General features: G+C 38.1%; 1 long non-coding RNA gene across 1 annotated transcript; it reads right to left on the bottom strand.

Moving 5' to 3' along the window:
* Positions 1 to 1,356: 1,356 nt before the first annotated feature.
* Positions 1,357 to 51,972, bottom strand: LOC133247192 (uncharacterized). The gene is made up of 2 exons (XR_009736300.1): positions 51,508 to 51,972; positions 1,357 to 4,502 (listed from the first exon to the last, which is right to left on the bottom strand). It is a non-coding gene; the product is annotated as an uncharacterized LOC133247192 (long non-coding RNA).
* Between the last annotated feature and the right edge of the window lie 20,117 nt (positions 51,973 to 72,089).

Here is a 72,089-nt window from a genome sequence, read left to right on the forward strand (position 1 = left end):
AGTATTGGAGTGTCAACCTTCCAAAGATTATTCAGGACTGATTTCCTTTAGGATTGACTGGTTTGATCTCCTTGCAGTCCAAGGGACTCTAAAGAGTCCAACACCACAGTTCAAAAGCATCAATTCCTTGGCGCTCAGCTTTCTTCACAGTCCAACTCTCACATCCATACATGACCACTGGAAAAACCATAGCCTTGACTAGACAGACCTTTGTTGGCAAAGTAATGTCTCTGCTTTTGAATATGCTATCTAGGTTGGTCATAACTTTCCTTCCAAGGAGTAAGAGTCTTTTAATTTCATGGCTGCAGTCACCATCTGCAGTGATTTTTGTAGCCCAAAACATAAGTCTGTCACTGTTTCCATTGTTTCTCCATCTGTTTGCCATGAAGTGATGGGACTGGATGCCATGATCTTTGTTTTTTGAATATTGAGTTTTAAACCAGCTTTTTCACTCTCTTTTTTCACCTTCATTAAGAGGCTTTTTAGTTCTTCTCCACTTTCTGCCATAGTGTAGTGTCATCTGCATATCTGAGGTTATTGATATTTCTCCCAGAAATCTTGATTCCAGCTTTTGCTTCACTTAGTCCAGCATTTCTCATGATGTACTCTGCATGCAAGTTAAAAAAGCAAGGTAACATTATACAGCTTGACGTACTCCTTTCCCAGTTTGGAACCAGTCTGTTTTTCCATGTCTGGGTCTGTTTCTTCTTGACCTGCATACAGATTTCTCAACAGGCAGGTCAGGTGGTCTGGTATTCCCATCTCTTGAAGAATTTTCCATAGTGTCTTGTGACCACACAGTCAGAGGCTTTGGCATAGTCAATAATGCAGAAGTAGATATTTTTCTGGAATTTTCTTGGTTTTTCAATGATTCAACAGATGTTGACAATTTGATCTCTGGTTCCTCTGCCTTTTCTAAATCCAGCTTGAACATTGGAATTTCATAGTTCATGTACTGTTGAAGCCTGGCCTGGAGAATTTTGAGCATTACTTTGCTAGTATGTGAGATGAGTGCTATTGTGCAGTAGTTTGAATATTCTTTGGCATTGTCTTTCTTTAGGACTGAAAAGAAAACTGACCTTTTCAAGTCCTGTGGCCACTGCTGAGTTTTCCAGATTATCTGGCATATTGAGTATAGCACTTTCACAGCATCATTTTTTCGGTTTTGAAATAGCTCAACTGGAATTCCATCACCTCCACTAGCTTTGTTCATAGTGATGCTTCCTAAAGGCCACTGACTTTGTATTCCAGGATGTCTGGCTGTAGGTGACTGACCACACCATTGTGGTTATCTGGGTCATTACGGTCTTTTTTGTACAGTTCTTCTGTGTATTCTTGTCACCTCTTCTTAATATCTTCTGCTTCTGTTAGGTCCATACAATTTCTGTCCTTTATTGTGCCTATTTTTGCAATAAATGTTTCCTGGGTATCTATAATTTTCTTGAAGAGATCTCTGTGTGCATACAAAGTCACTCAGTCATGTCCAGCTCTTTGCGACCCCATGGACCATAGCCTGCCAGGCTCCTCTGTCCATGGTATTCTCCAGGCAAGAATACTGGAGTGGGTTGCCATGCCCTCCTCCAGGGAACAGATCTCTAGTCCTTCCCATTCTATTGTTTTCTTCTCTTTCTTTACATTGATCAATGAGGAAGGCTTTCTTATCTCTCCTTGCTATTCTTTGGAATAGCATTCCAAAGAAAAGAACTCTGCATTCAAATGGGTATATCTTTCCTTTACTCCTTTGCCTTTAGCTTCCCTTCTTTTCTCAGCTATTTGTAAGTCCTCCTCAGACAACCAGTTTGCTTTTTTGCCTTTCTTTTTCTTGAGGATGGTCTTGATCACTGCATCCTGTACAAAGTCACGAACCTCCATCCATAGTTCTTCAGGCACTCTATCAGATCTAATCCCTTGAATCTATTTGTCACTTCTACTGTATAATCATAAAGGATTTGATATAGGTCATACCTGAAAGGTCTAGTTGTTTTCCCTACTTACTTCAATTTAAGTCTGAATTTGGCAATAAGGACTTCATGATCTGAGCCACAGTCAGCTCCTAGTCTTGTTTTTGCTGACTGTATAGAGCTTCTCCTTCTTTGGCTGCAAAAAATATAATCAATCTGATTTCAGCCTTGACCATCTGGGACAAAAGTTAGGAAGACGGTTAGTATGACTCTAAAGTAGTAATATAAGTGAGATATTCATGGGATAAAATGGTTTTTATTTTGATTTCAGTGGTGGTTAAATGAATCCAATATGCAATTACAGCAAACAAACAAAACACTATTCACATGTTGTATCAGTGTCAATGTTTTTGATATTGTACTTTGCTTACCTAAGATATAACCACGAAAAACAGGGTAAAAGATACCTCAGTCTTCTCTGTACTATCTTTGTAGCTTCATGTGAATTGATAATTATTTCAAAATAAAATGTTAAAAAGCACTATATAAAAGCTGAGAGGAGGGGATAGGATGAACTTTGTTGTTCAGTTGCGAAGTCATGTCTGACACGCTGTGTGAACTACAGCATGCCGGGCTCCTCTGTGCTCCACTATTCTCCCAGAGTTTGCTCAAAGTCATTTCCTTTGAGTTGGTAATACTATCTAACCATCTCATTCTCTGCTGCCTCCTTCACATGGGTGAAATAAACTTGTCATAAATTAATCATTACTGATGCAGAGTGATGGGTATGAGGACATTTATTATAATTATTCTGATTTGTATATACTGAGTAGAAAACAAAATCAGGGACCATGTCATATTTATTTGTGTTCAATATATAAACACTGGATCCCCAGTGTTCAGCTAATCACCGATGCTTAAAACTATTTGCTAAATAACAAATGTCAAGGAAGTCAACCTCTTAGTCTTGGTTTCCTCCTTTACAACATGAACAGCATAGTATTTCCCTCTCAGTGCCATTGTATGGGTAAAAGGCCAACAAATATGAGTATTTCACAAGTAAAAGTAGTGAATGAAACATCAGTGAGTTGTGGGACCACTTCAAGCTACCTAATTTACATGTATTCCAAGTTGAGGAAGGAAATGAGAGAGAAGAAAAGATAGAAAAATGTTTGAAAATATAATAGCATTTATATTATATGAAAAACATCATGAAGTGAAGTGAAAGTCTCAGTCATGTCCGACTCTCCTGTATAATCCATGGAATTCTCCAGGCCATAAAACTGGAGGGGGTATCCTTCCCTCCTCCAGGGGATCTTTCCAACCCAGGGATCAAACCCAGGTCTCCCACATTGCAGATGGATTCTTTACCAGCTGAGTCACAAGGGAAGCCCAAGAATACTGAAGTGGGTAGCCTATCCCTTCTCCAGTGGATCTTCCTGACCCAGGAATTGAATTGGGGTCCCCTGCATTGCAGCAGGAAACATCATATTTGTATGAAAAATATTTTCAAAAATGTTTGAAAATATAATTTTATAAATTTGTTGAAAACTATCAATCCACATTTCAAAGAAGCTCAATAAACCTGAAGACAAGAATCATGAAGCAAACTACACCAAGATGTGTATAAATCAAATATCTCAAAACCATTGTAAAAGATCAAATGTTAAAAGCAGCCAGGAAAAAAGTGGCACATTGCATACAGGGGAACAAAAATAAGACTAATAGCATTGTCAGAAACAGTGCAAGCAATAAGGCAAGACAAAATGGATATGTTTATAACTTAAAGTTTATAAAATATACTTTAACAAATATAATCTAGCAATAATTGAAGAAAAAATACAACATAAGCAAGTGGGTTTTCTCTCACTAATGCAGTGTTGACATTTGTGGAGACATTTGTACAGTAGTCAATGTAATACACCTACTAACAGGTTTTAAAGCAAAAAATGATATAATTATCAGCACGCTGCTGCTGCTGCTGCTGCTACTGCTAAGTTGCTTCAGTCGTGTCCGACTCTGTGCGACCCCATAGACGGCAGCCCACCAGGCTCCCCTGTCCCTGGGATTCTCCAGGCAAGAACACACAAGTAGGTTGCCATTTCCTTCTCCAATACATGAAAGTGAAAAGTGAAAGTGAAGTCACTCAGTCGTGTCCAACTCTTCGTGACCCCACGGACTGCAGCCTACCAGGCTCCTCCACCCATGGGATTTTCCAGGCAAGAGTACTGGAGTGGGGTTCCATTGCCTTCTCCAAAATTATCAGCATAGATACAGAAAAAGCATTTGACAAAATTCAACATCAATTCCTGATAGAAAACTCTTACTAGGCAAGCAATTTGATAGAAGATTGTCCATATAACAAAGAATATCTATGAGAAACCCACAGCCTATACTTAATAATGAAATGCTGAGTATTTTCTCCCTAGTTGCGAAGAGCCAAATATGTCCCCCACCTCCACCTTTTTTCCTACATTGCACTGGAAGACCTAGCCAGAAGAATAACCACACTTCCCCCAAAAAATCCATATAAATTATAATAGAAGAATAAAACTGACCTTACCTGCTTAAGGAATGTTTATGAATAAAATGCTATGCATTCTACAAAAAAAAAAAAAAAGGAAAAATGTATAAGCAAATTTAGCAAGATTGTATATTCAAAGCAATTATACAAAATCAATTTTGTTTCTAAATGTTAGCAAGGCATAACTAAAAGATGACATTTAAAAATCAATACCAGTTAAATAGCATAAAAATATGAAATACTCGTGGACATATTTAACAAACTGTGTTCAAATTTTATAAACTAAAAACTATAAAACATTGCTGGAATTAATTAAAGAAGATACAAATACATGACATATATTGAGCTTTATAGAAGAGCTTTTACTATTAAGATTTCAAGTTTTTCCCATTATGGCTTGTGGTGTCAATGCTATTCTAGTCAAAAACCCATTGGGTTGGTTTTTTGTTTGTTTTTTTTTTTTAAGAATTTAATAAAGTTACTCTTAAATCCACATGAGAATTCTACATACATAGAATAGCCAAGTGATTCATGATGAAAAGATGAACTTTGATGAAAAGAAAAAAATTAAAAGCCTATACCACTCGATTTCATGGTTTACCATGAAATTTTACTAATCGAAACAGTGTAGTACTAGCATTAGGATTAATGTATAGATCAGTGGAATAGAAGAGAGAGCAAGAATTTCAACAAAGGAGCTAGAGTAATTCAATGGGCAAAGGATGGTCTTTTCAACAAATAGTGCTGGAATAATTGGCTACTGGTATGGCTCAGTGGGTGAAGAATCCACCTGCCAATGCAGGAGATATAGGAGAAGCAGGTTTGATCCCTGGGTCAGAAAGTTTCCCTGGAGGAGGAAATGGTAACCCACTCCAGTATTCTTGCCTGGAAAATCCCATGGACAGAGGAGCCTGGTAGGCCACAGTCCAAAGGGTTACAAAGAGTTGGACACGACTGAGCAACTAAGCACATGCAAATAAGAACTTTGGCCCTTATCTTATATATACAAATTATTCTGAAAGGATTGTAGGCCTAAACAAAAATAAAATATAAAAATTCTGGGAAAAAAAGGAGGAGAAAATCTTTGTGGCCTTAGGTTAAACAACAACAACAACAAAAGTTAGATATGTCACAAAATGCATGGACAATGGAAGAAAAAGATGGTTAAATTAGACTTCATTAAATTAAAACTTTTGCTTTTCTAAAGACACTATTTAAAAACTGAAAAGGGGGGGAGGAGCCAAGATGGCGGAGGAGTAGGACGGGGAGAACACTTTCTCCCCCACAAATTCATCAAAAGAGCATTTAAACGTTGAGTAAATTCCACAAAACAAATACTGAATGCCGGCAGAGGACATCAGGCACCCAGAAAAGCAACCCAACTCTTCGAAAGGAAGTAGGAAAAAATATAGAAGACAAAAAAAGAGACAAAAGAGGGAGGGACGGAGCTCCGTCCCGGGAAGGGAGTCTTAAAAAGAGAGAAGTTTCCAAATACCAGGAAACTTTCTCACTGCCGAATCTGTGCCAAGCTTTGGAAGCACAGAGGGCAACATAACAGGGAGAAAAAATAAATTAACAATTAAAACTCGCAGATTGCAAGCCCTACGGTAACTCCCCCAGCGGAGAAGCAGCGCAGACGCCTGCACATGCCATTAGCAAGCGGGGGCTGGGCAGGGAGGCGTGGCGCGGGCTGCATCGTTCAGAGTAAGAATCTGGCCTGAATACCCTGAGCACTATCTGAGCAAAATAATCTGGGCTAGCAAACCAGACTGTGGGATATCTACCACGCAAAAAGCCAGCCCCAACCTAAGACACCGCCAGGCCCGCACACGGAACAAAGGACTGAACAGAGATAGCCGGCTGCAGACCTTCCCCCTTCGGTGACAGGCAGCCAGAGCCGGAAGGGGGCAATCGCAGCCCCAGAGAGACATTATCTATAAAACTGTAAGCAGGCTTCTTTGCTAACTAAAACTTCTTGGGGGTCTGGACGGTCAACATCTGCCTGAGAAGGTGCGCCGGTTTTACACCCAGATAACCGAGTGATGGGGAGGCGATAAGTCACAGCATTGGCGCTCGCCAAACACCTCATCACCTGAGCTGCTCGGACCTGGGAAGTGCACAAAACGCAGGCCCAACCGAGTCTGCACCTCTGAGGACTACCCGAGTGCCTGAACCTGAGCGGCTTGGACCTGGGAGGTGCATGCAGTCCAGGGCCGGCCTCGGATTGTTCCCGGCGGAACAACCTAGAGCCCAAGCAGTGTGGGCAGGGAGGCTACACGCGCTGTGAGCGGGGGCAGACCCAGGGTGGCTGAGGCACTGCGAGCGCACGCCAGTGTTATTTGTTTGCAGCATCCCTCCCTCCCTCCCCACAGCGCGACTGAACAAGTGAGCCTAAAAAAAAAAAAAACAAAGTTTCCCCCACCGTCCCCTTTGTGTCAGGGCGGTAACCAGACACTGAAGAGACCAGCAAACAGAAGAAGCTATAACAGAGGGAAACGCCTTGGAAGCTACAGGCAATAGATTAAAACCCCATGGTTACTACAGACTACATAGGAAGGGGCCTATAGATCTTGAGAAATATAAGTCGGACCAAGGAACTAGCCAAAGATGAACTGAACCCACAATACTCACAACAAAACCAGAGAAAGTCCTAGATATATTTTTACTATTTTTATGATCATTCTTTCTTTCTCTCTTTTTTTTTAATTTTTAGAAAAAAAAATTTTTTTAAGTCCTCTATTGTTCCTTTAATTTTCACTTTTATAACCTATTACTTTGCAAAAAAAAAAAAAAGACCCTATTTTTTTCTTCTTCAGCAAACTTCATATATATATATATATATATTATAATTTTTCAACCTTGTTTTTTTTTTCCTTCTTTTCTTCTTTTCTTTAACATTGTATTTTTGAAATTCCAAACTCTACTCTAGTTTTTTAATTTTAGCTTTTTGGTATATGTTATCAATTTTGTACCTATAGTTTTTTTTATAATTTCTGTGACTTTTTTTTTTCTGTTTCTTTCTCTTCTTCTTTTATATAACGTTGTATATCTGAAATTCCAAACTCTACTCTAGATTTTTAATTCATGCTTTTTGGTATTTGATATTAATTTTGTACCTGTATTTTCTTTATAATTTTTGCGACATTGTTTGTTTTTGTTTGTTTGTTTGTTTTCTCTCTTTATGTCTCTTCTTCCTTTTGTTTAACATTGTATTTTTGAAATTCCAAACTCTACTCTAGATTTTTAATTTCTGCTTTTTGGTATTAGTTACCAATTTTGTACCTGTATTTTCTTTATAATTTTTGTGACCTTGTTTGTTTTTCTTTGTTCGTTTTTTCTCTCTTTCTTTTCCTTCTTCTTTTCTTTAACATTGTATTTTTGAAATTCCAAACTCTACTCTAGATTTTTAATTTTTGCTTTTATGTATTTGTTACCAATTTTGTACCTTTAAGAACCCAATCCTCAGGACCCATTTTTCACTAGAGAGTGAGATTACTGGCTTGACTGCTCTCCCTCCCTTTGGACTCTCCTTTTTCTCCACCAGGTCGCCTGTGTCTCCTCCCTAACCCCTCTCTACTCTACCCAACTCTGTGAGTTTCTGTGTGTTCCAGACGGTGGAGAACACTTAGGGAACTGATTACTGGATGGAGCTGTCTCCCTTCTTTTCATTCCCCCCTTTTATCCTTCTGGCCACCTCTGTCTCCTTCCTCCTTCTTCTCTTCTCTGTATAACTCCGTGAACATCTCTGACTGGTCCAGTTGTGGAGTGCACATAAGGAAGTGACTACTGGCTACCCCACTCTCTCCACTATTGATTCCACCTCATCTTATTTGGGTCACCTCCAACTCTCTCCTCCCTCTTCTCTTCTCCATGTAACACTGTGAACCTCTCTGAGTGACCCTCACAGTAGAGAAACTGTTCATCTTTAACGTAGATGTTTTATCAATGGTGCTGTATAGAAGGAGAAGTTTTGAAACTACTGTAAAAATAAGACCAATAACTGGAAGCAGGAGGCTTAAGTCCTAACCCTGACTCCAGGGAACTCCTGACTTCAAGGAACATTAATTGACAGGAGCTCATCAAACGCCTCCATACCAACACTGAAACCAAGCACCACACAAGGGCCAACAAGTTCCAGGTCAAGACATACCAAGCAAATTCTCCAGCAACAAAGGAACACAGCCCTGAGCTTCAAGATACAAGCTGCCCAAAGTCACCCCCAAACCAAAGACATCTCATAACTCATTACTGGACATTTCATTGCACTCCAGAGAGAAGAAATACAGCTCCACCCACCAGAACACCGACACAAGCTTCCCTAACCAGGAAACCTTGACAAGCCACCTGTACAAACCCACACACAGCAAAGAAAAGCCACAATAAAGAGAACTCCACAAACTGCCAGAATACAGAAAGGATACCCCAAAACCAACAATATAAACAAGATGAAGAGACAGAGGAATACCCAGCAGATAAAGGAACAGGATAAATGCCCACCAAACCAAACAAAAGAGGAAGAGATAGGGAATCTACCTGATAAAGAATTCCAAATAATGATAGTGAAATTGATCCAAAATCTCGAAATTAAAATGGAATCACAGATAAATAGCCTGGAGACAAGGATTGAGAAGATGCAAGAAAGGTTTAACAAGGACCTAGAAGAAATAAAAAAGAGTCAATATATAATGAATAATGCAATGAATGAAATTAAAAACACTCTGGAGGCAACAAATAGTAGAATAACAGAGGCAGAAGATAGGATTAGTGAATTAGAAGATAGAATGGTAGAAATAAATGAATCAGAGAGGATAAAAGAAAAACGAATTAAAAGAAATGAGGACAATCTCAGAGACCTCCAGGACAATATTAAACGCTACAACATTCGGATCATAGGGATTCCAGAAGAAGAAGACAAAAAGAAAGACCATGAGAAAATACTTGAGGAAATAATAGTTGAAAACTTCCCAAAAATGGGGAAGGAAGTAATCACACAAGTTCAAGAAACCCAGAGAGTCCCAAACAGGATAAACCCAAGGAGAAACACCCCAAGACACATATTAATCAAATTAACAAAGATCAAACACAAAGAACAAATATTAAAAGCAGCAAGAGAAAAACAACAAATAACACACAAGGGAATTTCCATAAGGATAACAGCTGATCTTTCAATAGAAACTCTTCAAGCCAGGAGGGAATGGCAAGACATACTTAAAATGATGAAAGAAAATAACCTACAGCCCAGATTATTGTACCCAGCAAGGATTTCATTCAAGTATGAAGGAGAAATCAAAAGCTTTTCAGACAAGCAAAAGCTGAGAGAATTCTGCACCACCAAACCAGCTCTCCAACAAATACTAAAGGATATTCTCTAGACAGGAAACACAAAAATGGTGTATAAATTCGAACCCCAAACAATAAAGTAAATGGCAACGGGATCATACTTATCAGTAATTACCTTAAACGTAAATGGGTTGAATGCCCCAACCAAAAGACAAAGACTGGCTGAATGGATACAAAAACAAGACCCCTACATATGTTGTCTACAGGAGACCCACCTCAAAACAGGGGACACATACAGACTGAAAGTGAAGGGCTGGAAAAAGATTTTCCATGCAAATAGGGACCAAAAGAAAGCAGGAGTAGCAATACTCGTATCAGATAAATTAGACTTTAAAACAAAGGCTGTGAAAAGAGACAAAGAAGGTCACTACATAATGATCAAAGGATCAATCCAAGAAGAAGATATAACAATTATAAATATATATGCACCCAACAAAGGAGCACCGCAGTATGTAAGACAAATGCTAACAAGTATGAAAGGAGAAATTAACAATAACACAATAATAGTGGGAGACTTTAATACCCCACTCACACCTATGGATAGATCAACTAAACAGAAAATTAACAAGGAAACACAAACTTTACACGATACAATAGACCAGTTAGACCTAATTGATATCTATAGGACATTTCATCCCAAAACAATGAACTTCACCTTTTTCTCAAGTGCACATGGAACCTTCTCCAGGATAGATCAATCCTGGGCCATAAATCTAGCCTTGGTAAATTCAAAAAAATAGAAATCATTCCAAGCATCTTTTCTGACCACAATGCAGTAAGATTAGATCTCAATTACAGGAGAAAAACTATTTAAAATTCCAACATATGGAGGCTGAACAACACGCTGCTGAATAACCAACAAATCACAGAAGAAATCAAAAAAGAAATCAAAATTTGCATAGAAACGAATGAAAATGAAAACACAACAACCCAAAACCTGTGGGACACGGTAAAAGCAGTCCTAAGGGGAAAGTTCATAGCAATACAGGCACACCTCAAGAAACAAGAAAAAAGTCAAATAAATAACCTAACTCTACACCTAAAGCAACTAGAAAAGGAAGAAATGAAGAACCCCAGGGTTAGTAGAAGGAAAGAAATCTTAAAAATTAGAGCAGAAATAAATGCGTAAGAAACAAAAGAGACCATAGCAAAAATCAATAAAACCAAAAGCTGGTTCTTTGAAAGGATAAATAAAATTGACAAACCATTAGCCAGACTCATCAAGAAACAAAGGGAGAAAAATCAAATCAATAAAATTAGAAATGAAAATGGAGAGATCACAACAGACAACACAGAAATACAAAGGATCATAAGAGACTACTATCAACAATTATATGCCAATAAAATGGACAACGTGGAAGAAATGGACAAATTCTTAGAAAAGTACAACTTTCCAAAACTCGACCAGGAAGAAATAGAAAATCTTAACAGACCCATCACAAGCACGGAAATTGAAACTGTAATCAAAAATCTTCCAGCAAACAAAAGCCCAGATCCAGACGGCTTCACAGCTGAATTCTACCAAAAATTTAGAGAAGAGCTAACACCTATCCTGCTCAAACTCTTCCAGAAAATTGCAGAGGAAGGTAAACTTCCAAACTCATTCTATGAGGCCACCATCACCCTAATACCAAAACCTGACAAAGATCCCACAAAAAAATAAAATTACAGGCCAACATCACTGATGAACATAGATGCAAAAATCCTTAACAAAATTCTAGCAATCAGAATCCAACAACACATTAAAAAGATCATACACCATGACCAAGTGGGCTTTATCCCAGGGATGCAAGGATTCTTCAATATCCGCAAATCAATCAATGTAATACACCACATTAACAAATTGAAAAATAAAAACCATATGATTATCTCAATAGATGCAGAGAAAGCCTTTGACAAAATTCAACACCCATTTATGATAAAAACTCTCCAGAAAGCAGGAATAGAAGGAACATACCTCAACATAAAAAAAGCTATATATGACAAACCCACAGCAAACATTATCCTCAATGGTGAAAAATTGAAAGCATTTCCTCTAAAGTCAGGAACAAGACAAGGGTGCCCACTTTCACCATTACTATTCAACATAGTTTTGGAAGTTTTGGCCACAGCAATCAGAGCAGAAAAAGAAATAAAAGGAATCCAAATTGGAAAAGAAGTAAAACTCTCACTATTTGCAGATGACATGATCCTCTACATAGAAAACCCTAAAGACTCCACCAGAAAATTACTAGAACTAATCAATGACTATAGTAAAGTTGCAGGATATAAAATCAACACACAGAAATCCCTTGCATTTCTATACACTAATAATGAGAAAACAGAAAGAGAAATTAAGGAAACAATTCCATTCACCATTGCAACAGAAAGAATAAAATACTTAGGAATATATCTACCTAAAGAAACTAAAACCTGTATACAGAAAACTATAAAACACTGGTGAAAGAAATCAAAGAGGACACTAATAGATGGAGAAATATACCATGTTCATGGATTGGAAGAATCAATATAGTGAAAATGAGTATACTACCCAAAGCAATTTATAGATTCAATGCAATCCCTATCAAGCTACCAACAGTATTCTTCACAGAGCTAGAACAAATAATTTCACAATTTGTATGGAAATACAAAAAACCTCGAATAGCCAGAGCGATCTTGAGAAAGAAGAATGGAACTGGAGGAATCAACCTACCTGACTTCAGGCTCTACTACAAAGCCACAGTTATCAAGACAGTATGGTACTGGCACAAAGACAGAAATATAGATCAATGGAACAAAATAGAAAGCCCAGAGATAAATCCACGCACATATGGACACCTTATCTTTGACGAAGGAGGCAAGAATATACAATGGATTAAAGACAACCTCTTTAACAAGTGGTGCTGGGAAATCTGGTCAACCACTTGTAAAAGAATGAAACTAGAACACTTTCTAACACCATACACAAAAATAAACTCAAAATGGATTAAAGATCTAAACGTAAGACCAGAAACTATAAAACTCCTAGAGGAGAACATAGGCAAAACACTCTCTGACATACACCACAGCAGGATCCTCTATGACTCACCTCCCAGAATATTGGAAATAAAAGCAAAAATAAACAAATGGGACCTAATTAACCTTAAAAGCTTCTGCACATCAAAGGAAACTATTAGCAAGGTGAAAAGACAGCCTTCAGAATGGGAGAAAATAATAGCAAATGAAGCAACTGACAAACAACTAATCTCAAAAATATACAAGCAACTCCTACAGCTCAACTCCAGAAAAATAAATGACTCAATCAAAAAATGGGCCAAAGAACTAAATAGACATTTCTCCAAAGAAGACATACAGATGGTTAACAAACACATGAAAAAATGCTCAACATCACTCAGTATCAGAGAAATGCAAATCAAAACCACTATGAGGTACCATTTCACGCCAGTCAGAATGGCTGTGATCCAAAAGTCTACAAATAATAAATGCTGGAGAGGGTGTGGAGAAAAGGGAACCCTCTTACACGGTTGGTGGGAATGCAAACTAGTACAGCCACTATGGAGAACAGTGTGGAGATTCCTTAAAAAACTGGAAATAGAACTGCCCTATGATCCAGCAATCCCACTGCTGGGCATACACACTGAGGAAACCAGAATTGAAGAAGACACATGTACCCCAATGTTCATCGCAGCACTGTTTATAATAGCCAGGACATGGAAGCAACCTAGATGTCCATCAGCAGATGAATGGATAAGAAAGCTGTGGTACATATACACAATGGAGTATTACTCAGCCATTAAAAAGAATACATTTGAATCAGTTCTAATGAGGTGCATGAAACTGGAGCCTATTATACAGAGTGAAGTAAGCCAGAAAGAAAAACACCAATACAGTATACTAACGCATATATATGGAATTTAGAAAGATGGTAACAATAACCCTGTGTACGAGACAGCAAAAGAGACACTGATGTATAGAACAGTCTTATGGACTCTGTGGGAGAGGGAGAGGGTGGGAAGATCTGGGAGAATGGCATTGAAACATGTAAAATATCATGTATGAAACAAGATGCCAGTCCAGGTTCGATGCGGGATACTGGATGCTTGGGGCTAGTGCACTGGGACGACCCAGAGGGATGTTATGTGGAGGGAGGAGGGTTCAGGATGGGGAACACATGTATACCTGTGGTGGATTCATTTTCGTATTTGGCAAAACTAATACAATTATGTAAAGTTTAAAAATAAAATAAAATTTTAAAAAAACTGAAAAGGTATGGCAAAGTTTGGGGAAAATATATGTGAAATACATATCTTTGAAAGCATTCATATCCTGACAATAAAAAGAAACAACTATAACTCATAACTGGGGCTTCCCAGGTGACACAATGGTAAAGAGTCCACCTGCCCATGCAGGAGACACAAGAGATACAAGTTCAAACTCTGGGCCAGGAAGATCCCCTGGAGGAGGAAATGGCAACCCACTTCAGTATTCTTAGAAAATTCCATGGACAGAGGCTCCTGGAGGGTTACAGTCCATGGGATCACAAAGAGTTGGACAGGAATGAGCACACACACATGCTAAGACATAGCTCAATAATTAGAAGACACAAGTCTGGAAAAAAAAAAAAAAACACAAAGATTTTAACAGGCATTTCACAAAGAAAAACATAAATGACACACAAGCACAGAAAAAATATTCAACATAATTAGTCATCAGGAAAATGAAAATTAAAACCACAATGAACTATAACTATATTTCTACTAGAATGGCTAAAATTAAAAGGATGTGCTGTGTGTTTAGTCGCTCAATCGTGTCTGACTCTTTGTGACCTCATAGACTGTAGCCTGCCAAGCTCCTTTGTCCATAGGGATTCTCCAGGCAAGAACACTTGAGTGGGTTGCCATGCCCTCCTCCAGGGGATCTTCCCAACCCAGAGATTGAACCCAGGTCTCCTGTATTGCAGGCAGACCCTTTACCATCTGAGCCACTATGGAAGCCCCACATACACATATAACTTATACATTTGGTAGTAGATGTAGGGTGGATGAAATTGAAAAAAAGACTAAAGGATCAACTATATTTCAATTAAAAATAAATTAGAACAAAGAAACACTGGGAATAAAGAAAAAGAAAAAAAAAGAACTGAATGTATTAGGAAGTCAAGATGATCCTAGTAATCCTGAAGAAAGGCATCCCGTAGACAGAATGGGAGTAAAGAACATGAAAGAAATGTTGGAGATGTTGAACATGAAATAGCTGTTAGAGGTGTTTCAGATTAGGACTATTCCATGTAATTTGCTAGCTCCTTTCTTTCTCTTTTCTTTTGGTGTAAATAAGAAATCCCTCACCTTGTCTCAGACACATTTGATTATGTATGTAGCAGCAGTTTCAAGGAATGGACAAGGAAAAAGGAGCTGTGGATATACATGGGCCTCACATAGCCATCTTAACTGGGGATAGTGGGAGGTTAAGATTAGGCAAAACAGCCTTCAGAATGGGAGAAAATAATAGCAAATGAAGCAACTGACAAACAACTAATCTCAAAAATATACAAGCAACTCCTACAGCTCAATTCCAGAAAAATAAATGACCCAATCAAAAAATGAGCCAAAGAACTAGACATTTCTCCAAAGAAGACATACAGATGGCTAACAAACACATGAAAAAATGCTCAACATCACTCAGTATCAGAGAAATGCAAATCAAAACCACTATGAGGTACCATTTCACGCCAGTCAGAATGGCTGTGATCCAAAAGTCTACAAGCAATAAATGCTGGAGAGGGTGTGGAGAAAAGGGAACCCTCTTACACGGTTGGTGGGAATGCAAACTAGTACAGCCACTATGGAGAACAGTGTGGAGATTCCTTAAAAAACTGGAAATAGAACTGCCTTATGATCCAGCAATCCCACTGCTGGGCATACACACTGAGGAAACCAGAATTGAAGAAGACACATGTACCCCAATGTTCATCGCAGCACTGTTTATAATAGCCAGGACATGGAAGCAACCTAGATGTCCATCAGCAGATGAATGGATAAGAAAGCTGTGGTACATATACACAGTGGAGTATTATTCAGCCATTAAAAAGAATACATTTGGATCAGTTCTAATGAAGTGGATGAAACTGGAGCCTATTATACAGAGTGAAGTAAGCCAGAAAGAAAAACACCAATACAGTATACTAACGCATATATATGGAATTTAGAAAGATGGTAACAATAACCCTGTATACGAGACAGCAAAAGAGACACTGATGTATAGAACAGTGTTTTGGACTCTGTGGGAGAGGGAGAGGGTGGGAGGATTTGGGAGAATGGCATTGAAACATGTATAGTATCATATATGAAACGAGTCGCCAGTCCAGGTTCGATGCACGATACTGGATGCTTGGGGCTGGTTCACTGGGACGACCCAGAGGGATGGTATGGGGAGGGAGGAGGGTTCAGGATGGGGAACACATGTATACCTGTGGTGGATTTATGTTGATGTATTGCAAAACCAATACAATATTGTAAAGTTAAAAAAAAAATAAAGCAAATAAGCCTTCAAAAAAAAAAAAAAAGACTGGGCAAAATCACCCATAAACTCTTTTCACTTTATGTCCATTTTCCCAATTCCCCACCCCAGGAAGTTCTGACACAGTGTATGTGTAGAGAGGTTGATTTGAAAACCTCCATATATGATTCTGATTCAACTTCACTTTCTAACAACTTCAGGTTTCCTCTCCAAAATTTGAGTTGAGAACCACTGATTTAAAATTTGCCTAGAGCTTGTTACACAGAGTGAAGTAAGTCAGAAGGAGAAAAACAAATATCACATATTAACACATATATATGGAATCTAGAAAGAGAACACTTATGAACCTATTCGCAGGGCAGCAATGGAGATATAGATATGAACGGACTTGTGGACCCAGCGGAGGAAGGAGAGGGTGGACAAACTGAGAGAGGAGCATGGAAACATATACATTATCATATGTAAAATAGGTAGTGGTGGGCATTTTATGTATGACTCAAGAGGCTCAAACCAGTACTCTGAGACAATCTAGAGGGGTGGGATGGGGTGGGAGGTGAGAAGGAGCTTCAAGAGGGAGGGGATATATGTATACCTATGGCTGATTGATGTATGGCAGAAACCAACACAATATTGTAAAGCAATTATCCTCCAATTAAAAATAAATAAATTTAAAGTTTTAAAAATTCTGGTAAGACATGCCCAGGGGAGAAATCAGTTTTTAGATATGCTAAGTTTGCAGAGGTTGCAGAGAATTCCAGGTGGCATGTGTGACAAAAAATTGAGGTGGAAGTAATTGGTTAGAGCTGAAGACATTAAATTGAAAATTTTCAGTATGGAGATGATATTTTAAGCCATAGATGTTGAAAAGATCATCAAAGAAAGACAGGGGGAAAAAAAGAAACCTGAGGATTGAATTCAATAAATTATCCACAATCAAAGGGGCAGGAGGACAAAAGAAGTGTCAGCAAAGGAAACCAAGTAACAGTGATAATAGAAGCAGGGGAGACTCAGAGAAGTGTGATAACATATTTAGTCAAAGATTGGAGCTAAAATATAAGCCAGGGAGGATAAGAGTCACTTGTACTTATGTGATTTACCTGAAAAGAATTCCTCTAACCATCTCTTTTCTATGTTAAAGTTAAAGGTTAAAGATCTGTAATGGCTTTTAAAGACTACATATATTATCTGGATAGAGTCAAGTGGGTAATGGAGAAGAAGAATTATGGCATTTTAAAAGATTTAAACTGAGATATTTATGCATTAAATCTCATGTATGTAATCCATTTGCAGAACATGACTGATTCACTTTGCTTTCAAAGAGAGAAAGAGTAAAGAGTAAAACCCTGTCAATTACATGTTCGGATGTCTCAATTTGAACTTCATTTTAACTGTAAAATGCTGTTATGTCATTTCTAAACCAGTTTATAAAGGATTAGTTTGACATAATTATATAACGGCTTCTATCAATCATATCTTTTACAATTTGAAGCTTAAAGTATCTTCAGTAGCCTCTGCAGCTAAATTGACTTAAATAAAAGCCATACTATCAAAAGTAAAGAAACTAGAGACCTTTGTAACTGTATGTATATATGTCAAGTCAAAAGGGTCCCAGTCATAATTCTTAGTCAAATATATCAGTCTCAAACGATCTACATGGAGACACTAAAGGCAGTAACAAATCAGTCTTGTCCAAGAAAGTTTACTTAAGATCTATACAATGCCAGGCCCTCTACTTGATTTAAAAAGAAGAAAGGCATAGTCTCTTTCTTCACGTAGTTCACAAACTAGCTGTTGCTCAGTCATTTCCTACTCTTTGCGACCCCGTGGACTGCAACACGCAAGGCTTCCCTGTCCTTCACCATCTCCCGGAGCTTGCTCACACTCATGTCCATTGAACTGGTGATACCATCCAATCATCTCATGCTCTGCCATGCCCTTCTCCTCCTGCCTTCACAAACTAGTGAGGGAAGCAAATAATGCCTCACCAATTTCATCACTTGAAAGTTACTTATATGTTTTTATACTTATTTAGTTTTGTGAATTTCAAGCAATGCATTTGTAATTTTAACTTTTTAAGTACTTCTAATTTAATATGGTGAAAATTGGAAGAAACAACCACAGAAAAACAAAAATGCATTGGCAACAACAAAAATAAGTATAGAGGAAATGTAAATAAACTTTCAAATTCTGTTTTTGTTTTTTTTCTTTAAGTTGGTATCATTTATACTACTGAACAAGAAGGCTTAAAACTGTACTAAGACTTTTGGGATAGACTATTTTTCTTAAAATATTTTTCACACTACATTTGTATCAGTCTAAGTTATGCTGTAGTATTAAAATCTTAATGTCATTACACATTAAATTTTATTTCTTGTTGATATTACAAGTCCAATATAGGTCATTAGAGCACTATTGATTACAGTCACTCAAGAACCCAAGCTAATGGAGATTCCTTTTTTATTTTAATTTTATTTTTCCAGCTTTAATGAGATATAATTGATGCTAGATGAATTTAATCTTAAGGTGTACATCTGTGTCTTAAGGTGTACATCATGGTGATCTGAAATACGTGTGAATTGTGAAAGGATTCCCACCATCTAATAACACATTCATCACCTCACAAATTTATCTTTTTTTTTTTTCAGTGATAACATTTAATTTCTGTTCTCTTGAAAAAAAAAGAGAAAGTGTTCTTCATTCAGTCATGTCTGACTCTTTGTGACCCTATGGTCTGTATGTAGCCTGCCAGGCTCCTCTGTCCATGGAATTCTGTAGGCAAACATTCTGGAATGGGTAACCATTCCCTCCTCTCAATTATACAATGTCATATTATTAACTATAGTCATCATATTATTCATTAGATCCTCAGACCTTGTTCATCTTATAGTTGAGTGTTTATACCCTTTTACTTTGCTATTCAGTTGCTTAGTTGTGTCTGACTCTGAGACCCAATGGACTACAGCATGCCAGGCTTCCCTGTCCTTCACTATCTTCTGAAGTTTGCTCAAATTCATTTCCATTGAGTCAATGATGCCATCCAGCCATCTCATCCTCGGTCACTCCCTTCTCCTCCTACCCTCAATCTTTCCCACCATTAGAGTCTTTTCCAATGAGTTGGCTCTTCACATCATCTGGCCAAAGTATTAGAGCTTCAGCTTCAGCTTCAATTCTTCCAATGAATATTCAGTGTTGATTTCCTTTAGGACTGACTGGTTTGATCTCCTTTCCATCTAAGGGACTCTCAAGAGTTTTCTCCAGCACCAGAGTTTGAAAGCATCAATTCTTTGGCACTCAGCCTTCTTTATGGTCCAATTCTCACATCCATACATGACTACTGAAAAACCCATAGCTTTTACTATATGAACCTTTGTCAAAAAAGTGATCTCTCTGTTTTTTAATATGCTGTCTAGGTTTTTCATAGCTTGTCTTCCAAGGAGCAAGTGTCTTAATTTCATGGCTGTAGTCACCATCTGCAGTGATTTTGGAGCCCCCCAAAAATAAAGTCTGTCATTGTTTCCATTGTTTCCCCATCTATTTCCCATGAAGTGATGGGACCAGATGCCATGATCTTAATTTTCTGAATGTTGAGTTTTAAGTCAGTTTTTTCACTCACCTCTTTCGCCTTCATTAAGAGATTCTTCAATTCCTCTTCGCTTTCTGCTATTAGGGTGGTGTCATCTGCATATCTGAGGTTATTGATATTTCTCCCAGCACTCTTGATTCCAACTTGTATTTACCCCACCCCTAGTCACCTTTCTTCTCTTTGTTTCTAAGAGTTTGACCTTTAAAAAAAAATTCACATATTATTGATATGCAGTATTGAAGTCTCCTTGCTGACACATGTTTACAAAGTTGACCAAATGCAGAGAAAAGGGAATGTAGTAAATTGAATGCTAACTCCTAAAGCCTTTATCATTCACATTTATGGGGTCCAGTCTAGTCACATGGCCATGACTATCAAAGGAAATGAAAATTGCAATCTTGCGTTCCTGGAATGAGTGAAAAATCAGAATCTACATGAATAGCATTATTGGCTTCCAGGACACTTTTCTCTTCTTCAGAAACTGACATTATGTATGTATTCAGTTCAGTTCAGTCGCTCAGTCGTGTCCGACTCTTTGCGACCCCATGAATTACAGCACGCCAGGCCTCCCTGTTCATCACCAACTCCTGGAGTTCACCCAAACTCATGTCCATTGAGTTGGTGATGCCATCCAGCCATCTCATCCTCTGTCGTCCCCTTCTCCTGCCCCCAGTACCTCCCAGCATCAGAGTCTTTTCCAATGAGTCAACTCTTCGCATGAGGTGGCCAAAGTACTGGAGTTTCAGCTTCAACATCGGTCCTTCCAATGAACACCCAGGACTGATTTCCTTTAGAATGGACTGGTTGGATCTCCTTGCAGTCCAAGGGACTCTCAAGAGTCCTCTCCAACACCACAGTTCAAAAGCATCAATTCTTCGGCACTCAGCTTTCTTCACAGTCCAACTCTCACATCCATACATGACCACAGGAAAAACCATAGCTTAGAATAGACGGACCTTTGTTGGCAAAGTAATGTCTCTGCTTTTGAATATGCTATCTAGGTTGGTCATAACTTTCCTTCCAAGGAATAAGCATCTTTTAATTCCATGGCTGCAGTCACCATCTGCAGTGATTTTGGAGCCCCAAAAAATAATGTCTGACACTGTTTCCACTGTTTCCCCATCTTTTTCCCATGAAATGATATGACCAGATGCCATGATCTTTGTTTTCTGAATGTTGAGCTTTAAGCCAACTTTTTCACTCTCCTCTTTCACTTTCATCAAGAGGCTTTTGAGTTCCTCTTCACCTTCTGCCATAAGGGTGGTGACATCTGCATATCTGAAGTTATTGATATTTCTCCCGGCAATCTTGATTCCAGCTTGTGCTTCTTCCAGCCCGGTGTTTCTCATGATGTACTCTGCATAGAAGTTAAATAAGCAGGGTGACAATAGACAGCCTTGAAGTACTCCTTTTCCTATTTGGAACCAGTCTGTTGTTCCATTTCCAGTTCTAATTGCTGCTTCCTGACCTTCATATAGGTTTCTCAAGAGGCAGGTCAGGCGGTCTGGTATTCCCATCTCTTTCAGAATTTTCCACAGTTTATTGTGATCCACACAGTCAAAGGCTTTGGCATAGTCAATGAAGCAGAAATAGATGTTTTTCTGGAACTTGCTTTTTCCCTGATCCAGCGGATGTTGGCAATTTGATCTCTGGTTCCTCTGCCTTTTCTAAAACCAGCTTGAACATCTGGAAGTTCACGGTTCATGTATTGCTGAAGCCTGTGTGTATTAGGTCTTCCCAACTATCTTACCTGAAGTCCTGCATGCCTAGTTCTTCCACTTCATTTGAGGATAGCTTCTCAAACCTAGTCTCCATATTTCTGACTTTTTCAGTTGCATTTATTCCATTTAGGAGGGTTGTTTCTAGAATGTTTTTCATCATTATGATGCTTTTGTCTTCTTCTAATGCCTGAGTTTTATAAGGTGCTTTACATTCTTTCCATGCTCTATTGAGTGCTTCTTTGTACACTTATATAACTGTTTTGAATGTTTTAATATCTTTTCTTAAAATCATCCTCCACAATTTTACTACATAGAATTATGTGATTTAACTATTTTTGTGTTTTTCAGCTCTCTTTTCCTCATGTTTCTTTTTCTTGCTTGCTTCCAGTCTATCTTTCCCCTCTTAATTTTTCAGGCTTAGGTCCCATGATAATTTCTTTTCTGAACATTACTGAGCTTTGAGTGGTGGTAAGTACCTGCTGATGAATAGTTTGGGGACTTGTTTCAAACATTGCTCTCTTCAAGTTATTTTCTTTACCCGAGGAATAAATGTCTCCTTAGCTTGCAAAGTATAGAAACTTTACTTAACAGTCTTTTTAAAAGTTCTTTAATCTTCTTTTCCATTGACTTATCCCTCCCTTTTGGCAGAGAAACTAACAGTAGAAATGACATAAGCACCTCTACAAATTTTCCTTAAGTGTTCCCTGTTTCACAGTTCTGAAAATTGGTCTAAATCACAGTTTAAAATTGGTCTAACATGGCATTCTAATAAAAATATTATTGTATATGGCCATTGAAAAGTTAAAGTTGAAAGTTAAGTCGCTCAGTCTTGTCCGACTCTTTGCGACCTGGTGGACTGTAGCCCATCAGGCTCCTCCATCCATGGAATTCTTCAGGCAAGAATACTGGAGTGGGTTGCCATTATGTCAACTGGGGTGTGGTTAATTTCTGACTCAAAATCCAAAACAACGTATGTTGGAACTAAGCATGTTCTCTTCTCTCAGTCTGGGTGTGATCCATAATGTGTCTGAGAAGTCACAGGAATCTCTTCATCTTAATGAATATTTTATATTTACTTGTCTTTTTTTGTGTGTGTGCTATTTTTGATGGGATTTGAGGTTGAAGGGTAGAGTAAATGTGTCTTTAATACATTGCCTTACTTAGACATTTTTTAAAATAAATATTTATATGTTGTGTTCCTACTGAACATTGACCTCTTTGAAGTTATTCCTCATCTTTTTATCTCTAGCACTGAACATAGTGGGTCCTCAACAGATGTTTTTGAATTGAGGTAGAGAGGGTTATATTTTTCAAATATTTTATTGGTTATAAGAGGGAACCAAATAAATATGGAGATATAGCATGTCTTAAGACACCATCACAACTGTAAAATCATACCGCAACATTTTGTGTTGGTTTTGGAATAGGATCATCATTTTTGCACAGAAAGCCATCAGATTTATGTTGCAGTTCAATTCCCAATGCATATAATGAATCGCTTTCACTTCTGGTAGGCAACTAGGGAAAAAAATAAAGCATTCAGAGGTATGCTATTCATTTCAATGTTTTAGGAAAAGCCTATTACTTCAAGTCAAGAGCTACAGGAATTCTATTCAGCATGTGTATGTATACCACAGTCTTCAACATTTCTAGTGAGTGTTGACCAACTTGCATTTACAGGTAGTTCAGACACACTGATGGTCAAACATGGAAGACATTGTTGGGTTTCTATTTTGTTTGGTATGATGGTCAATGTTCTCCAGAGAAATTGAACCAATGGGATGTGTGTAGATTGATGGATGCTAGATAGATAGATATTTTAAGGAATTGGCTCACATGATTTGTAGGAGTAGGTAATTCTGAAATCTACAGGCAGACCCAGGTGGTGCTTACCTGCCAATGAACTCACCTGCCAATGCAGGAGACATAAGAGGTCCGGGTTAGATCCCTGGATTAGGAAGATCCCCTGGAGGAGGGCATGGCAACCCATTTCAGTATTTTTTCCTGGAGAATCCCATGGACAGAGGAGCCTGGTGAGCTATACAGTCCATGCAGTCACAAAGAGTAAAACATGACTGAAACAACTTAGCACACACACACAGGCAGGCCAGCAGGCTGGAGACTGAAGGAAGAGTTGATAATGTGACCTCAAGTCCAAGGGCAGTCCAAGGTAGAATTCTCTCTTCCTTGGGCACCCTTGGTCTTTTTTCCTAAGACCTTCAACTAATTAAATGAGACCCACCCACCATATGGAGGGCAATCTGCTTTAGTCAAAGTCTACTATTTTAAATATTAATCACAGCTAAGAAATACCTTCACAGCAATATCTAAACTGATGTTTAACAAAAACTCATTACCATGACCTAGCTAACTCAATGCATAAAATTAACTAACTCACCTGCCATGCTTAGAAGAATTACAAATTAGCATCAGTTGACCTGGCTTTCAGTTCAAGTGTTATTGTGCCACATTAAGTGGCCAGGAGGCTGCTGTGCTATTTTATATGACACAGAGTGTCCCCAGGGGAATGATGCAGAAGTTGAAATCTCAAGCAGTAGTCTTTGTTGTGGTATCCAGATTTATTTGGCTTATTAAATATGTTATTGTAAAGAGTTCTTGATAGCTTAAAGCATCCAAAAAGTAGCACATGTATAGAAAAAGGCAGCATCATTATTGAAGCTGAGCTTCCATCCTCCTTACTCTCCCACTTCACATGACTGATAACTTGGAACTCACTCTTGTATATTATGTTTTGGCTAAATTTTGAGATTTATAATGTTTTATAATCAACCTGCAAAACGAGTCCCAATTTTACATGAGCTGAATGAGGACTAAAAATCAAGCAACAAATATTAGGATTATCCTTCCATTACACTCCCTTTGAAAAATGACTCCTTGCTGCCATATGAAGGATTCTCTAAGCTTTAATACTGAGCAGAGATTTAAAAGGATTAACATGAACTACCTTCCAGTAAACACACAGAATGCATTTTAACATCTAGTATTTCATCTTTATTTGAGTACTTTCAAACTGTAATGTTCTGGTCACGTAGAAAGACTGGCTGGTATTGTCCTTTACTATTCGTGCTAAATTATTCACAGTCCCCCACTGACCTTTTTGCAGCAAGTTTTTCAGATCTTTTGTTTCAGTCACTGTTTTCTGTCTTGTTGACATGAGTCAGTCAGATTTATGGTGCTCTGTGCAGGGGTTCCCACATGGATGTCATTATTACTAATGCTTCTTTCTTTAGCAACCTGTGTTTATAACTTCACCATTTAGTTGCTTTGCCCAACTCTTTTGAATTCCTAGGACTTACACTTCACTGGAATAGCACTTCTTATTGCCAAGGTACTTTGTAAAACACTTGACTCTATTTTCATGTACAACTATTTTTAGAGCAAACAGTGGAATTTAACAGACCTGTGCTTTGATTGTTTATTTTTACCTGGACATTTATTTGGAAGATGTTCATTCTCTTTGGGCTTCCACAGATGCCCCACTTATTCATTCAACATCTCTAGTGCACCAAATATGGACACGACCAGCCTGCTCACAGAGGAAAGTTCACACTGTCTGATCATGAAAATAGCAGCAGTGTAGGTCTGTTAGTACATGCTCCGCTTTCTAGTGTTCTCTAACTATGTGGAATATTATCCTTGCCCTCCAACAAAAAACTGTTTCTCATTATAATTTTCAAGAGGGTGGTGATGATAGGCATAGGCAACTGCTAGATGATTTTGTAGCCTTTAAGATAAAACACTATAATGACAAATACTGAGGGTTATGCCATAGCACAGCTGGAATAGAAAGTTTCTGAGATAGCAAGCTTAGAGGGATGGTGAAAACCTGCTTGCTCCAATATGTCTCCCATTGACCTGTCTCCATGATTAAAGCACTTAAATTCGTATAACACTGCAGGTAAGCTGACATCTTAAAAATATACATTTAGAAACTAGAATGGATAATGTTATCACCATTAATACATGGACTTTTATGCCATAACTTCATGAAGCATTTCATGATGTCTCTAGGTGAAATACCACTTACTACTTAAAAGTGTTTGAGTTGTCTGCTTTAATCATTTTATAGAACTTATTACATACTTTAAGGTTTTATATTTATCTGTATTCAGTTCAGTTCAGTTCAGTCACTCAGTCATGTCCGACTCTTTGTGACCCCATGGACTGCACTGCATCAGGCTCCCCTGTCCATCACCAATACAATTCTATCTGTATTATGTCTGTCTTATTCAGTTTGACTGTAAGATCCTTCAGGATGAAGTGAAGTGGGTTTGTGAAGTTTTCTTTTTTAATTTTTCCACAGTAAATAGCAAGGATTGTGTATATTATGGATGCTTAAAAAGCTGATAAATAAATGAAAAAAAGAAATGACTATATTAAAATTGATTACCCTATCAGCTGAGCTTGGGAAAGCATACCAGGTAAGCATAATATGATGGCGAAAAAAGGTATAGGTTGTTGCTACAAAAGTTAGTTTCCAAGCAAAGTGATAAAAATAATTGCTTGAGGTGAAACTTTCAGAATGACAGAGAGAGAACCTTGGTAAATTGCCTCCAGAAGAACAAAGAAAATACTAGCAAAAATTATCTACATCAACCCTTACAGAAACCTAGAAATTAACCAAAGGCATAGTTCAAAGTAGAAAATGTTTATTTAAGAATAGCTACTAGGTAAAGAAAATGAAAACATCATCTTAAAAAGATATATGCACCCCCATGTTCATTGCAGTGCCGTATACAATAGCCAAGATATGGAAACAGTCTAAGTGTCCATCGGTGGATGAATGGATAAAAAAAATATGGCACATATTTGTGTTTATGTGTATTTCAGCCTTTAAAGAAAGAAATATTGCCTTTATGATAACATAAATAGATTCTGAGAGAATCATGCCAAGTGAAATAAGTCAGACAGAGAGAAATAAATATCATATTCTAAGTCACTTCAGTCGTGTCTGACTCTGTGTGACCCCATAGATGGCAGCCCACCAGGCTCCCCTGTCCCTGGGATTCTCCAGGCAAGAACACTGGAGTGGGTTGCCATTTCCTTCTCCAATGCGTGAAAGTGAAAAGTGAAAGTGAAGTCGCTCAGTCGTGTCCCACCCTTAGAGATCCCTTGGACTGCAGCCTACCAGGCTCCTCCATCCATGGGATTTTCCAGGCAAGAGTACTGGAGTGGGGTGCCATTGCCCTCTCCAAAATATCATATAATCTCAGCTTTATATAAGTGGAATCTAAAAAACCAAAATCACAAAAACCCCCAAGCTTATAGATACATAGAACAGATTGATGGTCACCAGGGGAAAAGTGTCTGAGGTGGGGTATGAAATGGGTGAAGCAGGTCAAAAGGTACAAAATTTCAGTTATAAAAATAAGTCACAGGGCTGTAATAGACAGCGTGGTGACTATAGTTCAGTGCAGTCTCTCAGTCATGTCTGACTCTGCATGGACTACAGCACACCAGGCTTCCCTGCCCCATCACCAACTCCCAGAGCTTGCACAAATTCATGTCATTGAGTTGGTGATGCCATCCAACCATCTCATCCTCTGTCGTCTCCTTCTCCTGCCTTCAATCTTTCCCAGCATCAGGGTCTTTTCTAATGAGTCAGTTTTTCGCATCAGGTGGCCAAAGTATTGGAGCTTCAGCTTCAACATCAGTCTTTCCAGTGAATATTCAGGACTGATTTTGATGATAGTTAATCACACTGTATGTTTGAACGTTGCTAAGAGAGTAAATCTTAAAAGTTCTTGTCACAGGAAAATTTAAATTCAACTGTATACGGTGACAGATGTTAACTAGACTTACTGTGGTGATCATTTCTCAGTGTATACAAGTACTGAATCATCGTGTTGTACACTGAAACAAATATAATGTTACAGGTCAATTTTATCTCAACAAAAATTTTTTTGAAAAACTCAGGGAGCTGAATATTAAATACCTGTGCATTTTATTGTGTATATATTTGTGGGTGTATATATAGTGTTGATTTAAAGAGAAGCTACTTTAGTAACTAAAGTTTCAGTAGCTAAAGCAGGACCTGTGTCATTTTGAGTATACTCCTGTCTGTACCCCTCTTTCCATGGCATGACAGGTGCAGCAACTGCCCGTCTCACAACCACTGAAGGGGACTAAACTCCTTTTGGAGCTCTGCAAAAACCCCATTCCCCAGAGTGTTGTTATTATTTGACCAGACTTGGAGCTTTCTGAAAAAGTCCCATTCTCAGGACCTTGTTGCTATTTAATCTGACTTGGAGTTCAGCTTGGCAGAGAAGCCCTACATTCAGGCATTATCAAAAACAAGTATATTTAGCTATAGTAATCATCATTACAGCTGTCTAAGGCAGAAGGAAGTACCAGTTGGGACAAATGAGAAGCTGCCAAAATTTTTGACAGGATGATTTAGGGAATGAGTCAACCTTAAAGGGTTGGAAGTTCAGTTCAGTTTAGTCGCTCAGTCATGTCTGACTCTTTGTGACCCCATGGACTGCAGCACACCAGGCTTCCCTGTCCATCACCAACTCCCAGAGATTGCTCAAACTCTTGTACATCGAGTCAGTGATGCCATCCAACCATCTCATCCTCTGTTGTCCCTTCTTCTGCCTTCAGTCTCTCCCAGCATCAGTGTTTGTCCAGTGAGTCAGTTCTTCCCATCAAGTGGCCAAAGTATTGGAGCTTCAGCATCAATCCTTCCAATGAATATTCAGAACTGATTTCCTTTAGGATTGATTGGTTGGATCTCCTTGCAGTCCAAGGCCAACACCACAGTTCAAAAGCATCAATTCTTCAGCACTCAGCTTTCTTTATGGTCCAACTCTCAATCCATACATGACCACTGGAAAAACCATAGCTTTGACTAGACAGACCTTTGTCAGCAAAGTAATGTCTCTGCTTTTTAGTATGCTGTCTAGGTTGGTCATAGCTTTTCTTCCAAGGAACAAACATCTTTTAATTCCATGGCTGTAATCACCACCTGCAGTGATTTTGGAGGGTTGGAAAAGCCCCAAATATTGCTAAGGATCCACACACATGTGTAGGTTATGCACATGTGCAGAAAAACTGAAGAAAGACCCAGTCACTTCCTCATGTCTGGCTGGCCTTGGTGCCCTTATCAAGCAAGAATGAAGGTGAAAGCGGATGTGTAAACTTCCTGCAGGAGGTTTGCCTTCATGTGCACACAGATCCCCTTGGAAAGGGCGGGAGATTTGTTGGCTGATGGAAAACTTGTGACCAACCAGTGACTGACCAGTAAGCTATGCTGACCCAGGGGTAAACCCAACAAATCCAGGCTTAAAAATACAAACAACAAAAAAGAAAGTTAAAAAGCAAAGATTCAGTGGCCACACACTGCAGGGAATACTCTTGAATTAGCCATGAAAAGTCACCAAACAAACAGCAGCAGCAGCAACAGCACATAAAAGAGTAAAACCAAAATTGTAGAAAGGAGTGTCAAACTCCAGAGTTGCCACATCATACAGTTGGTCCTTATTATTCCCAGATTCCATATTTACTGCCTACTCACTACAATTTATTTATGACACCAAAATACTCATGACGTTTTACAGTCATTTACATGGATGTTTAGTGTGAATGCACAGAGAATTCAAAAATTGAATGTACAGAGTAGCAAAAATTTAAAGTCACCTGATACAGATGTTCAGGTGAGGTCAAACAAGGTGGTTCTCTGCCTTCTTGTTTTAGTTCTCATCAGAGGTGACCGCAAGATGAAGACAGTAGTAGGGCAACCTCAGGCAAATTAGTAACATTTCTAAACCTTATTTTCTCTTTGTAAAATAAAACAGTCTACCAGGATGTGTTGCTTTCAGGATTTAAGATTGTAATTTATATGATTACAAATGTGCACCAATTCAGTATTTATTAATTCGGGTTTGCAGTGGCTTTATAGAGCATAACCACCATGAACAAAAATCATCCACTCTATTATCTAAATTTTCTGGTTTTGAACAACAAATTAAGAGACATGAAAATAAAGAGGAAAGTTTAGCCAATATACAGAAAAATGAAAGTGGTCAGTAGAAATTGTCTTTGAGGCAACATAAATGCTTCATTAAAGGAAACCATGTTTTAAGAATTAAAGAAACTATGAAACTATGGAGATGCAGGTTTGATCCCTGGGTCTGGAAGATCCCTTGGAGAAGAATATGGCAACCCACTCCAGTATTCTTGCCTAGAAGATCCCATGGACAGAGGAGCCTGTTGGGCTACAGTCCAAAGGGTTGCAAAGAGTCAGACATGACTGAAGTGACTTAGCATGCACATAGAGATATGTGCATGTATATCAAGGAGATATCAGGGGAGCATTTCATACAAGGATGGGCACAATAAAGGACAGAAATGGTATGGATCTAAAAGAAGCAGAAAAGATTAAGAACAAGTGGCAAGAATACACAGAACTATACAAAGAAGGTCATAATGACCTGGATAACCATGATGGTGTGGTCACTCCCTAGAGCCAGACATCCTGGAGTGTGAATTCAAATGAGCTATAAGAAGTATGACCACAAATAAAGCTAGCAGAGATGATGGAATTCCAGCTGAGTTATTTCAAACCCAAAAAGATGATGCTATTAAAGTTCTGCACTCATTATGCCAGTAAATTTGGAAAACTCAGCAGTGGCCACAGGACTGGAAAAGGTCAGTTTTCATTTCAACCTCAAAGAAGGACAATGCCAGACTGCTCAAACTACCATACAGTTGTGCTTATTTCACATGCTAGCAAGGTAATGCTCAAAATCTCTCAAGTTACCTTCAACGGTATATGAACTGAGAATTTCCAGATGTACAAGCTGAGTTTTGAAGAGGCTTAGGAACCAGGGATCAAATTGCCAACATTCATTAGACCATGGAGAAAGCAAGAGAATTCCAGAAAAACATCTGCTTCATTGACTACACTAAAGCCTTTGACTGTATGGATCACAACAAACTGGAAAATTCTTCAAAAGATGGAAATAGACCACCTTACCCGTCTCCTGAGAAACCCATAGATGTGTCAAGAAGCAACAGTTAAAACTGGAATTAAAACAACTGAGTAGTTCAAAATTGGGAAAGGAGTATGACAAGGCTGTCTATTGTCACTTTATTTAATTTATATGTATAGTACACATATGTATACATATATATTTATATGTATAGTACACATATGTATAGAAATGCCAGGCTGGATGAGTCACAAGCTAGAAGCAAGATTGCTGGGAGAAATATCAACAACTTTGGATATGCAGATGATACCACTCGAAATGCAGAAATTGAAGTGGAACTAAAGAGCCTCTTGATGAGAGTGAAAGAGAGTGAAAAAGCTGGCTTAAAACCAACATTCAAAAAACTAAAATGGCATCTGGCCCCATTATTTTATGGCAAATAGAAGGGAAACGTGGAAGCAGACAAGTCAATATTAATAGCTGAAGTTGCCCACACTTTGATATTAGTAATTGATAGGACAACTGGACAGAAAAACAATTACTTGAGGTTGAAGGAAAAATAAATGACTTGTAGCATGGCAGTGAGGCTAAGGGAGGGGCTGGACCTTTTTTCCAAATTTTTCCAAAACAGTTCTGTAGGTCTTCAATAGCATCATTTAAAAATTATTTAATGATCTTTAAGAGTTGTCAGAATTTTTTTTACCATTTTAATAATGATTTAATTTTATGATTTTTTGATTGTTTTCTTCTTGACTTTAAAGCCTATAGAATAGTTAAATTCCATTGTCATAGTAGTATCTTTTTCTGTGACATAATTTTAAAATGTGTAATGATTTATAAATAATATAAGCACATTGCAGAAAATATGGAAAAGAAAGAAAAGAAAAATAATAAGCATAGTTCCATGAATTTTGGCTAATTTGAATAATTCTTCAATACACCTCTTTATAGCAAAGTGATGTCACAAATTGTAATTATTTTCTTAGAATAAATTCCTAGAAATAAACTTGATAGAAAAACAAGTAGGCCCATTTAAAAAACTTTTTGCTACACAAAGACAAATTGCTCTCCCCAAAATAATACATCACTTTATATTCCACCATTATTGTATGAGAATCTGTTTCCTAATGAAACTCTTTCTAAAGAATTTACAATAGTCAGCTGAGTGAATTATTCAGTAATGTATCATTTTTTAAAATATTTATTTATTTGGCTGCCTTGTATCTTAGTTGCAGCACTTCAGATCTTTCAAGGTTCACAGACTCTGGTTGTGGCACAAGGGCTCTGGAATGCATACACTCAGTTGTTGGGGCTGGCGGGCTTGGTTGCTTCATAGCATGTGGGATCTTAGTTCCCTGACTAGGGACTGAGCAAGCGTCCCGGCATTGCAAAACGGACTCTTAACCATTGGAGCACAATGGAAGTCCTACTCAGTTTTTTAATAATTTATTTAATTATGCTATAGTTGGACATTTCACTCATTTAATGAACAAGTATTTATTAGTGGCTGCTACATGTAACACCATGCATGGAGTGATTATAAAATAAGCATGGACTTTACCCTTATGTCTGGCGGGCTATAGTCCACCTGGTGGCCTAGATGGTAAAGAATCTGCCTGCAGTGCAGAAGACCCAGGTTCAATCCCTGGGTCAGAAAGGTTCCCTGGAGAAGAAATTGGCTACACACTCCAGTATTCTTGCCTGGAGAACTCCATGGACAGAGGAGCCTGGCAGTGTACAATCCATGGGGTCACAAAGTCAGACCTGACTAAACAACTAACACTTCACCCTTGTGAACTTTCACCATTACATACTCTACTAACAAGATGACTATATTTTTACATATTTGGGTTGCTTTTAAACAAATCCCAAAGATGATGATGTATTTTCTAACACTTCTGAAATTGCAGGGTTATCAACGTCTGCAAATACTTTCAGTGAAAATTCTATGAGCATAGAATTTCCCACAGGCTTTTGAGAAATCTTTCCCTTTTTTAGATATGCTTTTTGTTTTTACAATTTGAAGTATTAACTTTTTAAAAATGTGATGGTTCTTTTTATTTTTAAGCACGTACACTATATATAAATGACCCTGTTGTGTTTCCTCAGTAGCTCTTTAGGCTGTAGGGTTATAAATCAATAAGTAATTTTAGCAGAATTCAAATTTATGCAACAGGATACTTTATTTTCATAATCTAAGGGACACCCTCAGATATGCTCAAGCAGGCTTCTGATTAGCCATCAGCATCTCTTTTGTCAACTACCAGAAAGTGTTAACTTTGAAAAAGACTGAGGATCGCAATACAAGTAAAGTTTCACATTTATCATCCATAATGAAGAATAATACAGACAGAGCTCCAATTCATGATGTGAGAAAAAGAAACAAATCAACAGCCATAAAATGAACTGTTTCTGATGATCAAAGTCACAAGACCTATTTTCTGTATGAAACTGTTTGGAACCTCAAATAAGTTAGTTGATTTCAAAAAGCAGTATGACACAGCAAACATTTGTTTTTAAAATTAATGTGATGTCTTAGAAACTGTCTAGAAGATAAGCAAATTTGATTTATGAAAGACATTTGTTAAGCAGAAATTGACTGGCCAAAGATGAAAAGCTTGTAAAACTTTACGATAACAATAAAAATAAATCTTCATTGGCTTCAATGTGGAAAATTTCTTCCAGAATACGTGCCAGCAAAAATAAAAGGCAAATAAGACTCCCAATCCTTACTTCTTTACCTTTAATAATAACTTTGGCAGTATGTGTCAATATGAAATATTTTTCTCTGCCAATAATTTTTTTTACATAAATTATGTAGCATAATAAAAAAATGATTGTTAAATCCTTGAATTGACTTCATTGGAAGCCTACTTTACTTACTTATGTAACTGTCCTATGTTACTATACCCTATTTTACATAATATTGGCTCAACAGCATAATAAGTGGTCTCCTCAGGAAGTTTAGGTAATGTGGTGTTTTTGGTGACTATCTCATATTTGGATCAGTTCAGTTCAGTTCACTTCAGTCCAGTCGCTCAGTCGTGTCCAACTCTTTGCGACCCCATGCATCGCAGCACGCCAGGCCTCCCTGTCCATCACCAACTCCCGGAGTTCACCCAGACTCACGTCCATCGAGTCAGTGACGCCATCCAGCCGTCTCATCCTCTGTCGATCCCTTCTCCTCCTGCCCCCAATCCCTCCCAGCATCAGAGTCTTTTCCAATGAGTCAACTCTTCGCACGAGGTGGCCAAAGTACTGGAGTTTTTTGTTTTGTTTTTTTTTCCCTGGGGGATTCACTCTATAGTCATTAAAGTTAGTTCTCAAAGTTCTGGGCAATGGTATACTTAAAGCCTTGACCATCTTATGGTTGAATGGGACTGTGTGACTAGTTCTGACTAGTGATGTTTTAAGTGAAAGTGATGTGTGTGTTTTCTAGACCAAGATTTAATAGCTAGTTTTGGATCCTCCAGAATTCGTTTTTAACAATGACAGTTCAGAGGTTGGCTAGTCTTTCACACTGGGTCCCTGATGATTACCATCTACAGGAAGAGATACCTGCCAGAGATGGTAACATTATTTTTTTTGCTTAATAAAAATGAATTATGTTGGCTTCATAACAATTAAGTAGATTTAGAAATAACTGAATCTAATGATTTGGACAGCTTCTTTAAAAAATGAGCTATATCATCATTTCAAGGGTATATTCACTTATTGTGGCACAGGCTGATAAAAAGAATTTTCCTTAAGGATCAGTGAAGCTCACAATATGAGAAGAAATAAAAGTGATACAGCAGAGCTGGTTTGTTATTATAATAAAAATGGGGCTTTTAACATTTATTCTCCACTCAGTTTGTGTGTCATGTAAACAACTGGAGTTACTTTCTGGAGATCCCTTGGTTACTGTTCTTGCTCATTATTAAGGGACATCCTATTTGTGGGAAATTTTGATTAGAATGGGTATAAATAAGCATTTTATATCTAAGCAATATAGTCTAGACGTAGCTAAGAGGAATTAATCTATTTTGGGGTAACTGCTCCCTACCTGTATATTTAGTGTGTTAAATTACTTTGGGTATACTTTTATTCTTTTTTATGAAGTTGGTTAATTTTTAAAATTAGCATATGAAAATTGCAGAGACAGTTTTATACTAGAACTCACCAAAATCACTGTCGTCAATGAAGGAGGCATTGATTTACACATTTTGGTATTTGGCTACATACAAAAAATGTATAATAAAGTACTCCAGTCAATTACATTGAATTTGGACTACCCGGGACAAAAGTAAGAGCTGACATAAGTTTTCAAAATTTGAGGAGGAAACAAGTTCCCCTAAAAGTGTTCAGTTCAGTCACTCAGTCATGTCCAACTCCCTGTGACCCCATGAATCACAGCACTCCAGGCCTCCCTGAACATCACCAACTCCTGGAGTTCAATCAGACTCATGTCTATCGAGTTGGTGATACATCCAACCATCTCATCCTCTGTTGTCCCCTTCTCCTCCTGCCCCCAATCCCTCCCAGCATTAGGGTCTTTTCCAGTGAGTCAACTCTTTGCATGAGGTAACCAAAGTATTGGAGTTTCAGCTTCAACATCAGTCCTTCCAATGAACACCCAGGACTGATCTTTTTAGGATGGACTGGTTGGATCTCCTTGCAGTCCAAGGGACTCTCAAGAGTCTTCTCCAACACCACAGTTCAAAAGCATCAATTCTTCGGTGCTTCACATTCCAACTCTCACATCCATACATGACCACAGGAAAAACCATAGCCTTGAACAGATGGACCTTTGTTGGCAAAGTAATGTCTCTGCTTTTGAATATGCTATCTAGGTTGGTCATAACTTTCCTCCCAAGGAGTAAGCGTCTTTTAATTTCATGGCTGCAGTCACCATCTGCAGTGATTTTGGAGCCCAAAAAAATAATGTCTGACACTGTTTCCACTGTTTCCCAATCTATTTGCCATGAAGTGATGGGACCAGATGCCATGATCTTCATTTTCTGAATGTTGAGCTTTAAGCCAACTTTTTCACTCTCCTCTTTCACTTTCATCAAGAGGCTTTTGAGTTCCTCTTCACTTTCTGCCATAAGGGTAGTGTCATCTGCATATCTGAGGTTGTTGATATTTCTCCCGGCAATCTTGATTCCAGCTTGTGCTTCTTCCAGACCAGCGTTTCTCATGATGTACTCTGCATATAAGTTAAATAAGCAGGGTGACAATAGACAGCTTTGAAGTACTCCTTTTCCTCTTTGGAACCAGTCTGTTGTCCCATGTCCAGTTCTAACTGTTGCTTCCTGACCTGCATATAGGTTTCTCAAGAGGCAGGTCAGGTGGTCTGGTATTCCCATTTCTTGAAGAATTTTCCACAGTTTATTGTGATCCACACAGTCAAAGGCTTTGGCATAGTCAATAAAGCAGAAATAGATGTTTTTCTTGAACTCTCTTGCTTTTTCGATGATCCAGCAGATGTTGGCAATTTGATCTCTGGTTCCTCTGCCTTTTCTAAAACCAGCTTGAACATCTGGAAGTTCGCAGTTCATGATTGCTGAAGCCTGGCTTGGAGAATTTTGAGCATTACTTTACTAGAGTGTGAGATGAGTGCAATTGTGCAGTAGTTTGAGCATTCTTTGGCATTGCCTTTCTTTGGGATTGGAATGAAAACTGACCTTTTCCAGTCCTGTGGCCACCGCTGAGTTTTCCAAATTTGCTGGCATACTGAGTGCAGCACTTTCACAGCATCATCTTTCAGGATTTGAAATAGCTCCACTGGAATTCCATCACCTCCACTAGCTTTGTTCGTAGTGATGCTTTCTAAGGCCCACTTGACTTCACATTCCAGGATGTCTGGCTCTAGGTGAGTGATCACACCATTGTGATTATCTTGGTCGTGAAGTGTTTGTCCTATCCAAATATCTTGATTAAACTGACAAGATTTTGAGGTGTGGTTAGATCACAACAGAAATAAGGAGCATCATCACATAAACTTGGTTGGACACAGCATAAAGGCTAGGAAATAGAGCTAAATAAGAAATTATATTTACTACTCATTTACATTTTCTATGAATTGTAACCCTAGACAAGGGAAACTTCCTGAGGAGAAGTGGGATAAATTATGGAGGTGAGCCACTAATTCCTATACTTCAGCACCAAAATCCTATGACTTAAGGCTTTGTTTTAAGCTATTAATATTTAAATATCTTAAACATGAAACACTAAGGAAAAATGAGTTATCAGGGCAAGGGAAATAAAGCATTTGTTAAGATGGTTTCAGAACAATAAATGGGAAAGAAATTGGTTAAGTACTCTGTTTATTTTCCATATGCTACCCACCCTGTTTCAAACAGAGACAGATTCATAGACAGAGAATGAATTTGTGGTTACTAAGGGGGAAGAGTTGGTGGGGAGCAATAGTTAGGGAGTTGGGGATTGACATGTACACACTGCTATTTAAAATAGATGACCAACAAGGACCTACTGTATAGCACAGAGAACTGTGATCAATATTCTGTGCTCAGTAGCTCAGGCATGTCTGACTCTTTGCGACCCCATGAACTGTAGCTTGCCAGGCTCCTCTGTCCATGGGATTTTCCAGGCAAGAATACTGGAGTGGGTTGCCATTTCCTTCTCCAGCATATATTCCATACACCTAAAACTAACACCATTGTTAATCAACTATACTGCAATATAAAATAAAATTTTTTTAGAAAAACAAAGTATATTACTGTAAAATATATATTTATGAAATATAAAAATGAGTAATTATCAAAAACAAAATGCAGAACCTAAACATAAGTACTACATAAAAATGCAGGAAGTATACATAAGCTAAAAGCAAGCAAAAGATCTACATCATACAAAGACTTAACCAAAGAGAGACAAAAATAGTTCAGATACATTGTTCTTCATAATTTCAAAAACATTAAAATAACATAGTAACATGAACGAACAGAATCTCAAAGAATAAAGTAGCCAAAATGTGATAAGACAATAAGAATATTTGGAAAGGAAGCTTGTAAATCATGAAAAAGAAATAGAAGCAAAAAAACCCCTTTACAGAAAATAAAGGCTTACTAATAAAGAGACCGTAACAAAACAGAATGCTAATAACTGAAAATACAGTCAAGCATAGGTTGATTGACTATAGGAAAACACACACACAGACATTTGTACAAACATAAGGGTTATAGACTTTTGGAAGATTTCTTTCTAGATAATTTTTAATTTTAGTTGCTATTATAAATGGGTTATTTTTTCAAGGTTTCCAATTTTTGCTAGCATATTGAAAGTCAATTGACTTATTTCTAAATTTTCTTTATTAAAGTATAATTTACATATAAGAAAATGCACCCATTTCAAATGCTCAGTTCTGTAAGTATTGATAAATGCATGCACTCATATAACCTGCGTCCTTTAACAGTCAGTCATTCTATTAATATCTGCTCTGGTTACCATTGATGTGCTTTCTTCATTTTGAATAAAATTTGTCTTTCCTATAGTTTCACGTAAATGAAGATGAATCTGTAGACCAGTTGGAGAACTGACATCTTAACACCACTGAATCTTCCAACCTATGAATATGACATATCTCACCATTTATTAAGGTCTCAACTTCTTTTTGGCCAGGGTTTCTCCGGTAGTTCAGATGGTAAAGAGTCTGCCTGCTTTTAACCATATTTTATAATTTTTAATGGGCAGGATGTGCATATCTTTTACTAAATGTATTTTGAAGTAGTTTACATTTTTTTAAGCTATTATGAATAATGTTTTTAAACTTAAGCATCCAACTATTTATTGCTAGTATAGAAGAGTGAAATTGATTTTGACTATACCTTCTATCTTGTGATCTTGCTTAATTCACTTATTGCTTTGCCTTCTGAGACCCCAAATAAAGGTATACAGGACTGCTTCCTATTGTCCCACGGGTCACTGAAGCTCTATGCATTAGTATTTAGTCTTCAGTTTGGATTGATTCTATTGCAATATCTGCACAGTCTAATTCCCTCTTAATCCCATCCTGTGAATTTTTTATTTCATATTTCTTTTATCTCTAGGCATTTTATTTGGCACATTTTGTAGCTTCTATTTCTGTCTTCATCATTTCTGTTTTGTTTTTAAATCTCTGAACATATTGCATGCATTTATTATAGCTGTTGTCCTTATTTGCTAATCTATCCTCCCTATCATATTTTAGTCTGCTTCTGTTGACTGATTTTTCTCCTGTGTGCTATAACTTCCTGTTTCTTTGCATGCGCGGTAACTTTTAAAATTGTGTGCTAGACATGAAGTTATATTGTTGAATATCTATTATGTCATAGATTTATGTTGTTCAGTCACTAAGTTGTGTCAGACTCTTTGTGACTCCATGAACTGCAGCATAGCAGGCTTCCTTGTCCTTCACTATCTCGCAGAGTTTGCTCAAATTCACGTCCATTGAGTCAGTGATACCATCCAACCATCTCATCCTCTGTCACCCCCTTCTCCTCTTAACGTCAGTCTTTCCCAGCATCAGGGACTTTTCCAATTAGCTGGCTCTTCGCATCAGGGGGGCAAAGGATTAGAGCTTCAGCTTCAGCATCAGTCCTTCCAAAGAAAATTCAGGGTTGATTTCCTTTAGGATTGACTGTTTCGATTTCCTTACTATCCAAAGAGTGTTGTGCTTTGTTCTTTAACTTACTTAAAGATTAACTTAATCCATTCAGTTTTTACTTTTAAGCATTTCTATGGCATGTATATATTATACATTTTTAGTATATATAGAGTATATATTTTAATATATATAATATGTAATATATAGTATATATATATACTATATATTTAGTATATATACATAGTATATATTTTTCTATGGGGTATACTTTGATTTCTTTACCAAGATATGACCCCTCTTGGGATCTCTTGAATACCTTAATGATGACTGGAGAATCTCTACACTGGCTAGTCAGAGCTCAGATGCCTTCCTGCCTTATGCAGGAACTGAGGATTGTTTACCTCACAACTCTTTGTCTGACTTCACTGAGTTTTACCTACATCTGCATAGACTAGCAGTATATATCGAAGACTCAAGGTACCTCAATGCCTGTTTCTGAAGTTTTTTTCCTTAATAGCTCCTTCTTCTATAAAATTCTGTCATGCAATTTACAGCTGTCTCAGCTTTCCTAAGTTCCTTCTCCATCCCTAAACTAAGTGAGAGCGCCAAGGCTGACTGGATTCTCCTTTCCTGTGCCAATGGTCTGGATACTGCCTCCAGGCAGAAAGCCAGCATGATTCTTTAGGCTCACCTCACCTGCTTCCTTTCTCTCATGGTCCACAGTACTGCCTGTGTGTCCAAAAATAGTTGTTTCTCCATTTGTCCAGTTTTCTAATGATTTATGGAAAATATTATGTATGGCCCATGTTCTCCATTATGTTCAGAAGCTGCTGCTGCTAAGTCGCTTCAGTTGTGTCCAACTCTGTGCGACCCCATGGACTGCAGCCTACCAGGCTTCTCCGTCCATGGGATTCTCCAGGCAAGAACACTGGAGTGGGTTGCCATTTCCTTCTCCAAATGCTCAGAAGCAGATGTCCAATTACTTGACTTTTATATGTTGATATTACATCCAGTTAGTTTAGTCAACTCTTGCTTATTTCTAGATACTTGAATGAGAGTCTATGGGTTTCCCTATGTGGATAATTATATCACACATTAGAAATAATGACTTTCATTTCCTCTTTCAAGTCTTTAAATAAGTGGTTATGTGTTAGTATCTTTACAGCAAGAACCTCCAATATAATATTGTCTTACTCTGAGAGGGATGATACTTGTGAATATACTTATTTGAGAAGTAGTTACTTTGGTTTTTATCTTGATTCTTAATTTTCATTTCTAAATCAAGCAAAATTAAATTTAGTATATTATTATAACATTAGCAGAAGCAGATTCCAGTTTTTTCTATCTACATATCCATCTATATCATTATCACATATGAACAAAGGCAAATCATGATATTTTAAATGTTACCCACCAAAATTTAACATTTATTTATGGGGAGTAGGAGCTGGAGTGGATTTTGAAACTGATTTTTACTTCCCTTTTTTTCTTTCCATATTGCTTTAATTTTTTTTAAATAACAAATACCTGTTATTTTATGAAAATAATAGGCTTTAATCTAAAAATATTACATTTGAAAAAGTCAAATAATATGAAAGTGCAGATAGGAAAATGTTAACGTTTCACTCTAGACAGCCCAATTCCCAAAGGTACACACTGAGTGATGTATATACATCCATATCTTTTCAATGTATATAGAAGCGTTAAAGTATGGATAAATGTATATATATATACACATCACATATGTGTGTATATATAAAATATGTATATATACACATGTATATAATATATATGTATATACAATCATGTATATATTAATAATAATATATATTCTATTAACATTATTGTATATATATATTATATGGGCTTCCCTCGTGGTTCAGAAGTAAATAATTCACCTGCAGTTCAGGAGAGGCAAATTTGATCCTTGTGTTGGGATGATTCCCTGGAGAAGGAAATAGAAACCCACTCCAGTATTCTTGCCTGGGAAATCCCATGACAGAGGAGCCTGGTGGGCTATAGTCCATGAGGTCACAAGAGTTGGACACAACTTAGTGACTAAACCACCACCACCATATATCTTATATACGTGTATGTGTATATAAAGTAGAAAAAACATGTTTTTTCCCAAATGAGATCATATTGAACATAATAATTTGCAGTATACATTTTTAGTTTCACAACATATTATAGATGTCTCTTTATGTCAGTATATATCTAAATATATGATTTTCCAACTTTGTAAAATTATATTTAAAAAGTTATCTTCTATCTATATTTAAACAATAGAGAAATATTGATAGAAAAGTATACATTTGTCACTTTGGCTACTTTTTTCACGTTTCTACCATCTTTTCCAAAAGTAACACTATAAATAGCTTGTTGTGCAAACTTCTGTCTTCTACAGATTTGAATTTGTTCAATTGTACCTTTACGTAATATAACTATATATCTTCATATATTTAATTAGACATATATATTTGAATATATGTGTACGTAGCTTTTCTGACATTTGATTTTATACTTAATATATGCACTATAGGCTTTTCCATTTCATTGTATGTATTCCTTATAATAGCATGTTAATTTCTTTAGCATAAATGTTCTATTACTCATTAAGCTCCTTTTACTGGTTGACTCTTAGGTCTTATGACCTATATTGCACATTGACTGACTTCAGTCCATTTCAGGTGTCTTGGAACATGCTTAATTGAATGATAAAGGTTGAAAAATTACAGACTGCTTTTCTCAGACTCCTTCACAACTCAGGATCCAAATGGCCTTAGCTTTCATTGAGCAGACACACTTGTCTATTGGCAATGCAGGTTGGTAATCATGCTATTTCTGTTAGTGCCTTTAGTTGTGGCATTTAGTTTATGAAACAGTAATTACTGGCCTATGCATGGTACCTAACTTCATAGGTGTTATTAGGCAGGGTCCTTGGCATCCACTTTACTGGCTTGAATGTTGTCTAAGTGAGATTGTTCCTGGAGCTGAATATGGTGGGAGCCTCATTTTCCTATATCCTGGCAGAAGACGTGTGGAATCGTGCTTGCTTCCTTGATCTTTTGATCATGGTGAAGGTAGAAACTTGCTTGATGGCACAATTCTATAGAGCTGTTCTGGGAGTTGTTTCTGGAGATTCAACATAAAGGTGGCTTTTTAGCCCCTCAAATGATTTCCAAGCACCTAATTTCCAATACGAAATCTTTTTAAGCTGAAACTAGCTAGGGTAACTTCTTTAATCTGTGAGTAAACGTTGAATGCAAAGGTATTTAGAACTTGAAATTGAGGGTTGCATGTAATAGAAGTGTGCTTGCTCAGTCATGTCCGACTCTTCATGACCCCATGGATTGTAGCCCTCCAGGCTCCTCTGTCCATGGCATTTTCCCAAGAAGGAATACTGGAGTAGGTTGCCATTCTATCCTCCAGGAGATATTCCCAACTCACGGATAGAACCCAGGTCTCCTACATTGCGGGCGAATTCTTTGCCACTGAGCCACTATATTTGGCATTTATTAAGTAACTGAATGGAAGATGGGGAGTACTCAGATGTTATATTCTAAAGAGATGATGAACTTTGGTATACTTTGATAAAACAAATACATTTACTTCTTATAGCTCAACATGATGACCATTAAGAGAAATGGGAGAGACAATTAAAAGCACAGTTCTATAACAAATTTATGTGCACAGTCAAGCCAGCCAGTCTGCAAGCAGAGATGGAAAGAAATGCAATCCCATTCATTGACTGTTCACTAATGTTGTTTTTTGAAACAAAATTTCATTAATTCAGTTGAAGGAAGATTTTAAAACTATTATTGCTGTCCCACAACTTTGGGAAGTCAATAAGTATGTTTTAAAGTATGTGTTCCCTGTGGTATTAGCATTTGAAAAAATATGAAATTTAACAATTGCAAGAACTTTAGAACAAGGATAGTGTATCAAACATTTTTCATTTTATTATTCCAAAGCAAAGTAAGCAACTATCTTTCCCCCAAAACTTCTCTGGGTCCAGATTTAGACAAAGAGTTAATCCAACCCCAATTCTCTTTTCTGTCTAGTCAGGTGGTTTAGTGCATGTTTAATGAGATAAGCAAATATTAGTGTTCTCAGTTTCCTTTGATTGAAAACAAACTGGCAGAAACTGGAATTTCTGGTTTCTTTTAATTCTGTTAAGTGAATGTATTAGTATTGTGAAATATTAGGCTACAGATACTATGATTTAATAGTTATTACGTGGACAGAAAGACTGACATTGGATTATGTTGATTTTGCATTAATTAGAGATAAGTTTATAACTTATAGAAAAATCAGTGAGAACTGAAGACCTCGAGTATTCTTTGGTTACTTTGCCTCTGTCATAGACACACGGCACCATTTAGGCCCCTTTGTTTAACAGGTTCTTTAGGGCTTCTCAGGTGGCGCAGTGGTTAAGAAGCTGCCTGCCAGATACAGGGGATGCAAGAGATGTGAGTTGTTCGATCCCTGAGTTGGGAAGATCCCCTGGGGTAAGAAATGGCATTCCACACCAGTGTTCTTGCCTAGAAAATTCCATGGACAGAGAAGCCTCGCAGGCTACAGTCAATGAGGTTGCAAAGAGTTGGACATGACTGAGCACAACACAACACAACGTTATTTCACACAACTCACCCTGGAAGAGATTTGATGGCATATTTTCCCAGCTGCTGCTGAGAGTCAGCTCCTAATTCACCCACATCTATTTGCTGACTGGGATCTTCCTTAGTGCCTGAAAGAGGTGGTGGGCATTCCTTACCTTCTCCATTTGGCTTGCTCCAGCAACAGAACCAAGTTGCCAGCTTTACTCTAGAAGGAGATTGTTTGCACATCCAGTCTCCCAACTTTTATGACTGACACCTGTAGGACCAGTCCCATAATTGCCTAGCTCTGAAAGCAAAATCACTGCAGATGGTGATTGCAGCCATGAAATTAAAAGATACTTACTCCTTGGGAGGAAAGTTATGACCAGCCTAGATAGCATATTCAAAAGCAGAGACATTACTTTGCCAACAAAAGTCCATCTAGTCAAGGCTACGGTTTTTCCAGTGGTCATGTATGGATGTGAAAGTTGGACTGTGAAGAAAGCTGAGCACTGAAGAATTGATGCTTTTGAACTGTGGTGTTGGAGAAGACTCTTGAGAGTCCCTTGGACTGCAAGGAGATCCAACCAGTCCATTCTGAAGGAGATCAGTCCTGGGTATTCTCTGGAAGGACTGATGCTGAAGCTGAAACTCCAATACTTTGGCCACCTCATGCGAAGAGTTGAGTCATTGGAAAAGACTCTGATGCTGGGAGGGATTGAGGGCAGGAGGAGAAGGGGACAATAGAGGATGAGATGGCTGGATGGCATCACCGACTCGATGGACATGAGTTTGAGTGAACTCCGGTAGTTGATGATGGACAGGGAGGCCTGGCGTACTGCAATTCATAGGGTCACAAAGAGTAGGACACAACTGAGTGACTGAACTGACTGAACTGAACTGAAAGCCAATGGAGCTTGTATTTCTGAATTTCATAATGTAGCAAAGTAGCAGTTTGTTAAATAGGTAAGAGAACACTACCCCAGCTATATACCCAGGCTCTGCACAGAGGGAGCAGCAAAAACTCTCAACAAAGTGAATGTAGAGGGAACATCCTTCAATATAATAAAGTCAATACATGTCAAGTCCACAGGCAACATCCTACTTAACAGTGAAAAGCTGATAACTTGTTTTCCTAAGATCAGGAACAAGACAAGGATGTTCACTCTCTCCAATTTTATTCAACGTAATACTGGAATCCCTAGCCAAAGCAATTAAAGGAAAAAAAATAAATAAATAAAATGAATCTAACTCAGGAAGTAAGAAGTGCAACTGTCACTACTTGCAGATGGAATGATATTATAGATAAAAGACCCTAAAAAGTCTACCAGAAAAACTCTGTTAGAACTCATAAATGAATTCAGTAGAATTGTAACTGCAGAATCTATATAACAAAAATCAGTTGCACTTCTATAAAGTAATAATGGACTATCAGAAAGAGAAATTACGAAATTTATAAGTGCATCGAAAAACCCATAGGAATAAATTTAACCGAGAAGGTAAAAAATAACTATACTGAAAAACGATAAGACATTGATGAAACAAATTTAAGAAGACACAAATGGAAAGATATATTATGCTCATGGATTGAAAAAATTAATATTGTTACAGGGTTCATGCTACCAAAAGCAATCTATAGATTCAATGTAATAACTACAAAAATTCCAATGGCATTTTTCACAAAATAGGACAATGCAAAATATGTATAGCAATGCAAAAAAAAAACGTTAAAAAACATTAAACAGATAAGCAATCTTGGAAAGAATAACAAAGCTGGAAGCATCATGCTTCATGGCTTCAAATTATATTATAAAGTTGTAATAATCAACATATTATTGGCATATAACAATACATAAATCAATGGAAAAAAGGGAGATCCCAGAAATAATCCCATATGTATATATAATTAATGACAAAGGAACTAAAAATGTGCAATGGGAAGAGAACAGTATCTTCAATAAATGGTTTTGGGAAAATGAATAGCCACATGCAAAAGTAAGAAACTGAGTCACTATCTTATGCCATACACAAAAATTAATTCAAAATAAGTTAGACTTGAATGTAAAACCTGAAACCATAAAATTATTTGAAGAAAATATAGGAGCTAAGCCCCTTGACATTGGTCTTAGCAATGGATCTTTTGGATTTGACACCCAAAGCAAAAGCAACAAAACCAGAAATAAATAAGCAGGATTTTATGAAACTAAAAAGTTTCTGCACAGAAAAGGTAATAAACGAAATGACAGTGTATCAAAAAGAATAAAATATTTGCAAATCCTATATCTCATAAAGGGTTAATAATCTAAAATACGTAATGAATTCATACAACTCAATAACAAAATTCAAACAGTTTGATTGCAATGTAAGCAGAGATCTGAACAGATATTTTTCAAGAAGACATACAGACAGCCAACAAGTACATAAAATAGTGCTCGACAGTACAAATCATCAGGGAAATGCACGTCAAAACCAAACCTCACAACTGTTAGAACGGCTATTATCGAAAACACAACAAATAACAAGAGTTGGTGAGGATGTGAGAGAAGGGAGCCCTTCTGCACTGTTGGTAGGAATGTAAATCGGTGCAGCCACTATGGAAAACAGTATGGCGGTTCCTCAAAACATTAAAAATAGAACTGCATATAATCTAGCAGTTCCACTTCTGTGTATTTATTTAAAGGAAATGGAAACACTAACTTGAAAAGATATTTGAATCCCCGTGTTCATTAGAGCATTATTTAGAACAGCCAAGACATGGAAGCAACCTGTGTCCACTGATGAATGAATGAAAGAAAAGAAATTGTGATAAATATATATAAACAATGGGATATTATGCAGCTAGAAAAAAGAAGGAAATTTTCCTTTGGGAGCAACATGGATGAATCTTGAGAGCATTACTCTAAGTGAAATAAGTCAGACAGAGAAAGGTCAATACCATATGATCTCACTTATATGTCTAATCGAACCTCCTCCCATGATGAATTCACAGATACAAAGAATGATCTGGTGGTTACCAGAGGTAGGGGTGGGCAAAATGGGTGAAGGTGGTCAAAAGATACAAACTTCCTGTTATAAAAATAAATAAGTCTGGGGGATATAATATACAGCATGATGACTACAGTGTAACAATACTGAATTGTATCTTTGAATATTGCTAAGAGAATACATTTTAAAAGTTCTTATCACAGGGAAAAAAATTTGTATTATGTGTCATGATAGATGTTAACTAGATTTATTGATCATTTAGTAATGTGTACAAATATTGAATCATTATGTTGTATACCCAAAACTAATATAATGTTATATGCCAATTATATTTCAATGAAAAAATAAGCCAACATTTTGAAAAAAGAAGATATCCAAGTGGTCAACAGGTATATAAAAAACTGCTTAATATCACTAAGCAGTGATATTAAGATACTCGTTAGAGAGATGCAAATGACAATGAGATATCACCTCACAGCTGAGTATACACTGGATGTGTATAATCAAAAATTCAAGAGATGGCAAATGCTGGTAAGGATGTGGAGAAAAGACAACCTGTGCACTGTTGGTGGGGATGCAAACTAGTATGGCCACCAGACTTCCCTGGTGGCTCAGTTGGTAAAGAATCCACATGCAATGCAGGAGATACATCTTCGATCCCTGGATTGGGAAGATCCCTGGAGAGGGAAATGAAAACCCACTCCAGTATTCTTGCCTGGGAAATCCTATGGACAGAGGAGCCTGGAGGGCTGCAGTCCATGGGGGTCACAGAGAGTTGGACACGACTTGGCAACTAAACCACCACAACTACCACAGCTACTATGGAAAATAGTATGCAGTTTCTTTAAAGAAATTAAAAATAGAACTACCATGTGATCCAGCAATCCCACTTCTAAGTATCTATTGAAAGGATACAAAAGCAGTATTTCAAAGAGCTATCTGTACTTCCATGTTCATTGCAGGATTATTAGTAATAATCAAGGTATGGAACCTTGTATCTGTTAACAGATGAATGGATCAAGAAAATACAGTATATATTCAGTAGATAGTATTCAACTGTGAGAAAGAAGGAAATCTTGTCATTACAAGGTCGACCTGGAGGACTTTATGCTAAGTGAAATAAGCCAGACAGTAAAAGATAAATACTGTATGGTAACGCTTAGACATGGAATCTAAAAAATAAATAAATAAAAATGAATAACATTTTTTAGAAAGAAAGGAAAAGAAGTAGAGCTCGTAGAAACACTGTAGAATAATACAAACATTCAGTTATAAGATGAATACAGATCAAATGTCTAACACGGTGCCTATAGTTGTTAACACTATGTTATGTAATTGGAATTGGCTGAGTTGAACTTGGGTTCTCACCAAGAAAAAGGTAACTATGTTAGGTGATGGATGTGTTGATTAACTCTTCTGTGGGAAGCCTTTCATAATGTGTACATGTATCAAATCATCACATTGTACACTTTCAATAGATTATAATTTTGTCAATTATAGCTCAGGAGAGCCAAAGAAAAAGAGCTATCAAGATATGAAAAGACATGAACTTTAAATGCATATTACTAAGTTTAAAAAAAGATTAATCTAGAAAAGGCTACATACTATACAATTCCACCTAAACGAAATTCTAGGAAAGGTGAAAGTATGAACACAGTAAAAGGGTCAGGGGTTTGGGTTAGAGGGGAGGATGGTGGATTAGATGAGGCACAGATGTTTTTTAGGGCCGTGAAACTACTCTGAATGATATTGTGATGGTGGATGCATGGCATTATATATGTCACATGCCTCAAAACCCATAGCCTGTACAACACCAAGAGTGAATCCCAGTGTAAAGTATGGTGATTACAGCGGGTCAGGGTAGGGTTATGAGTTGTAGCAAATGTCACTCTGATAGGGATGTTGATTTGGGGAGAAGTTATGCACATGTGTGGTCAGGGGCAATAAAGAGAATTTCTGTACCTTGCTCCTCTCAGTTTTGCTGTGAATCTAAATCTGATCTTTAAAAATAGTCTATTAAGAATTTCCTAAAGAGGTCGATCTCAACTATTCCAAAATAGCCCTAAGAATTAAATATTATTGTAACTCTTCTTGTATAGATGCAAAGTGGAAGTCCAGAGAGATTGAGTAACTTGATCAATAGCAGGCAGTGAGCAGGTGATAGACCTGGGATAAGAGAGCAGTGTGACATCAGAGTCTATGCTCTTAACTACTACTTCATACTCCTTCCCAAAGTGACCAGAGAAAGAAAATTTTGCAAAAGATTCCACGTAAACACAGGCGCTTTTCTCTTCAGGAACGTAACCACCTCACTAACTACCTCCAGTAGGAGTATTATGAGAACTGCCCATAATACTTGCTGTATTATAAAGCATATATCTGTATGTGGATTATAGTATTTTATGAATTTTAAAATGATCCATGGGTATTTATACTCAGTCTTCTTCCTGGAGTTCTATATTACAAAGGAGCATTTACTTGCTTTTTGCCTTTGGGTTTGTCAGTGTATCTTAATCTGAACCCATAAAGTTTGCCCAAGGTCAGCAAATAAACTGCGCCTTTACTTTTGTGAATGAATCTGTGACTTTGCATACATACAGCCTAAGACCATTCCTATAGGGCAATAGAAGCAGATGATTTCAGAAAGAAGCAGTTTTCTATGGGTACATAGAATGCATATTTACTTTCATTAGATTTACTTTTGTGGCCTAAAAATTTAGCAAGATTCTTTGAACAAGCTTTGATACAGAAATTCTTGTTAAGAGATCCAATGAAAAGACTTGGGCAGAGAATCTGGCTGAGTTACAACTTCCCTTCACCTAATTAGAACACCTGTAGATAATTGGTATGGGGTAATGAGTTATTTTAGGTTAAAAAAAAAACATAACTCATGAATTTGCTCATCTGATGTAAGTAATCTAGAGACACAAATTAAGAACATGCTTTCTCTTACCAGGATCACAATATCCTTTTCCTAAAAAAAAAAAAAGTATTTGTATCACAGTGAAAATTCCCCTTTTCCCTTAGATACCTATGGGAAAGAGCTTCTAAATATTGCATTTGTTTTGGCTCAAAGGCAAATTGTGAGTAATTTGAACCTCTCATCAGTTTCACAATTCTCTGTAGATTAGTAGTGCTTTCTCAGCAAATGTTCCTTGATCACAATGGAAATTTGGTCAAAAACAGTGTTTATATTTTCCACCAGTAAAATTGTGTTATCTGAAGGGCCTACTCTGTGGCATTTGGGGATACTTTGCTTGTCTTTTACTGTGAGCAGTTTGGACCAGAACATGAGTCAGGCTGCAATATTTGAGCTGTTTCAGAGCTCATTCTAGGGCAGTGTGTACAAATCACAAACCACAGTGTGATGGGAGTTCTAAAATTTCAAAAACATGCTCTCCTGGGGCAATATTTTAGTGTGGTTGAATAGCAGCAAACCATCTTCTTTACCCCTACTGAAGATCACCGGGGAACAACGTGGTCCATTTCTGTGGCCCAGTAGCAAAAATGACCATTGACAGAAATAGTTTATATTTGGCGTGTGTGTGCGCGCTGCTCCCCAGTCTACTCACCTCCTCAGACCGTACTTGTTTTTCCTTCTGCTCTTCTACTTCACTATTTTAAATCTTTTTCTGAGTCTTTCCTCCCATAATTGACATCAAATAGTCTTTCAATATTTTGAGTGTTTAATAATAGGCCCCTGGGAGGAAATAACGTTATGTGTATTTTAAGACCTTTTGTTAATTCTGATGATTTATAAAGATAGGTCTGCCATTAACTATTGTTCCAAGAAGCAAGTAAAATTTTTAAGTGCCTTAAAGAGATCAAATAACATGGTAGAAGTTTCAGAGTAAGAAAACAGATAAAGAATAGTTTTGGAAATTTTATACAAGTTAGGAATCTTGGAGAAATATTGTATTGGTTTCAAAGGAATGAAAAAACAAACATCCAACAATTAGTGATAGCTTCCAGGTACCAAATTACATATTCTTACCATCCTGTGTATCTCACAAAACTCAAACAAAACTAATTTTTAATAATTAAAACCCTTTTATAAACATCCTTTGCTAATTGAAAAGTTAATTTCATCAATGAAACAACTCTTCCAATAATAGCAGAACTTCTCACGTCCGCACAAGACAGCGATGTCCCAGAGTGTAATCTTTTCCGATTAAATGTTGAGTCTACTATTCTGCACGAACCCCTAAGTAAGGCAGCTGAAGACACACACATTATATTACAGTGTCTATGCTGAGGTATTTTAAAATAAATTACTGGCATTATAGCACACCATGGATTTCCTTCCTACCTCACTGAGCCCTGTTTCTTTGGTAGCTTTGCTGGTCGATCTGAAAGTAACTACAGGTGTTGAGCTGCCTGGGTCTGAAGCTGTAACACCCTTTTTCTCTTTAAATGACTTCGAATACCACCCATATGCTGATGAGTCTTTGTGTCTATCTCTGGCCCTGACTTTTTCCCCTGAGTCCCTAACCCCTCGTTGATACCTCTACCAGGACAGCTAATCAGAAGTTCGTCACAGTTGAAACCAATTTCTTGATTCCAACACCCAACTCCCAATAAGGAAAAAAAAAATCCTGTTACATTCTGGGTCCTCTCTCCATTTCAGAAAGTGGTACCACCTTCTAATTTCCTAATTTAGAAACAATGGGGTGAAACTTGGTTCTTTCTTTCCTTTCATCCCTTGCATTCAATCCAGAAATTCTAGTCTGCTTGCCTTCCAAAATATTATTGGATTGTTCGGCTTCACTCTATTTTCCTCATTACAGTCCTAATCCAAAGTAATGTTATATCTTACCTGGACTGCTGGAATAACTTCCAAATTGTTGTCCTTGCTTCCTGTATCGAAACCATCCATTGTTCATGCAGCAGCCAGTGGTCATTTAAAAGTATCAATCAGATCATATTGTCCCCTTGCTTAGAACCTTTTAATGGCTTCTCATTGCATTTACATGAAAATTCAATCTGTGATAATGCATGCCCACTTCATCCTTCTTTGTCAAACCTGTTCCTTCACTTCCCTCTCCCATTTGCTCATTACACTGCAGCCTCACCAGCCTCCTCTCTGTCCCTGGAATAACCAAGCCCTTTACCAGCTCATGAACTGTTACCTCTGCATGACATGCTCTCTATCCAGACCTCATGTGGCTGATGCCTACTCATTCTTCAGGTTTCAGCTCAACCCCACAGAAAGCTCTTCTGTGGAAACTCAGCTCAGGTTATTTCTCCTTAAAGCCTCCACATTCACACTCCATCACACCAGTCTATTTTTTGTTCCTGAAGCACTTGCCATAATCTACAATTCTCTGTATATTTACTCACTGGCTTCCTTATTGCCCCCCTCAAGAGAATGTAAGCTTTAGGAGAAAAAGGACTTTGTGTAGCCTGGCTACATTCCCAGTGGCAATTAAATGCCTGATATATAGATAAATGTTCAATAAAAATTTGCTAAATGAATGAATAAAAACAAAAACAGAGGAATTGTTTGAAGAGTGAGAAGTAAAATCATCATGAATAATAGGATGTTACAAGGCAAAGGGGTTTTTAGAAGCTTATCTGAGGAACCTTCCTGATGTGCTAACCTAGAGGAGTTGTCTAAAGCTGCGAAAGCCATGCTAGAATCTGAATGTCCTGACTGAGTGCACTGCTTTGCACTAGACACGAGATCATAAACTTGTTCCATGATAAGGTTTGCACTGAATCTTGTTGAGAAAAATAACAGCAATATTCAATATGGTTATATTTTCAAGAAAGAAAGGTTAACTTTTTTTGGAAAGAACACCTCTAGCTCATACCTTTTCTTCTTTTTTTGTTTTAAATGTCTTTTCTTTTATAAAATATTGAAAATAGAGATGTATTTTAAAATGTTCTATTTTGACAAAGTGGAAAAAAAAAGGCAACTCAAGGCCCATTTTTTTGGTGGTTTTTTTTTTTTTTTTGGTGTTTGTTTTGCTTTTCATTTTAAAGAGACTGAGTGTGGAAACTAAGTTTGAAAATAAGATAAGCAACTCAAAACAAATCTAGTCATTAAAAGTGATTTAGTTCCTAGATCCTACCTCCTACCCCATCAACTCCTCTAATCCTGTTCCACGGAGATAACCAATAACAGTCTGGTGTATGCTTTTACATCTTTCTCTATACTCAAATGTACACCTGCACATATGCACCATACACACCCCCCCCACACACAGCTTTATTTTGATGTAGTACAAAAGGATAATGTTATCATATTATGCCCATCTGAAACAATGCATATAATTGTAGGTCATGCAGTATTATGTGCCAAAATGTATTCAACCATTCCTGTACTGATATTCCCAATTTCCCAGTCTGTTTTGTCCACCACAAAAATCCTGCCATTAACATCTCTATGCTGCTGCTGCTGCTAAGTCACTTCAGTCGTGTCCGACTCTGTGCGACCCCATAGACGGCAGCCCACCAGGCTCCCCCGTCCCTGGGATTCTCCAGGCAAGAACACTGGAGTGGGTTGCCATTTCCTTCTCCAATGCAGGAAAGTGAAAAGTGAAAGTGAAGTCGTTCAGTCGTGTCCGACTCTTCGCGCCCCCATGGACTGCAGCCCACCAGGCTCCTCCGTCCATGGGATTTTCCGGGCAAGAGTACTGGAGTGGGGTGCCATTGCCTTCTCTGTAACATCTCTATATGTGTCAGTAAATTCATATAAACATCTCTTCTCCACCCCTTCCTACATTTACATTTCTTCTCACATAATAGTGCTTTTACTTCTTTAGGAAACACTTTCAATAGCAGAGTTGTGAGATTAAAGGGTGTATACAGGCATTTTAATTTTGATATATTTTGTTAAGACTTAAGAAATTTGACCAGCATGGCTTATATTCCCAAGCAGTTTTAGCTCTTTAAAAAGTCATGTTGTAATCATTGTGACCTTGTCTCGGAACACTTCAGTTCCTTCCAGACACAACTACATAAGTTATCCCTTAGCTGTCTCTATTTCATTCTATTTGCCATTGTAGAGACAGTTCAGTACTCTGAATTACCCAAGGGATTAATATATCTTCAAGTGAGATGGAAAGTCTATATTTAAAAAAGACTCCTCAGTTTCTGCTTCTCATTTTGTATTTCTGATCACTTGCCCCCAACATGGTAGCCCATATCATTGACGGCTTTCTTTGTTTTGGGCCAAGAACAGTAAGGGTGATCTTATACTCTAGGATTAAGGAATCTGGTGATGGTTGACGTGGTATGACCCCGCTCTTTCTCCATAAAGAAGTTTAGCTTTTTTAGCCTTTGTTTTTCCTTTTAGAAAATAGTCTGAGAGTTACTTTCAGTGTTCCTTTTTCAGGTAGTGCTCTAGAGGCAAAACATAAATTCAGATGTTTAGAAAACTCACATTAGTCTGCATCTGCCCCCTCTTCTCCCCTCTGACTACTCTGCTATCCAGACAGGGAAGCAGTCTACAACATCTTGATAGGCTCAGTCTTTTAACAGTCCCTGTAATCCCCCAAATCAGTCCTGAGCAAGTTCAGACTCTGCACAGGAAGGTACCCAGTGATTTATGACCAAATGCAATTGGCTCTGACATTAGGGCATAGTGCTTAATCCTGGTACATGTTGCAAAAGAAATAAAAAATGCTGAAGTCACCTAAAATAAAGCTACTATGAATTGCTATGTAAGTTTCAAATTATGGTAGTTTTGCTTATTTTAAAAAAATGATAAAACCAGTCAAATCCTCACCTGTTGGATTGGTAGGAAGCCCATGGTCCAAGGAATCTGAAGGGTGGGAAGACTGACCTCCACTCCCCAAGGAGAGAAGACTGTCACTGCCTTTGGTTCTAAAAGCTTTATGGCCACAGAGGTGATACTGATGTGCCCTGGATCCAGGTCCTTGGACAGGAACATGAATTTTCTCCCAAGCCAATCTCAGCCTGATATTGTTTACAACACTTCAGGCTGGCCAGTCCCTTAAAATGCTGCTTCAAGAGTGTCAGAATTAATTCACATGTCCAGCTGAAAACTTAAAACCACCTTGCCCTTTCCTTCACTGGGGTGTCACATCCCAAAATTTTAGGTTATTCTTTTTATGCTCTTGAAAGACAGAGATGATCATGACACCCTTTTTCAATAAACACTGCTATGGGGTAACCTAACTACCTGAGGTGGTAATTCAAATTGCCTCAAAGAACCCTATAATTTCCTCCTCCCACCTGTGTGCATGCACACACACACACACACACACACACACACACAGAGTCAGAAAGGGAATAATTGATTTCCTCAAAGGTAGCTTACCATGCTAAAAACAGCAAGGTGAGTCTCTGGTCATGAAAAGAAAAAGGGAAAAAAAATCTACAAGATAAATATTCAATGAGACACATATTCTGCAACTTAACAAATGGATTGAAATTTTGACAAATAAAAATGAATGTGCACTCTGAAATATTCAAAGTGTGTAAAATCTAATCAGAAATCTACTCTATGCCTTAGTACAGACTGCCAAAGATGTTCACTTTCTCATCTTTGGAGCATATTCCATTCTCTAAATATTAAACAGCTTCCATATCGAAGTAATATTTAAAATGTCTTTCTTATTTACTATGAATAGTTAAGTGGTTTCCTTCATAAATACTAATTCAAGAAGAAACAGTCACTTATAGAGTGTGTTTCTAGGTTACATAAACAGTCTGGGCTGCATTTGGTGTTGGTGAATTAAGATGTGAGTCTACTAGTAACATTTTGCATAAACAATACATGTCAGGCAAAGATCCAACAAGCTGTGCTATTAATTTACTCTCCAAATTCCTTAGCTGAAAATGTTCTTCAAATTGTTTTTTGTGTTTGTTGAATGTTCAGTTAACAGGAAATAGTTCTGCTTTACTTTCATCAGAAGATCCATATATATATATATAAAACTGTGCTTCACTTTGCCTCAAGAAACTGAATCGTACTTTTTCTGACTTGAGTTAGTTTGCACTATAATTAAAAAAAGAATATATCCACATGTCTACATGCTGCCTTAGGAACTGAAGTTAATATACATGTCAGTTCTTTGCTATCAAAAATTGACATAAACATCCTAGAGCCAGATACTTCACTAATTTGGCAAATAATTGACTATAGAATATCATGAATTTTCTTTGGCTGAGAGTTAAATGGTTGGATATAGTATGAAAAAAGAGTTCATCTTTGCAATTCACTTACTCTTACAATAGGGGCTTCCTGGTGGTTCAAATGTAAAGGATCTGCTTGCAATGCAAGAGACACAGGTTTAATCCCTGGGTTGGGAAGATCTCTTGGAGAAGGAAATGGCAATCCACTTCAGTTCTCTTGCTTGGAAAATCCCATGGACAGAGGATACTGGTGGGCTACAGTCCACGGAGTTGCAAAGAGTCAGAAACAACTGAGGGACTAACACACAACACACAACACACACACACACACACACACACACACACACACACACACACTATATACTCTTAAAATACAGGCACCCACTAAAAATCCCCCAAAATAAAAGGATCCATCACATCCCACTCCAGTTCCTGAGTAAAGTAAAAGATGAGTTTCACCAAGGAATAAGCTAGGTGTAATTTTATTTCATCAAAAGGAACCAAAGACCATAAACTATTTTAAATATCAACACCGTGAGGAAATTTTAAATGGCAGTATGAACCAAAATCCAATTTCAAGCAGCAAAAGAATATACAGAGAAAGCAGGAGAAATGATTACAGAGCAAATAGTGGTCAAATACAAAATAGCAAGAGATCGAGCATGCTAATATATTAATTAAAATTGAATTAAAGAGTAAATTTAACCCCCTCCCCCCGTTAGTAGGTCAAGAGTGATTATGACCTCTAAAGTGCAACTTGAAGGAAGGAAGATAGTTTTTTGGGTTTGGGTGGTGACTACTGCATTCCAGTGGAGAAGGCAATGGCACCCACTCCAGTACTTTTGCCTAGAAAATCCCATGGACGGAGGAGCCTGGTAGGCTGCAGTCCATGGGGTCGCTAGAGTCGGACACGACTGACTGGCTTCACTTTCACTTTTCACTTTCTTGCACTGGAGAAGGAAATGGAAACCCACTCCAGTGTTCTTGCCTGGAGAATCCCAGGGATGGGGAAGCTTGGTGGGCTGCCGTCTATGGGGTCGCGGACACGACTGAAGCGACTTAGCAGCAGCAGCAGCAGCACTGCATTCCAGAAATGAGCAATCAGTCTGCTTTTCAAGATGGAGTTATAGAGACTGTGAGAGTCCTAAATTTGTCCTCTAATGGGGGTGATAGAGACTCCTCCTCAAACATCCCTTCCTTACTGGCTAATCCTATTACCAACCCTCAGAAAGTTCCATGATTGATTTTGTGATCGCTTTTATTTAAGTTGAAAAAGTCCTTAAAAATCACATTTCAGATAAAAGCGTTCGTCTTCTTTTCCTGACATTCACAAACTATCAGATGGTCTTCCAGGATCCACATACTGATTTGGATAACTTATATGTAATTCAAACTCAGATACCACAACACTGAATGTATTTGCTCTTTGCTGTTCCAGCCCCCCTGCTAGTCCCATAGAGTAAGAGAGCTATCTCCTGAGCACTTCAACGTGCCAGCCACTGTGCTAAATTCTTCATCTGTTGTCGTATCTCTATCCTCGCCCCAACTGAATATGATAAGGACTGTTACAATCATAAGTTTATAGAACAGGAAAGCAAAGATTAAGAAGATAATAAATTCCCTAGAATTGCACTTTGGAACCTGGGTTTCTCATCTCAATGACATCATCCTCTACTGAGTTTAATAAACCAGAAGCCTGGTTTTGTTTCCTTCTCCTCCACCTCCTTCATTTAATCAGTCACTAAGCCTTGCCAAACACTCCAGTACCCCCAGAATTCATCTTTATCTTTTCATTTCCTATTACTGCCAAGTTCAAACTTTCATCAAATTTTTTTTTTGTCCTAAGGATTGTAATAATCGAATAATCTTCTAATTCATTTTCCTATTTCTTGTCTTTTTCACTCTAATCCTTGAGCCACCTTGACATTTTCAGACTGCCTTTTTTTTTTCTTTCCTCCGCCAAAAAACCTCCCAGAATTTGCTGCCTTGTCATTCCTTCTCAAGGTTAACTTGCTCATTTCTGCCTCAGCAATACCTATGTGTCTTATTAATATAAAACTCATGCCACTGAAGCACAGATAGTTAGGTATTTCTGTTGCTCCTATAACCAGACTATTAACTTCTTATAGACAAGACTCTGTTTCATTATAACTTCATTCATTCATTCATTAATCCATCCAATATTTATTGATTAACCACCTTATTCCAGGAACTTATTTTTAATAATAATAATAGCTATCCTTTACTGATACTATACTCAACAATCCTGTGAGGCAGATACTGTTATCTTTATTTACATTAAAGAAACTGCAAAGTAGAGAAGCAAAGACACCTCTGTCTAGAAAAATATTTTGGTTGTATGCCTGGGACTGTGCAAGGGTTCAACAAGTCTTAGTTGAAATTTAGTTGAGCTTAAAGTCAAAGTGTTAGTTGCTCAGTTTTGTCCGACTCATCGTGACCCCATGGACGGTGGAACACCAGCGATTCTCCAGGCAAGAATACTGGAGAGGGTTGCCATTCCTTTCTCCAGGGGATGTTCCTGACCCAGAGATTGAACCTGGGTCTCCTGCATTGCAGGCAGATACTTTACCATCTGAGCCCCAAAGAGCAGACCAACACTTCAGAGAACCTGGCTTGTGTAAGAGCCTAAGAACAATAGAAGTAATAAGTATAGCAGTGGTTAAAGAACTTGGGGACATTAGAGTCAGACACATATACACATTGTAATCCCCACTTTGTCACTAGTAAGCTACATGATCTCTAATAAACTGCTTATTTCTTTAAACATCAATAAAAAAAACTATAAAATAGAGATATTAGTCATACTATTTTAAAGGGCTATCTTATTGGTTAAATGTGAAAATAAATATAAAGTGCTTAGAAAGTCCCCTGGTACAAAGTAAACCCATATTAAGCAACAGTTATTTGACTGAGTGGATCACAATAAACTGTGGAAAATTCTGAAAGAGATGGGAATACCAGACTACCTGACCTGCCTCTTGAGAAACCTGTATGCAGGTCAGGAAGCAACAGTTAGAACTGGACATGGAACAACTGACTGGTTCCAAATAGGAAAAGCAATCATCAAGGCTGTCTATTGTCACCCTGCTTATTTAACTTCTATGCAGAGTACATCATGAGAAACACTGGGCTGGAAGAAGCACAAGCTGGGATCAAGATTTCTAGGAGAAATATCAATAACCTCAGATATGCAGATGACACCACCCTTATGGCAGAAAGTGAAGAAGAACTAAAGAGCCTCTTGATGAAAGTGAAAAAAGAGAGTGAAAAAGTTGGCTTAAAGCTCAACATTCAGAAAACTAAGATCATGGCATCCGGTCCCATCACTTCATGTCAAACAGATGGGGAAACAGTGCAAACAGTGGCTGACTTTATTTTGGGGGGCTCCAAAATCACTGAAGATGGTGACTGCAGCCATAAAATTAAAAGACACTCCTTGGAAGGAAAGTTATGCCCAACCTAGATAGCATATTAAAAAGCAGAGACATTACTTTGTCAACAAAGGTCCGTCTAGTCAAGGCTATGGTTTTTCCAGTAGTCATGTATGGATGTGAGAGTTGGACTGTGAAGAAAGCTGAGCACCGAAGAATTGATGCTTTTGAACTGTGGTGTTGGAGAGGACTCTTGAGAGTCCCTTGGACTGCAAGGAGATCCAACCAGTCCATTCCAAAGGAGATCAGTCTTGGGTGTTCATGGAAGGACTGATGCTGAAGCTGAAACTCCAGTACTTTGGCCACATCATGCAAAGAGCTGACTCATTTGAAAAGACCCTGATGCTGGGAAAGATTGAGGGCAGGAGGAGAAGGGGATGACAGAGGATGAAATGGTTGGATGGCATCACCGACTCAATGGACATGTGTTTGGGTGAACTCTGGGAGTTGGTGATGGACAGGGAGGCCTGGTGTGCTGCGGTTCATGGGGTCGCAAAGAGTCAGACACGACTGAGCAACTGAATTGATTGAATTGAATTATTATAATGACTGTACAGTAACATGAGTCAAAAGTAAGCTATTCAATGAGAGGTTAAAAGTTTTCTAGTTAGAATTCTTAATGCTATTATTTTCATTTATTTGTTCAGTTGCTAAGCCATGTCTGACTCTTTGTGACTCCATGGACTTCAGCACTTCAGGCTTCTCTGTCCTTCGCTCTCTTCCAGAGTTTGCTCAACCTCACATTCATTGAGTCAATGATGCCATCCAACTGTTTCATTCTCTGTGGCCCCCTTCTTCTCCTGCATTCAGTCTTTCCTAACATCAGGGTCTTTTCCAATGAGTTGGCTCTTTGCATCAGGTGGCCAAACTATTGGAGCTTCAGTTTCAGTATCAGTCCTTCCAATGAATATTCAGGGTTGATTTCCTTTAGGATTGACTCGTTTGATCTCCATGCTGTCCAAGGGACTCTCAAGAGTCTTCTCTAGCACCACAATTTGAAAGCATCAATTCTTTGGTGCTCAGCCTTCTTTATGGTCCAGTTCTCACATCCATACATAACTACTGGAAAGACCATAGCTTTGACTAAATGGACCTTTGTCGGCAAAGTGATGCCTCTGCTTTTGAATATGCTATCTAGGTTTGTCATAGCTGTCCTTCCAAGGAGCAAGCATTTTTTAATTTCATGGCTGCACTAACCATCTGCAGTGATTTTGGAGCACAAGAAAATAAAATCTTTCACTGTTTCCACTTTTCCTTCTTTTTGCCATGAAGTGATAGGACTGGATGCCATGATCTTCATTTTTTAAATGTTGAATTTTAAGTCAGCTTTTTCACTGTCCTCTTTGACCCTCATCAAGAAACTCTCTAATTCCTCTTTGCTTTCTGCCATTTGAGTGCTATCATCTGCATATCTAAGGATGTTGATATTTCTCCAGGAAATCTTGATTCCAGCTTGTGATTCATCCCTTCCAATATTTTATATATTTGTTTTTGTTATTGTTGCTGTTATTTTTATTTTTATGGAGATACAATAGGAAGTATAGCATGAGAATGGCCACTATACATGTAGGAATGTCAATGGATACATTCCTCCAGCTTTACCGTAACAGTATTCAAAGCTATCGAATATGACCCTAAAGGAAAAATAATAGTCTCCTTCCTCCTCAAATAGGGCTATTTGAAATGTTTTATGTTTTATCCTTCCTTCATGGGGTTGCTATACTAGGAAGAATAAATAAAAGTGAAAGTAATTACTGGTTTACAAAGCTAGGTTAAATGTCATAGAAACATTATTCACACACTATCTCAATTGTGGTTGAATTAAAGAGCAAAGCAGTTTTAAACAACCCTAAACACTATCCTTTTAGGGGAGAAAGAAGAATTTCAGATATCTCAGAATACAAGGAAGGAATTTCTGGAACTTAGAGAAGACTTCTGGCTGGAACATCAATTAACCAGTGTACTCTAGGCCTGAGATGCCAGTAGGCCTGACTTGTGGTTTCATTGCCTTAGTAGGAACAAGATGGTACATTGCCTGGAAGTGGCTGTCCTCTGTGGTGGGTGGGTGAGCACGTGGCCCCTCTTCCTTTCTTCACATTAGGTATGCCCAACTCCACACTAGTGGTCAGTTTCCCAATGAGTAAATAAGGTTTGCTTTTTGACACACATTCCACAAACAAGCCAGATTTTAGGAGACAAAAGTCAAACGTGTCAAAGGAGAATTACAGAAGCCCAAGAAGCCTCAAGAGCATAGGGATTGGGGGAGGTGGTAACAGGGACTTTGTTGAAGCCAGGGCAAGCATTACTCAATCTTCTCTTTCTATAAACATCCTTAGGATGGAAGCATTAGATTGTGGGCTACTCTAATAATTCCCAAGCAAATATATTGGGCTTTTTGTGGTTTACAGTTTAGGACTTTATTTTGCTGTATCATCTGTGTATTTTTCAATGTTGTATTTCTTTTGGTTAATCTTCCTTCCTCCTGGGAAGCAAAATGTTCTGCAATAGCAAACACTGTCTGTGGTAAGTCCCTAAAACTCCAGTGCAACAGATTGCAAAGCCTGCTGTCCATTCTAAATACACTTGCATTGTTTCTCTCCGAAGCTGGTTGTGTTCATGTCTCCGACTTTACATGCCATCTGTGTCATTTTTCTATGGTCACCGATCACTCATCACTCCTTTCAAAAGATGTTTCACCACATACAGCAGAGGTGTTCTTCAAATGAAATCCACAAACCCGCTGACTTGGAGAAATTGTTGACATCCCACTAATATGAAAACTGTGCCTATTTTTTTTCTGCTTTCATTATGTACAAGTCTGTATACATTTAAAAAATATTTTAATAATGAAATGTTTTAGTTCAAAGAAATTATAGAGAAAACATAATTATTTAAGTACTGTATGTCATCTTGCATATCCTAGTCAGATAGTATAGGTACTTTTGACTTAATAGGAATTTACTTGTAAGAATACTGAACCCAATACATTAATTACTCATTCTTGCACTCACTCAAAGGACCAGATGCTCTTGAAGAGAGTCTTAAGATACCCACAGGTGAAAGGCAAATAATAAAGTAGAATAGAGTGATTCCATGTGAGAAGGGATATGAAGTGGAAAAGACCGTGGCTATGGTGGGACTTATCCCAGTTTGCCCAGGGCCAGTCCTGATTAATGCCTGTTGTTTTGGTATAATTATTGATTCTACACCTATCATTAAAGCTGGAACTCCAATACTTTGGCCACCTGATGCGAAGAGCTGACTCATTTGAAAAGACCCTGATGCTGGGAAAGATTAATCGCAGGAGGAGACAGGGACATCAGAGGATGAGATGGTTGGATGGCATCACCGACTCAGTGGACATGAGTTTGAGCAAGCTGAGGGAGTTGGTGATGGACAGGGAGGCCTGGCGTACTGTGGTCCATGGGGTCCAAAGAGTTAGACACGACTGAGCAACTGAACTGAGCTGAACTGACACCTATCATGTCCAAAGTCTGATGGCTTAAGCAATCAATTAAGTGGCTACCCTAACTCTGAAGAACTAGAGAGCACATTTTCTACCTAAAGAAGGAAGCTTCTACCTGGCTCCAGAAAACTGCTGTCAAGTTGGAATAAAAGATCTCTGCTTTTTCAAGAGAAGCCAGCTTTGGATTGTGGGTGTAGTCACCTGATATTTAATGTTAGTTCAACTCTCTTTGTGGTCTCAAAGAGTTGGACATGACTTAGCAACTAAACAACAACTCTTATTTTTATCTTTATTTTCTGTATAAGACAAAATTGGTCTGAAAAAAATAGATTTTCCTATGGGTTACTAATTTACAATCTCTTTTGGCCTAGAAGTTCTACAACTTGAATACCACCATTTTCCTATCTACCCCAGCAGGCTGAATGTGCGGTTCCACTTAGGATATTCATGTATACACTATGATTCAGGTTAAACAGATCCTGTTGGAAAGCTTCTAAAGGAAGTATCCATCATCATCAGTTAAGAAAACTGACCAAATGATGGAAAGCAGAGTGATAACTCAGGCTTAATTAACTGATTTGCTGACATCTGTATTTAAATCATTTTTCATTGCTAAATATCTCATTTACTGAGCAACTACTATGTGCTATACACTAAGTATGCCATCTACATTATCATAATGCTAGTAATCATAACAATGAAGTGACACTGGCATCATTCCTCCAATTAAAACAAAAAGTTGGATAAGGCTCAGAAAATTTATGTGATTTGACCAAAGTCCCATGGCTAATAAATGACTGAGTCAAGATTAGTATATAAGTATTTCTGAGCTCCAAATCCTGCTCTCTGTCTTTTGTATTGATCCTTTACTGGAAAAAAAAAATATTAGCTTCATCACTTAGATTTGCATCTTATGCAAATATATTATCTAAAACTGTACAGTTTCCTTTTGGTGAAAGAAGCTATAAAAGAAGTTAACAAATTCAAAGAATAAAGCAACCAGATGATAAAAAATTACTGTGACACCTATTCAGCAATGCAAGGTAGAGGAATAATTCTATAAAACACAGTCTCACAACTAAAAATGTCAAGCTGCTGTCTACACAACTATGTGACACTGGGAATTGTCTTTGGTCAGGCTCCTTCAATGCTGAGATAAGACAGTGATTCTTAATGCAAGTGATGGTTTGAAGAACTACTCCTATGGGAAACCTATAAGGGTATGAAAGGAGTAAGTTAATGTGGGGATAGCTAAGTCAATAAGGCTTTTAGGAGAAGTGCAGCCTCCTGATATTGTAGGGAGTTCTGGAGCTTGGATTGCATCGCAGAGACTATCTTCACCTAGAAGCAAGAGAGCTGGGCTCTTACATGCCTGTCTCATCAAATCTGTGGTAATGGGTTTCCAGTATCCCCTGATGAGGAAGCTCCTATGAACCAAGGCCAGGCCTCAAGTGAAAGAAAGATATGAGTCCTTAGAAGCTAATACCTACACAGCAGGCAAATGGGACCTGCAGGCGGGTAGGAGGGGAAGTAGGAAAGTGGGGGGTGGGGAGATCAAGACCACCAATGACAATATCTGCTGCAGATAATTATTCTCTATTTATTTATAGAATTATTATTTTGTGTCATTTGAAATTATTTCATCTTCAAATTTGCATTTTCTTCTTTCATGAGTAATTTTTAAACTTCACTGAATTTTGTCTTTCATTGTCCCCAGTGTCCAAGTCCTCCCTTTTCTTCATCCATTTTTAGCCCCAGGGAAATACATCATAGCTAAGGCAAATGAATTCACAGACTAATTCCTTCCTTTTAAACAATATTTATTACAAAATAGTATAGTACAGAAAAACAGTTTAGTTACTCCCTTGGAGATCGTTATATTGAGCTATGTCATATTACACAAGAAAGAATGTGATTCTGCAGAAGAAAAAGCTCCTTAAAAATGCCACAAAAATGTTTATATACATATTGCATCACTGATCAAGCAAATGATATTACTAGTAACAGTTACTGAACTATTATTGTTATATGCTGATAACCTTTATCATGAATATGCTGATTTTTATATGTTTCATATGTATTATATGTTATAACAATGCCTACACATTAGTTGTATGAACATGAGCTTTTTAAATTCATAAGCCACATGCAAAACTTTTCCTTAATAAAAACAAAAAACAGTAAGTCAATAAATACTTACATTTTGACAATATATAAAAATGAGTCAATTCAGCTTTCCCCATAATATTTGACTCCTTCAGATCGCTGCCAACTACCCTGCTTATAACCAACTTTTGACCTGGTGTCCATTGGAATGGTTAGAGATTTGGAAGCCATTGTGGAGATGATACAGGTTATATTTGGTGACACAGGTGAAACTGATGTTTTTCACACAAAGCAGAAGACGAGAACTCTCTGTGGGAGAGTCACTTCTTTCACAATTCACAAAGGATGAGAAAATTTTTTCTGGTATGATTTATTTGTGGGGTGCAAGAATTCTATCTTGGGGTTTTTCCTTGCTTAAATGAACTAAGAAAAATTTTCAGTTCTCATTAAATATACCAAGGCTTTCAGAAATTCAGTCATCACTCAAATGTTTTCAAGTGTAACCTTACAAATGAAGGCTGAATACCAAAAGATTTTTATAGCCAGTTTCTAAAAGAGTAAGAGGAACCTGGTGTGCTACAGCACGTGGGGTCCCAAAGAGTCAGACATGACTTAGCGACTGAACTAAAAGACCAAGATGTATGAACTTACTTTTATGAAAACTTAAGGTTTCTTATTCACCAGTGGACCACTGTAAGTCAAAGGTAGTCTTACAGATTCTCACTATTATTTTCTGGAAGACTTCCTGCAAAGCTTAGGAATTAAAGTAAGGAATTGTGATTCAAATGTACCCCAAAACTCTGCCCAACTGTCTAATATCTACTCTACTGAAGTTCTGAAAGTAATAGTCACTCAGTTGCCTCTGACTCTGTGACCCATGAACTGTAGCCTGTCAGGCTCCCCTGTCCATGAAATTCTCCAGGCAAGAAAACTGGAGTGAGTGGCCAGTCCCTTCTCCAGGGGATTTTTCCTACCCAGGAATCGAACCCAGATCCCCTGCATTGCAGGTAGATTCCTTACTGTCTGAGCCACATGGAAGCCTAAAATTTAATCGGTTGGGTTCACGTTGTGCTCCGTTGTGTTTGACTGTTTGAGACCCCGTGGTCTGTAGTCTGCCAGGCTCCTCTGTCCATGGGGTTTTCCAGGCAAAAATACTGGAACAGGTTGTCAGTTCCTACTTCAGGGGACCTTCTCGACCCAGGGATAGAACCCAAGTTTCTTGTGTCTCTTGCATTGGCAGGCAGATTCTTGACTCTGCTAAAGTCAACTGATTAGAGAGTATCCAAAAAGAGGTTATGTTCTTTTTTATTTTGCAAGATAAATATTTTTCATCTTTTTATTATCTCACAGCCCCTTTGAGTGAGTGTGTGTGCATTTTGTTTTATGTATATATATTATTTATCTTGGCTGCACCGAGTCTTAGTTGCAGCATTAGAGATCTGCTTCTCTGACAAGGAACTGAAACTGGGCCCCCTGCACTGGGAGCTCGGAGTCTTACCCACTGGACCTGGATGCTTGGGGCTGGTGCACTGGGACGACCCAGTGGGTGGGGAGGGGAGGGAGGAGGGTGGAGGGTTCAGGATAGGGAACACGGGTATACCTGTGGCAGATTCATTTCGATATTTGGCAAAACTAATACAATATTGTAAAGTTTAAAAATAAAATAAAATTTAAAAAAATAAAAAAAAGGAAAGTCCTGTATGTGTTTATTTTAAATGTTCATCCCTTCCACTATGCTTTCCACTGACATAGCAGCAAAAACCTTCCTCTCCCCATTACACCCCTCTCAGAGTGAGTATCATGTGCCCCTCCACAATCAGCACAGAAGAGTCTGTAGTGCTCATCCCTACTGTTAACATTACAAAAACAATAAGTATGACTTTCCTTTTCCAGGTTTAAAAGTATAATATTGAGTAAGCTTTGAAAGTTAATATGCTATCCTTTCAGAGATGCAGAAATGTGCACATCCCTGTTGAAAAAAACACAGCTTTCAATTTTCAAAAGAAAAATATTATTAAATAGTCGCATTTACATATTGGTTGAAAGTAAATGTGAATGACCAATATTTCTTGTTGAAGAAATTAGAGAACATAAGACACAAACAATGTAAGAAATAAGCTTTTTAGAAATAAGCAGTCCTTTGTGTGTGCTCCTTGTGTCCAACTGCTTTGTGTCCAGTTGCTTAGTTGCATCCAACTCTTTGTGACTCCATGGATTGTAACCCACCAGGCTCCTCTCTTTGTGGGACTTTTCCAAGCAAGAATACTGGAGTGGGTTGCCATTTCCTCCTCCAAGAGATCTTCCCAACTCAGGATCAAACCTGTGCTTACTGTATCTCCTGCATTTGCTGGCAGATTCTTTACCGCTGAGCCACCTGGGAGCCAGGCAATCCTTTAGCTGAGATTAATTGGTCTTTCTGAGAGTAGAAAGGATGGTGGTAGACACAGCTCCTAGTTTGTCTGCCATGGTCATATCAAAAGGTCATGTATCCTAGAGTAAGGAGCTATGGTTTGGAACTAAACCAACCTCTATATCTTATTAACCTAACCAACTCTGTATTTGTGTGCTTGTGTATATGTGTATGTGCAATGGAATAAAAATTCTATGCTATTTGGCTTTTTGAGGACTAATGATAATATAAAGTGCCTAAAAGAGTGTATATGGCACAAAATAGGAATTTAGTATTTCATAATATTGTAACCCCATGTCCAAAGAGCAGTGGCTGCGCAGGGGCAGGAGGGCCGAGAGGAGCTATTCCATGTTCAAGGTCAGGAGTGGCGGCAGTGAGGAGATACCCCTCGTCCAAGGTAAGGAGCAATGGTTGCACTTTGCTGGAGCAGCCGTGAAGAGATACCCCACGCCCAAGGTAAGAGAAACCCAAGTAAGACAGTAGGTTTTGCAAGAGGGCATCAGACGGCAGACACACTGAAACCATAATCACAGAAAACTAGGCAATCTGGTCACACTAGGACCACAGCCTTGTCTAACTCAATGAAACTAAGCCATGCAGTGTGGGGCCACCCAAAATGGGCAGGTCATGGTGGAGAGATCTGACAGAATGTGGTCCACTGGAGAAGGGACTGGCAAACCACTTCAGTATTCTTGCTTGACCCCATGAACAGTATGAAAAGGCAAAATGATAGGATACTGAAAGAGGAACTCCCCAGGTCAGTAGGTGCCCAATATGCTACTGGAGATCAGTGGAGAAATAACTCCAGAAAGAATGAAGGGATGGAGCCAAAGCAAAAACAATACTCAGTTGTGATGTGACTGGTGATAGAAGCAAGGTCCGATACTGCAAAGAACAATATTGCATAGGAACCTGGAATGTCAGTTCCATGAATCAAGGCAAATTGGAAGTGGTCAAACAGGAGATGGCAAGAGTGAATGTCAACACTCTAGGAATCAGTGAACTAAAATGGACTGGAATGGGTGAATTTAACTCAGATGACCATTATATCTACTACTGTGGGCAAGAATCCCTTAGAAGAAATGGGGTAGCCATCATGGTCAATGAAAGAGTCCGAAATGCAGTACTTGGATGCAATCTCAAAAAAAAAAAAAAAAAAAACCAGAATGATCGCTGTTCGTTTCCAAGGCAAACCATTCAATATCACAGTAATCCAAGTCTATGGCCCAATCAGTAACACTGAAGAAGCTGAAGATGAACAATTCTATAAAGACCTATAAGACCTTTTAGAACTAACACCCAAAAAAGATGTCCTTTTCATTATAGGAGACTGGAATGCAAAAGTAGGAAGTCAAGAAACACCTGAAGTAAGTAACAGGCAAATTTGGCCTTGGAATACGGAATGAAGCAGGGCAAAGACTAATAGAGTTTTGCCAAGAAAATGCACTGGTCATAGCAAACACCCTCTTCCAACAACACAAGAGACTCTACACATGGACATCACCAGATGGTCAACACTGAAATCAGATTGATTATATTCTTTGCAGCCAAAGATGGAGAAGCTCTATACAGTCAACAAAAAGACCAGGAGCTGACTGTGGCTCAGATCATGAACTCCTTATTGCCAAATTCAGACTGAAATTGAAGAAAGTAGGGAAAACCACTAGACCATTCAGGTACGACCTAAATCAAATCCCTTATGATTATACAGTGGAAGTGAGAAATAGATTTAAGGGACTAGATCTGATAGACAGAGTGCCTGATGAACTATGGATGGAGGTTCGTGACATTTTACAGGAGACAGGGATCAAGACCATTCCCATGGAAAAGAAATGCAAAAAACCAAAATGGCTCTCTGAGAAAGCCTTACAAATAGCTGTAAAAAGAAGACAAGTGAAAAGCAAAGGAGAAAAGGAAAGATATAAGCATCTGAATGCAGAGTTCCAAAGAACAGCAAGAAGAGATAAGAAAGCCTTCCTCAGTGATCAATGCAAAGAAATAGAGGAAAACAACAGAATGGGAAAGACTAGAGATCTCTTCCAGAAAATTAGAGATACCAAGGGAACATTTCATGCAAAGATGGGCTCGATAAAGGACAGAAATGGTATGGACCTAACAGAAGCACAAGATATTTAGAAGAGATGGCAAGAATACACAGAAGAACTGTACAAAAAAGATCTTCGTGACCCAGATAATCATGATGGTGTGATCACTCATCTAGAGCCAGACCTCCTGGAATGTGAAGTCAAGTGGGCCTTAGAAAGCATCACTATGAATAAAGCTAGTGGAGGTGATGGAATTTCAGTGGAGCTACTTCAAATCCTGAAAGATGATGCTGTGAAAGTGCTGCACTCAATATGCCAGCAAATTTGGAAAACTCAGCAGTGGCCACAGGACTGGAAAAGGTCAGTTTTCATTCCAATCCCAAAGAAAGGCAATGCCAAGGAATGCTCAAACTACCACACAATTGCACTCATCTCACATGCTAGTAAAGTAATGCTCAAAATTCTCCAAGCCAGGCTTCAGCAATACATGAACCGTGAACTTCCAGATGTTCAAGCTGGTTTTAGAACAGGCAGAGGAACCAGAGATCAAATTGCCAACATCCGCTGGATCATTAAAAAAGCAAGAGAGTTCCAGAAAAATATCTATTTCTGCCTTATTGACTATGCCAAATCCTTTGACTGTGTGGATCACAATAAACTGTGGAAATTCTGAAAGAGATGGGAATACCAGACTACCTGACCTGCCTCTTGAGAAACGTATATGCAGGTCAGGAAGCAACAGTTAGAACTGGACATGGAACAACAGACTGGTTCCAAATAGGAAAAAGAGTATGTCAAGGCTGTATATTGTCACCCTGCTTATTTAACTTCTATGCAGAGTACATCATGAGAAACACTGGGCTGGAAGAAGCACAAGCTGGAATCAAGAGTGCCAGGAGAAATATCAATAACCTCAGATATGCAGATGACACCACCCTTATGGCAGAAAGTGAAGAGCAACTCAAAAGCCTCTTGATGAAAGTGAAAGTGGAAAGTGAAAAAGTTGGCTTAAAACTCAACATTCAGAAAACAAAGATCATGGCATCCGGTGCCATCACTTCATGGCAAATATATGGGGAAATAGTGGAAACAGTGTCAGGCTTTATTTTGGGGGGCTCCAAAATCACTGCAGATGGTGACTGCAGCCATGAAATTAAAAGACGTTACTCCTTGGAAGGAAAGTTATGACCAACCTAGATAGCATATTGAAAAGCAGAGACATTACTTTGCCAACAAAGGTTCATATAGTCAATGCTATGGTTTTTCCAGTGGTTATGTATGGATGTGAGAGTTGGACTGTGAAGAAAGCTGAGTGCCGAAGAATTGATGCTTTTGAACTGTGGTGTTGGAGAAGACTCTTGAGAGTCCCTTGGACTGCAAGGAGATCCAACCAGTCCATTCTGAAGGAGATCAGCCCTGGGATTTCTTTGGAAGGAATGATGCTAAAGCTGAAACTCCAGTACTTTGGCCACCTCATGCGAAGAGTTGACTCATTGGAAAAGACTCTGATGCTGGGAGGGATTGGGGGCAAGAGGAGAAGGGGACGACAGAGGATGAGATGGCTGGATGGCATCACTGACTCGATGGACATGAGTCTGAGTGAACTCCGGGAGTTGGTGATGGACAGGGAGGCCTGGCGTGCTGCGATTCATGGGGTCGCAAAGAGTCGGACAGGACTGAGTGCCTGAACTGAACTGAATATTGTAATTATGGTTATTATATTTCAAAGAGCAAAACTGTCAAGCAAGAGTTCTATAAATATTCCCAGCTTTACTTGGCCTAAGTTCCTTTAAACATACGTCCAGCACTCCTCTCCCCACCGTGCTGTGATAATTTCCCATGCTTGTGGCCCCAACTTTGACAGTAATCATCGAGGAAGCCTGCCCTGTATCCAAGCCTGAGATGCCCCCTCTCTGACTCCTCTTAGACATTGTGTTGTTACAACTACTATCACTTGTATTGATAATATCTGTAGGCCCTTGAATACATTTTGCTTGACCTTGTATCTCCACAGCCTAGCATGGCACTTAAAACATTGTGTGTGCTGAATATGTGCTTTTAAATGGATGCTGGTAAGTAATTAACACATATAGTATTATCAGGCTGAGAGAATTATTCAGAGCCCCCTAGAAACTGATCCTGCTCAGATTCTCTTTCATTCCTATATAGCTTTTCAAATTTGTGAACCTAACTTTTCCTCTTGATCATTGTCTTCCTCAATGGCGTTTGCCAATTCTCAAGTTATTTGACCCTATCTGTCCTCATACAATTTCATGTACTGAGTCATGGACAAAATCCAGCACCTGCTCTTGCTGCTTCTAGAAATGATGCTACTGAATATACTTTGAATTCTACCCTGCTCAATCCTGTTTGAGTCCCCTTGAAAGAACTCTCACCTGTATTATCTGCTCCTCCAAAAATCTTTCCAGTTATGCCCTTCACTATGATTTGTAGTCTTTTACCCTAAGGTGACTATTTATTGCATGACTTTAATGCTCTTTTCTTTTGATTTAACCCACATAGTTCTCAGTTATGGTTATCTTGACCATGCATCCTGTCTTGCCTTTTTCTAACTTATTCCTATACTTGCTATCCAGTGGATTAATTTTGCCATTGATTTACCATTCTTTTTTTTTTTTAATTTATTTTGCTTTTATTTTTCAGAATTTTATTTATTTTTATTTTTGTTTGAGCCAGGTCTTCATTGCTGTGCAAACTTTTGTCTAATTGTGGTGAGCAGGGGTCACAGTTGCAGTGCATGGGCTTCTTATCGTGGTGGCCTCTATCATTGCAGAGGAAGGGTTCTAGGGTGCA

The sequence above is a fragment of the Bos javanicus genome, chromosome 5 (assembly GCF_032452875.1).
Source record: "Bos javanicus breed banteng chromosome 5, ARS-OSU_banteng_1.0, whole genome shotgun sequence".
Taxonomy (NCBI): domain Eukaryota; kingdom Metazoa; phylum Chordata; class Mammalia; order Artiodactyla; family Bovidae; genus Bos; species Bos javanicus.